General features: G+C 29.5%; 3 protein-coding genes across 4 annotated transcripts; 2 read left to right on the forward strand and 1 right to left on the reverse strand.

Annotated features, from left to right (window-relative positions):
* The first annotated feature begins 11,409 nt into the window (after positions 1–11,409).
* Positions 11,410–12,053, forward strand: LOC127254794 (VQ motif-containing protein 11-like). Its single transcript, XM_051280075.1, has one exon. The coding sequence runs from the start codon at positions 11,440–11,442 to the stop codon at positions 11,989–11,991; it is 552 nt and encodes a 183-aa protein (XP_051136032.1). The 5' UTR covers positions 11,410–11,439; the 3' UTR covers positions 11,992–12,053.
* An 8,154-nt stretch (positions 12,054–20,207) lies between these two features.
* Positions 20,208–31,954, reverse strand: LOC127254078 (protein REDUCED CHLOROPLAST COVERAGE 3-like). Its single transcript, XM_051278957.1, has 23 exons — positions 31,672–31,954; positions 31,498–31,559; positions 31,188–31,280; positions 31,025–31,097; positions 29,238–29,531; positions 29,087–29,151; positions 28,678–28,809; positions 28,279–28,320; positions 27,662–28,189; positions 26,985–27,139; positions 25,908–26,397; positions 25,585–25,647; positions 25,396–25,497; positions 25,000–25,308; positions 24,842–24,934; positions 24,652–24,753; positions 24,462–24,566; positions 23,907–24,040; positions 23,418–23,601; positions 23,096–23,227; positions 22,575–22,687; positions 22,422–22,500; positions 20,208–22,127 (listed from the first exon to the last, which is right to left on the reverse strand). Exons 1-23 carry the CDS (start codon positions 31,742–31,744, stop codon positions 20,499–20,501), a joined length of 5,052 nt encoding a protein of 1,683 aa, XP_051134914.1. The 5' UTR covers positions 31,745–31,954; the 3' UTR covers positions 20,208–20,498.
* A 12,992-nt stretch (positions 31,955–44,946) lies between these two features.
* Positions 44,947–47,794, forward strand: LOC127254749 (protein FAR1-RELATED SEQUENCE 6-like). Of its 2 annotated transcripts, none has more exons than XM_051280013.1 (2): positions 44,947–45,200; positions 45,500–47,794. In XM_051280013.1, the coding sequence occupies exon 2, from the start codon at positions 45,535–45,537 to the stop codon at positions 47,554–47,556; it is 2,022 nt and encodes a 673-aa protein (XP_051135970.1). In that variant the 5' UTR covers positions 44,947–45,200; positions 45,500–45,534; the 3' UTR covers positions 47,557–47,794. The 2 variants fall into 2 exon arrangements, with proteins under 2 accessions (XP_051135970.1, XP_051135969.1); XM_051280012.1 differs by having other exon boundaries at positions 44,947–45,195.
* Positions 47,795–72,089: the final 24,295 nt, after the last annotated feature.

The following is a 72,089-nucleotide window of genomic DNA, read 5'->3' on the forward strand; positions in this document are numbered from 1 at the left end:
ATGCTTCCTATTGATTCTCTCCACCAGACAAACTCACCCTCAATATAATTTAACAAAATTAACTAATTTCTATCATACATATATATAACTAATTACAAGGCTAATTGAGAAAGTCAAAACATGTAAAACTAGCAAATATTTATATTTTTAAATAATAGTGTATATGTGTTATATTTATAATATTTAAAGCATTTCTTCCAGCCATCTCTCTTATTACCTTTATCATTAATTTTTTTATTTTTACTATAATAACTGGTTACCTTTCTCATTATCTTTAAAAAAAGATACAATTATTCACTATTTATTATATTTTTCAAGGACTGATTATCTTTAACAAAAATTTTAAAAAAATAATTAAATATTATTCATAAAATTTTAAAATTAACAGAAATTATCTAATATATATGTTGATTTATTTGAATAATATTCAATTTTTAAAACAATAAATTATATGTTTCAATAGATTAAAATTTTAAAATTTAATATGAAATTATATAAAAATATTATTAGACAATAATATATATAAATAAATAAATAGTTTATATATTATATGCAATAAATATATATATAAATAAATAAATTAGTGTGCATCCAATTGTAAAGGAAATGTGTTGAATGTGATTACTATAACTAGTGATAAAGAAAGTAATTTAAATGTTTAGTTGAATATGACATTAATGAGAGAGATAAAAAAGATAACGAAGTAAATGTAACGTATATAACGGATGCTCTTATAGGGATGCTGCATGAGCATATATTATATTTTGAAATTAATTATAGTATCGGTTAAATAGACTATTTTTATATGTTGTTAGTTTATTTATTATATTTATATTATACTAAATATAAGTTGAATATGTGCTATCATCGTTCTGTTAAATTGTAACAATTATTTTTTTCAAATATTTTATAATATTTTTAAAATAAAAAATAATTAAATATATTTAATCTCTATTTTATATTTTATTGCATCATATTATTTAAATATATATATTTTTTCATCGTAACGTCTAATTTTTAAATTATTCTATTTAATACATAAATTCTCGTATATTGCACCGTATTTCTTACGAAGGAAACATAATTCAATATAGAATCATATACTTAGCGTTTGTTTGGATTAATTTAAGAGTACGACAATTAGCACTATCAATTATGGCAATTTGTTATATATTTCATGGTTGTTAATAGTTCCAAGAAATCGATGAACCATACCACTGATGATCATACTGATTGTGTGTCCGTATATTATTCCCTCAGTCCCATATAATTTGTCTTTATTTTTTATTTTCGTTCGTCCCATATAATATGTTCATTCCTTTTTTGAAAATATAATTATACACTTTAATCTCATTTTAAATTTTAAATTTTATATTTTTTTTAATCTTAATTAAACTATTTAGTTATCTTAATCTTAATTCACAATTATTTTTATTATACGATAATTATTTTTATTAATACACTATTTAATTACTTACTAATTATACTTTACCTAAATTACCGGGAATAACTTCAGACACGGAAAGAGCAGGTCAATTAATATCTAGATAAATGGGTCCAATATTTTCAAGAAAATAAATAAATAAATGGAATAGAATAGAAAGTGAAAAAAGAATCTATTGCACTGTCTTGTAATGTAGTCTTGTAATAATGAAAAGAAAGATGGCCCGTGAATGAATGTGAGTCAGAGGTGGATATATACATATCAGAATTATATTATATTAAATTAATATTATTATATATTCATTTCATACATTAATTATGCAAACATACAGACAAGAAAGATAAGAAAGATAAAAACATGCATCAATATCTTTCTCTACAGTTCCTGTTACTGTTACTGTAACCCTACACAAGAAACAAATAATAAATAAGTGAAACATAAACTATTGCAACATTCACTTAGATCTAATTTTTAATATTATAAAATTTTAAATTAGAATATATATTTAATATGAATATAAAATAAATAGTAGTATAATTTAATTATTTTATAGCTTAAATACTAAGAATTTAAGTTTAGACCACAAAAGTATGCATGGAATACTTATTATTATTATTATTATTTATTTTGGATGACGTGAAAACTCGTAGTCGCTATCCGAAAGTACGCACTGAATAAACTACCGATCGAACCTAATACTCTACAAATCATGTGTGTCACAAATCCAACTCCTAGACCATCAGGTCATACTTATTATTACACTGGGGCGGCCTTTAGTTTTGATTTTAAATTTGGTTTTCACCTGTACGGCCTATATATTTTCCTCTTCCATTCATTTAATTTTTATTCATTCCCTCACGCTAACTAATTCAAGTCACAAATAATTTCACATACACACCTATCCAATAATAATAATAATAATAATAAAATGATCAATTATTAATTTATAATTTTGGTCGTAAAAAATTATTGTATTTTTTACTTTAAAATTTATGTAATAATTATTTGATATTAGCTGCGTTACTTGCTCATTATAATAATAATAATAATTATTATTATTATCTTATTTTAAATAGTAAGTTGGATATGATAAATACTTTGTCACCAAATATATTAATTAGCTATGTTACTTGCTGATTTATTATTATTTTTTTTATTGAAAATTAAAATTGTAAGAAAAATAAATAAATAAATAAATAAAATCACCAAGTAACTGTGAAAACAATTATACATGCATATTTATAATTACATACATTCAGGGTGATTCTTTATGTAGGCAATCACTGCTTGATTCATTCACTTCTCATTTCTCATTTATGATATTGCACTTTGAATTTTCAAATTTTAACCATTCTTTTCTAACATACTCCCTCAATCCCGGTCAAGATGATTCCTTTGTTTAAAGACACAGTATTTTAGGTAGTATAAATTAATAAATTATTAATAATAAATTATAATATTATTTATTATTTTTATATGAGTAGTATTGTTGACATTTTAAATATTTTTAGTATTACATATCAATAAAATATATACAATATGGATATCATTTTGTAGAGAATAAAATTTTATATAATACAAATAATTAACTTAAAACTAATTTTATTAAAAATAAGAAATTTTAAATATAGATAAAAATATTTATTTATTGAGAAGAGAGATAAAAATAAATGAATTTTGAGTGGATCCTGCATGTAAATGTTAGAAATTTAATTAAATTGATTTATATTTGTTAAATATGTTTAAAATGAATAAATTTATTAAAAATAGAAATTGGTCATCTTTAATGGATGAACAAAAAAAGAAAAGGGGTCATCTGTCGCGGGATAGAGGGATTTTAATATAATACTATACTAATATAATATAAGGGTGCGTTTGTTTGAAAGATTTTGGTAAACTTCTACTGTTCACAAAATTTTTTCCCCCAAAAACATCAAATCAAACGCTTATTTTTTATTTTTTATTATATACTAAAATCAATTTTACATTCAAAACATCACATCAATCCATATTTATATCACATCATACAACTATTCAAATTCAAATTTTTTACTATTCAAATCTCAATCCAAAATCCAAACCCCCAAAACAAACACACCCTTAAGTGTGTTGCATGAATGTATTTTATTATTATTATTATTGAAATAAATAATATTTTCTTCGTCCCATATTTATCTATCTGTTTGTTTTTTGCACGGAGTTTTAGAAATATTAATATTATATTAAGATATAGTAAAAATAAATATAAAATGATTAAATTAACTTTATTAGTATTGTATGATATAAATGTAATGACAATGTGTAATATATTGTAAATTAGAAGGGTATTTGTAATATTAGGTGGATAGTACCGTTACTTAAAAAAATAAATTGATGATATTTTGTTATAGGATGAACCAAAATGAAAAAATAGATAGATTGTTAAATGAGAGAAGAAATGAGCATATTGTGTAAGACTATGTCATTTGTTGTCTGCGGCTCACGTTCTATATTTGTCTTATATTAACATCAATTATGTATTATCTGCTCATATGTGGTGTATTGTAATTTATAATTATATTGCAAAATAATGCTTATTATTTTGATTTGACCTAATCAATACATGTTTATAAAAAAAACAACGAGAATATTGCAAAATATATTCCACACTTATACCCTATTATCACTTTTGTCATGTATTTATCTCCCTATCAAAATATATCTCACATGTTTACAAAAGTCGCTATTTATGTCCTTTGCCCGTGAGTGAAATTCACACCACGCGCCCTTACGCACAATCACGCGCAGCCAAATGATCGAAATAGCGACTTTTGCAAACATGTGAGATATATTTTGTCAGCGAGATAAATACATGACAAAAGTGATAATGGGGTATACGTGTGGGATATTTTTTGCAATATTCCCAAAAAACAACACATATTCGACAACACATATTTATACATATATAACACATATTTCAAAAGTATATTATATAATTTCATATAACACAATACATTGTAATTTCAACACAATAAATATATTATACAATACAATACAATATGTAATTCACACAACACATAATTCTATATAACACAATATATATTTTCTGTCTTGCAAATATTTTCATAAATAGTTTTTTAATGTGATATTTTAAATAAAAAATTAATTTTTTTAGATATATTAAATAAAAAAAAATAAATACTCGTTTGATTTGAAGATTTTATAAAACAAAATTATTGAGACTAAGAATGTAAGTTCAAAGCTTACCGAAATAAAAACCTAAATGTGGATTGAGTTTAAAATTCATATATAGTAAAAGTTTGAATTGAATTTTTAAAATAATGTTTGATGTAATATATTACTGAAAAATAATTATTTTTGTAATATGTATTAGATAAAAACATGTGCTTAATCTGATAATTTTTCTTTTTACCATTTTTATTACAAGACATTATTAATATATTTCGATTTTGTTTTAAAATTTGAAAATGTATGGGGGATAGAAGACACTACTAGAAGTATTTTCGTCAATGTATTTAATATTAAAAATATTCTTTTATTTATATATTATTTTACAAATATCTTTCTATTAGTATTATAAGACACTACTAGAAGTATTTTTGTCATTTTTTTAAAAATCTATACTAAATTTTAATACTATAATAATTAACATTCAAATACTAATACGCAAAAATTAGATGTGGCCCTTAAAGCCGGTCGAAAATAGTATAAAAATAAAACCACAATTATCATTTCAAATATTGATTTCCCCTGTGTAATTTTAAAGGGTAAATTGTTTTTTAGTCCCGTAACTGGACCTCTTTATCATTTTAATCCCGTAAGTGGAACATGTCGTAAACTAATCCTATAAGTGAAAATTTTTCGCTGTTTTAGTCCTCCGGCGTCGGAGAAGTCCGCGTGGTTTGTCGGAGGTGACGTGTCCGCCAGGTGTCCCGCCAGGTCAGCGACACCTAGCGGACACGTGGATTTACTTTTTTCTTTCATTTTTTTAAAATTTTTTTTAATAGGATCAAATAAAAAAATACAAATAAAATTAAAAAAAAATTAAAAAAAAATTTAAAAAAATGAAAAAAAATAAAAAAAATTCACGTCACCTGGCGGACACGTTACCTCCGGCGAGCCACGTGGGTGTCTCCGGCGCCGGAGGACTAAAACAACTAAAATTTTTCACTTATAAGACTAGTTTGCGACAGGCTCCACTTACGGGACTAAAATTAATAAGGGGTCCAGTTATGGGACTAAAAAAATAGTTTACCTAGTTTTAAATTATCGAGTATTGGTCCTTTGCATAATTTTCACTAATAGTTTGTTTGGTTTGAGTTTATAAAATAATAGTTTTGATATGATATTTTGTAAATATGTATATATATTATTATTATTATTACTAGGATTTGTGTGTAAAAATGAATATTGGGAATATTGAGAAGTTTAATCAAACACAATCGTAAGTTTATCATTGTTTATTTTTAATAATCGTATTGTAGTCCAACAAATTAATTGTTCAATTCAACAATTTTATCTTAGAATTTTATTTTATTTTTTTAGTTTATCGAATGTTCTTTTTTTATATTATAGAGTTTTTTTTTTTAGTTTTTTTCTTTTTCTTTTTTTTTTTTTTAAGAATTGTTACGAATATATGACCGCTAGAAAAGAAATCTATCTTATTGAACTATATATCTTTAACTAATAATTTAAAATTCTTTGCAAATATGTGTACTGTCCAGGAATGTGTTCATTTATAATTTGCAGATTTATTTATTTATTTATTATTATATAACTATTACTCTTCTTCTAAAAATAAATTATTTTATAATAAAATATTATATTCAAATTATTAACATATCATTAGTTTTTATTAATTTTTAAATAAAATAATTATTTAATATGACATTTATATAAAATAATAAATATATTTTTATCGAACAATAAAATTGCACGGTACAAAGACAAGATTGAAAAAAGGTAAAAAGAATCAAAATTTGAGTAGTTAGTATATGCTATAATTAATTAAAACTCCCAAAAAGAAGACTTTAATTTTGCCACAAATACCAAACACTAACTTTAGCCAAATTTCACTAGGTAATAGCAAAATATTTCATTTTTCTTACATTAAAAAATACCATATATAAGTGAGTTGTGTGTGTTAAGGGCGACGATTAGTACCGTGCTGATAGCACATTATTAACTAAAAAAAAAATATTATATTACTAAAAAACAAGATTTATATTAATATAATATAAATACATTACATCACTTAGTATATATGACATATTTCTAGATAGTACATGACATACTTTCATATAATAGTACATTTTAAATATGAACAATTTGCAAATGTTCTTGTTCCACAAACCATGTGCTATTTGCACTAAAAACACATGCTATATGCACTTTTATTTGTACTGTTTTGAAAATTTGATTATTCCAAATCAATACTGGAAATTTCCTTAAATTATTTTGGCATATGAATTAATGGTGTCTTAATTTCTGCAGCAAAAATTTTTCTAAAGAAAAAAAAGAGATATTTGAGAAAAGATTAAAATATGGAAATTCACTCCTTCCATTTCGGTGCAAAGTGAAATTAATATGGAATCTTTTATTTCAGGAATGTGAGTGATTTACTCAACCGGATAAGGTTGAAGATTGGTGATGAGTGATTTGGAGATCATACTTTAGAAAGAAAAATATTGAGTGAAGCTCTCAACCCTCTATCCATATCGATTCTCCTCAGTTTGAATGAGTTTTTGACACAAAAATCCGCCGGAGAGGTTGACGGTGATCAGAGTTAAAGGAGTTGCAACCGGAGAGGATGATTAAACTCTAAGAGGCTTTGTTATATGGTCGTTGTCCGTACACGTTTGTGACAACGTGAACCCGTGGAAGTATTTTCCAAGGTAAACTATGATAGGAGTTTGAGTTGAAGGAGTTGTAATTGTTTATACTCTGTAATTAACACTGATTAGTAGAATATCTTATGGATTGGAATCCGGTGTAGATTGGTTGATAATCGAACCGGGTCAACAAACATCTTATCTCATGTGTTGTTTTGTGTTCTATTTTGTTATTTGTTGTTAAGTCGTTGTTTTAATTGTAAACCGTCTACGCTTCGGGAGTTGACCCTTTGTTGATATCGGAAGGAGATTTGTTCGATATATCACTTTCCAACAAATATCTTAACGTGTATAAAGTGAAGCATATATTTTTTTTATTTATATTATCAACTTATTTTGAAAAAAATTTATTCATTTTTTCTATATAGCCATTTTTGTTTCTAGTTGATCTTGTTTATTTGGTTCTAATTATTAAAAGAAATTGATTATTTATGTTTCTTATTTATTTTGTCAATTCTATATTTGATCTTTTATTTTTAAATTGATATTTTTGGTGTCATTCATTTTTTTTTTCAAGTTTGTTTTAAATCTTATTTCAATTGTGTTAAAAAAATAAAATAAAACAAATATTAATAATTTGTTTTAAAGATAAATGGATCAAATTAAGGGTGTGTTCGTTTGTAGGATTTTAACAAAATCCTACTATTCATTCAAAATTTTTCCCCCAAAAATATCAAATCAAACACTTGTTTTTTATTTTTTATATTATACTAAAAATTAATTTTACATTCAAAACATCGCATCAACACCTGTTTATATCAGATCATACAACTATTCAAATTCAAAATTTTTACTATTCAAATCCCAATTCAAAATGCAAACCCTCGTACAAACACACCCTTAAGTCAAAAATTAATCTAAAAAGATTGATTGAAGCTTGACATTATCAACTTACAAATAAAAGAATAAAAACTTAATTAACATATATATATATATATATAAATATAATCAACAAGAGCAAGAGATTTTGAGCAACTTATTTAATCCATATTATGCATCAAAGATCTCTCTATTTTTAATGTGATACTTTTAGATTATTATTATTATTATTATTATTATTATTGTACATTTTATTGGTTCAATTATGAGCTTCACTACAAAGTCATCATACACGGTTAATTAAATAATTCTTTTTATCTGCAATAAAAAAAATTAAAGTAATAGATTATAAAGAATTGTCTCACAAGAACTTACGTAAACATGATAGAAATTCTTTCATATTCAGTTAAATTAATTTAAAGTAAAAATGAAGAATAAAATTAAATTAACTAAAATACTAGAAAATAACTAAAGTTTTAGAATTTTAAAAATTAGAATGGAATTTGAATATATATATATATATATAATAAAGTCTAGTCCAAGAAATGATTTCGAAACCAGATTTGAACTGAACTATTGATTTAACCAAAAATAATTATTATAATTATTAATAAACTAGTTATATAGACATCAACAAGTTCTGACATCTCATTTTTTGATTATATAGACAATTGAGGTACCATTAATTGACTCTAATTAGGTTAACAACTCCAAGTATGACTCTAGAAATAAATTGTTTAATTGCATTATGATCTAAAACAAATGATTTTAATCTCTGTTACATATAAAAAGCAGTTAAAATTCGATTTCATAATTATATTGAAAAGTATTAAATACGGGTATCACTTATTCAAATAAAAATACAATTATAAATTTCTTATTGGAGTTGGCATTCAACTATTGAATTAATTGAAATATATGATTTAAATACCTATTCAATTCAATAACCATACACAATAAATTCAAAAATTATACAAATACCTTTCGGGTAGCAGCTGCGGGTTCTAACTGTCGTAAAAAAAAAAAAAAATTATACAAATACTCATTATTAAAAAAAACTAAAACTAAAACTTATACAAATACTAATACTTAATAAGTATTTAATATATATCCGAAAATCACATACAATATAAATTTCAATTTTAATCAATACTTGACTTAGAAAAGGGATATATTCCATATTCATAAAAATGAAGTAACCAAATATATATATATATATATATATAAACGACATGAGAAAAATTTATCATCGTCGCCTACTTGCTGTCGAATGGCTCTTGCGTTTTTGAAATGACTTTTGAACTATATTTTGCAGTTCTATTTCCTATCTTACACCTTAGACGTATCATCCCTAATTTTTGTGTTAAATTAATTTTTAAATTTTTATCGTATAATTTCAAAAACACAATTGAATTTAGAATTCAATTAAGCTCAAAGTAGACACATGTATCTTCCTTAGTCATGATCATGATTAATAATATGGACTTTTCCGATTATATTTTTGCAATTATTGTTATTTTACATCAAATTTGTAAATTAACTCGTCGACATATAAAATATATCGAATATACACAAATTTAGTACAATTCATACCAAATCAAGTCAATTTCTCCAAAACTATTAACACATAAAATGCAATAACATAGAAGCTATCAGTCACTACATGGCATCTCTAAGTTATTTTAAAATATAGTTTGTTTAGTTTATGCTTTAAACTATCTTTTTATTATATAATGTGACTATATTATGATAAAAAAGTATATTAATTTTTCAGTAAAATATAATTTAAAATAAAATATAATAATTATATATAAAAAATATTGAATATTATATTTCATTTTCAATATAATAAAAATAAAAACTTACATAACACAAACCAAATACATCCAAATTTGTTTAAAAAATGAGTATATTAAATACTCCCTCCGTCCCGATGCAAGATTGCCGTTTATTTTTTGCACGTAGATTTTGAATATTAATATTATAATGAGTTATAATAAAAAGACGAAAATACTCCTATTAGTATTGTGTAATATAAAAGTAATGACATTTGTGTAATGTAGTATAAATTTGAAAGATATTTATTATGTTAGGAAGATAGTATAATTCTTAAATTAGGAAATGATAACCTTATTTTGAGACGGATAAAAATAGAAAGTGACAACTTTTCAATGGGACGGAAGGAGTATCAAAATTAAACTAGCAAAATAAAACTAGGCATCAAAATCATCAAATTAAAAGACAAATTCTAACATATATTTCCTGTCATAAAAAATAAAATATCTTCTTTTGTTTTTATTGTTATCTAAAAATATTTTTTTTATATCTCTCTTTATTTTTAAAGTAAAAATATCTATACTTTTTATTTTATTTTTTTACTATTTTTAGTATATGAGATTAGCATTATCAATTATCATCCATCCTTCTCAAAATCTGCACTATGAAGACGGAGTGAATAGATAGTGTTTTTGTTTTGTGAGATAATTTAAAGGAATATTTTTATGTAAAATATAAAAATTTGTAGAGAAAATATAAAAATAATAAATATAAATATAATATATTAATATTTTTTAGAAAATATGTATAATTTTTTTGTTAAAAGATTATAAGAATTTGAAAAGTAAAATGTGTTTGATTTGTATTTTAATTTTAATATTGATTTAAAGTTATTTGATAAATGGTTTTATTAGAAAAAATATATTCCCTCCGTCCCAAATACCGTTATACTCTAAACACGGTATTTTAGAAGGAGTGTAATTAGTAGATAATTAAGAATATATTAGTGAAAATAATTATCTTATAATATAAATAATTATAAATTAAGATTAAGATAACTAATTAGTTTAATTAAAATTAAAAAAAATTAAAAAATTTAAAATGAGATTAAAGTGTGTAATCATTTTCCAATAAAGGAAAGTGACATGGTACGTGGGACGGATAGAAACGGCAACATGAACATGGTATATGGGAAGGAGGGAGTATTTTTTAAAAATAAATATAGTAGTATAATGAAAAAAAATGAAAAAAATATAATAAAAATAGTGATAAAAAATAATTTTTTCACTTTTTTTAATATAGTAAGAAGTGATTTTAATTTTAAATAAATAAACTTAATGGACGAAAAAATATATATATATATATAATTTAAATAAAAATTAAAATGTATTATTTTTTTTTTTTTACTTTACACGTGTAAGCGTGTGTATATATATATATATATATTCTCTTGTTCCCGCTTCCCTTGCAATCATTAATTTGTTCTTGAGAGCTTCAAGTTCCTCTCCAATGGCGTCCTCCGGCAGCAACCACAACCCTAGCCGCCCTTTTTTTCCGCCGGCATTCCACTCTTCCGACGTAGCCACCTCCGTCCCCAACACCACCTTCGTGCAGGCCGATCCCTCCACCTTCCGCGCCGTCGTCCAGCGCCTGACCGGCGCGTCTCCGGCGAAGGCCGCCGCCGCGAAATCCTCGGAGATCGGTCCTCGTAGGCCGGCGTTCAAGCTCCACGAGCGGAGACCGACCGCCAGGAAGCTGGAGATCAAGCTCGGCGGCGGAGCGTTGGCGCGCGTGGCCGGAGAAAGCACAGCGTCGCCGGTGTCGCCGCTGGAGTACCTGGCGGCGCGTGGCAGCCCACGCACGCCGATGGAGGAAGAGGAACGCGCGATTGCCGAGAAAGGATTCTATTTGCACCCGAGCCCGTTAAGCACTCCGGTAGGATCCGACCCGCCGGAGCTCCTGCCTTTGTTCCCTCTGCATTCTCCGATGGCTCACGACGGCGACGGCGATCATGATAGTCATCATCGATACAATAATATTTTTATCAATAAGAATTTTTAATTTCTATATATGTTAATTAATTTATTTATTAATTCTACCTTTTTTTTTTTTGTATGTAGATTGTAGGAGAGTAGAGGTATTATTAGTGGTTATTATTATTATTATTATTATTATTATTAATTGAGTTTATTGTAGTAATATGATTTTAATTTTTAAAATTTTGTTTGTTTGGTTTGTTCATAAATACTGTTTTTTATATGATTTTTAATGAATATTAATAAAAAAAAATTAACAATTCAACATAAATTATTATCTTTTAGATTATTGACATAATTTTTCTTATTTTATATTAGAAATATATATATATATAATTCAAACTAAAATACGAACCAAACACATTACCTTTATTTTTAATTTTTTTTTTAACCAATTAGATTATATATACATTTTAAAAAATGAATTCAACATATATATATATATATATTACATTCAATTTTTAAATTTTATGTGTTGTGAAGGAAGCCAAGTCTCCTGTTGAAAATTACACACCTTATAAGTCTCAAATGAATTATACTACTACGAGATGTTTTAAAGCAAGTCCAAAAATAAATTCGTGCACATTATGCTATAAAATATTGCATCATATATTGATATATTATTGCTAAAATAGCCATTTGTATTTAATAAAATTCATCTTAATAGAACCTTTGTTCAATCAATTTTAGTAATAAATATGTAGATTATCTATTGGGTCAGTGAATGAACTCCAGAATAGCTGAACACATAATACACTTGTGTTTTTAACATAAATAAATAAAATAATTTACATAAACTTTCTCTATATAATAATAATAATAATTTAATTTTTTTTATTGGGCCAATCAAATTCACAAATTCCTTGTATTTTTTTTTGTTCAACTCAATTCACATGATTCAATTTGTGTATATAAAAATAAAATAAAATAAAATAAATAGATAAGTATTGTTAGTTGTTACATTAATTATTGAGAATTTCCATAAAAATAAATAATGTTGAAGGTAATAATAACTGTACCTTAGTCATAATCTTCAATAACTTCTCCATTAGGTATGAGCTACACATGTCCTCTAAAAGTTGAATTTATTTCAAAATATTTATATATATATATATATATATATATATACACACTGGTATTGAATTTCCAAGATTTTCACCTACATTAAATAAAATATTCAATTTGGCAAATAACTGAAGCCACTTTATTCAGAAAAAAAATAATTATAATAAAAATGAAGAATACAAAAATTGAACAAAAAGTGACAAAAGATATGAAAATGAGTCAACCAACAATAAATAAATTCATGAAATTGAATCGAAAGCAGCAATCACATGAGATATTAATACAACAGCAGAAGCAAATATAGACACACACACACACATATACATATATATATATATATTTATTTATTCATTTATTTTTTGAAATTATCAACGGCTAGGATTCGTCCCTTGCTAACAATCAGTGAGAGATAAATTATTCCTTCAAAATTTGAAAATTTGAAATTCTTAGCAGCAATTAAAATTCAGACACTTATCTTATGAATCTGCTTGCACTCAACTCCATGCCCATGCCCTGATTCATTGGCTGTCTTTTATTATTATTATTATTATTATTATTATTATTATTATTATTGTATTATTTTATTTTAAATTTTTGTAATTTTATTGTTAATATATATATATATAAGTGTTTTTTTAGTATCCTATCTTTAACTTTTATCATTTTAGTACAGTAATTAAGGGTATATTTTTTTTACACCAAATCGCAAATTTTTATTATTTGGATTATGTGGTTTTTGAAAAATATATACTTTTTTCTCTTACAAAATATTTCATCATATATTATTTTAATATTAAATTCAAACTAAAATTTTCTCAAACTCATTTAAAGAAACATACTACTAAATTTTTTTATCATTTTAATATCGTAGCTGGAGGCGATTTTAAAATAGTCTCGTAAGTAAAAAATTTCGCACATTTAATTCTCTGACGTCGGAGGAATAAATTTGCAAAATATGTTTACTTACAAAATTGTTTTAAAACAATATTTAGTTACGAGATTAATAATAAAGAGGATTTAGTTATAAAACTAAAACAACAATACCCTATATATATAATAGTATAAAAATAATGGTGAATGTGTAATGTGTAATGTTTGTATATAAAATTAATTATTGAATACGATATATTTCAAGAGAAAATAGAAAGTTGAATAATAAAGAATATAAGGAAAAAAAAAACATAAAGAGTGTGTTTGTTTGTGGACTTGGGATTTTGGGTTCGGATTTTTAAATAGTAAAAAGTTAAATTTGAATAGTTGATTTATGTAATATAAATAGATGTTGATGTGATGTTTTGAATGTAAAATAAATTTATACTATAATATATAAAAAGAAAAGTGATTATTTGATATAATATTTTTTAAGGGAAAAAAGAATTTTAATAGTAAAAATTTGTGTTAAAATCCACAAAAGAACACAACCAAAAGAGCAAATCCGGTGTTTTTATTTTTTCATTCTTTTAAACAACAATATTGAACACACTGGTGTGTTTTTTTTTTTAAAAAAAAATCACATACTTTTCCAAAAAAAAATTAATATATTTATATATTCATTATTTTTATATTTTATATGTATTTTTTGATACTTTATATTAAAAATATATATATATATTCGTTTAAACTGTTTTACAAAATAAACAAACTCTTTGTAGTTTGTCTAGGACTATATTTATGTAGTTCAATATATGTATTTAAGGGTGCATTTTTTCGATTTTCTTTTCTACTTTTTAATTCGTCCGTTTGTCAAATTTATTTGTACTTTTTTTTCTGATTATTAATTAAATATATTTTATTACTATATTTAAAAAAGTAAAATAATAATATTTTATTATTTTTCTTTATTCTAACAATTATTTACAATAAATATCACTAATTTTATTACATTACTTTCTTTCATTTTTTAGTTACTAGCTAAAATTTAAAAAATACTCTCAACTACTTTTTATCTTTTATTTTTTACTTTTTAATAGAATATTTATATATTTTTTTAATTATGGTACGTACCCATATAAAGATGGTGGATGAATGGAGTACTATTTAGACTTTGGAACTATACTATCATTTGACATTTTTCCCCTATAGTTAAATACATTAACATTGTAGGACTTCAATAATTTAATATAATAATTAAGACTTTGTTTATACAAATATATATATAATATTTGGCAATATTTTTTTTTTTGTTAAAAAAAATCATATAATAATACCACTCAATAATAAAATTTCACTATTTTTTTTAACAAATATTGTAAACTCTTGTTATATTTAAAAATACTCAATAATAATAATAATAATAATAATAATAATGACAAAGACAAGAGAGGGAGATCTGAGTTCCATTGCTTACAAGTTACAAGACAATAAAGTGGCTGCAAGAAGAAAAAAAAAAGTTCACTAGATTCTATCTGGATGATTGTGACAACTAATTTCGATTTTTTATTTATATGTTTCATTAGTCTCATTTTAAATAATACTCACTCGTTTCCAAAACTATACTTTGAGTTGTGTTCAACACGAAATTTAAGAAATATTGATATTATATTAGTAGTGGACAAAAAGTACGGATAAAAGATTTTTTTGCCCTTGTGAGTGTATTAGTGTAAAAAATAGTGGCAATTGTGTAATAATAATGAAAAAGCAAGGATAGTTATACAGTAATATTATTATTTATGAAAATAAAACTATTGTTTTGAGACGGACAAAAATGATAAATAAGATTATTGTATTAGAACGAAAGGAGTACATTTTATTAGGAATACTATATTTAATTTAATAATATTTAATTAATTAATAATAATTAATTACGATATTATATAAAAAGTTTTGATAGTAACCTTCTGTTTCACCTTACTTGTCTACTATTTTTTCTAAGAATACGATATTTAATTTAATAATAATAGTAAATTGCTATATTATATAAGTTTTATTAAATATAAAAAGGTACCATTTGCTGTGAAATTGATTAAAATGGAAATGATATCGTTTGTTAGGAACAAAACAAATATATTATATTTCGTCCGTTCTATTGGAATTGATCTTTTTTTATTAGGGACACAGTATTTAAGGTAAGAATGTTTAATTAGTTAATAATAATAAGTTATGATATTATTATATTATTTTTTATGTAATTAATAATATTTATAATTTTAAAGTAAATCTAATATATATAATTAAAAAAATTAAAATATAAGTTTAAATATTTAAAAATTATATAGCAATTAAAAATTATATGCAATATAGATATTATTTTGTAGAGAATAAATTTTTTTATAATACAAAGTAAATAAAAAATATTGATAAAAATAATTTTTATTTATAATTAATATAAATCAATTTTATAAAAGATGCGTAGTTTTAAATATTGATAAAAATATTTATTTTTTTAGGAGAGAAATAAAAATAAATGGAATTTGAGTAGGTCCTATTCCATTTATGATATTGTATGTTATGTTGTTAATTAAGTTGATTTATATTTTTTAAATATATTTTGATTTAATAATTTTTACTAAAAATAGAAATGTATCAATTGTTACGGATAAACAAAAATGAAAATAGTGTCAATTGTAGTAGTACGGATGCAATATTATTTTTCCATCAAATACTCTATCTCATCAAAAAAATAAACTCATTTTTTTATTTATTATAAAAAAAATAAATTATTTGTTTTCTTACACAAATTTATACTCCCTCAATCCCATTAAAAGATTGTCATTTTTCATTTTCGTCCGTCCCAAAACAAGGTTACTATTTCCTATTTTAGTAATTGTACTACCTACCTAACATAATAAATACCCTTCCAACTTCCACTATATTACACAAATGCCATTACTTTTATATTACACAATACTAATAGAAGTATTTTTGTCTTTTCCACTATAATCCATTATAATACTAATATTAAAAAATCTACGTACAAAAAGTAAACGAAAACCTTGTTTCGAGACAGATGAAGTATTACTTTTATATTTTTTTCACGGTAAAAAAATACAAAAATACACACCACATTAAAACTCTTGTCAAATACTAATACATGAGCTTATTATTTTTTATAAAGAAGAAAATATAATTTATTTTAGTTGGGCATGAATTTTAAGAAATATAATATTATATTCATTAATTATTACATAAATTAAAATTGTTTTAAGAAAATATAAGTGAATTGATTAATTGAATTTTATTTTATTTTTTTGAATAAATTGAATATGTGAATAATTTTGACATATTTACAGTTAAGTGTAATGTTGTAGAATGTGGACTGCCTGATAATTATTTTATATATAAATGAAAATTTATAATTTATGGACAAACAATAAAGATTGACCATAGAGAAAATATTTATTTATAAAATTATAGTTTGGTTAATTAAGAAAAATATTTTATGGCCTTACGACGCAATTATATAATTAAAGATGATAATTAAGTTGGTAGGACACCTTATTGATTGTATAAATTTCTGAAATACTTCTTCTTTTTTTCAAAATTAATTTATGTATATTCCATTTGTTCACAATCTATTCCTTCATTTTATTTTTTTTAATTTAGTAAATTGTAAAAATATCTTTACATGTCAGTTAAAATTACCAACACAATACTAATTTATTTTACAATATATCAGTTGTAATCATAAATTTATTTTAGAAAATATACATTCATATGCATTGTTTATCACACATGAATTATTATTATTATTATTATTATTATTATTATTATTATTATTATTATTATTATGTAATGGATACATACAAAATGGCTAGAAGGAACAATATAAGAATTTTAGGTTGATACATATGGTAAAACAATTCATTTTTGCATGAAACTCTAATGTGTGCATATATATATATATATATATATATGCTTCATCTGTCCGTGATGTTTATGCCATTTTTCTTGAGTACGAAAATTAAAAAATAATAATATTTTAAATATAAAAGTGAAATAAATAAAAAATAAAATGAATTTATTATAGAAGAAAATTATAAAAAAATTGATGTAAAAAAATGATGATAAATTAGTTATTATTTGTTAAAATAGAAATAATAAAATTTAAATAAATAATATTATTTTTCTATAAATGGATTGCTCATAAGTTTAAACTCATTAACAAAAAAATCTAACATAATTATAGTCGGACAGATGGAGTACTAAATATGTTCTCAATATTTCTCTACGGTGTTGTTTTTTTTCCAATTTTTTATTACATACTCACCGAAGATTCTTTATAAAAATATATTATTTATTTCACAAAACATCAAATTCAATCCCCTATTTTATAAAAAAGAAAAAAGCAAACAAACTCTAGAGTTTTTTTCCTTTTAAGATATTTATTGGTATTCCTATGATTCTTTATTAAAAAGAAAAATTATTTCATTTTATAAAATATTATGCTATTGATACATGAGTTATTGACAAATAACATATGAAGTTTAAATAGACAATTAATATTACACATTAAACCAATACAAATGCAAGTATGTGAACTACACTAGCCACTAGCCACTAGCCAGTCCCGACATATTATATTACATTATTGTTTAACTACAAAATATAAATATAGATGCAAAAGAAAAAAAAAAAAAACAAACAAAATATATTTATCTACAAATAATATATCATCTCAACATTAAAAATCTTCCATTTAAGAACATCCTTGCTTATGTAAGATGCTATTTAATTTTTTTTATTTATACTAATAGAAATATAGTATTTAAAGTAATTGAACACCTATATATATAGTATTATTAATGTTATTATTGTTGTTATCATAAGATTTTTTTTATAATAATTGTCACATAATTGTTCTTTATTTCTTTACTTATTCATTTGTTATTATTCTATCTATTTTTAGAAATAAAAAATATTAAATATAAAAATTCACACGAGTGAGCAGAGTCGATTTGTCATTTGTGTCTACATATATATTAGTGAAAAAATAAAGTATCTAATTCTTTTGACATACTGAATTTATTAAGTGGTAAATGTCGAATTTATTGAAAATTTCAATATATTTTGATATGGTATTAGTGTACAATTTCTAAATATTCGGTTTAATATCAAAAGATTTCCAGCAATGCCGAAATGTTTTCATTATACCGAATGTTTTTTTGATGATATGGTTATAAAATTTTGACATACCAAAATATTTGTACATTACCTATATAGAATTTTATAGACCAAAAAGTTTGATACAATCTATAGACAAAATTATTTATAATTTAATTGTAATTTAGAAAGCTTACACTATAAAAATTGCACGAGACTTGTCTGCGTTTTCGAAAAAGAATTTAATATAATACTCCCTCCGTCTTATCTTTTGTGTCCGGTTTACTCTATATATATATATATGAATAGGTAAAGTATAATTAATAAATAATTAAGAAGCAAAACTTAGCTTTAATTATTCAAACCGATTGAAAGACTATATAATGTGTAATTAATATCATTTTTCTACTAGTCTAAGCTTTTAAGTCAGATTATCAGTTATTCGGTAAGGTAATAACATTGCTAATAAGTCTAACAGCCCGAGACATTTTAGATTAGAGATAAGAGTTAAACTTTTCATTCTAAGACATCACAAATGTAACAAAAATTCTACCCTACCCTTAATTTTCGACTCGTAAAATCTTTCTAAAACACGAGCACGAGCACGAGCACGCACACGCACGGTTTCAGACAAAGCAAGACAAGGCAATGAAGATCACATGGTGCACTAAGTTTTGGCAGTTTCAATAGTGTTCATATCTCAACTCTGGGTACCTTTTTCAGACTATGATTGGTGTACTTTAAGCCATTTTCTGTTTGTAAAGAGAATACTATATAATGTATTACCAAACAACCATGTAAAAAAAACAAGATGGAATCTTGGAACTTACTTCTAGTGTAGTCCAGTGTATCTTTCAGAGATCTTTCCGTAGATTTGATCTTAGTTATCGCCACTTAGCTTGCTTTGTCACTGCTCATGGCCTTTGTGTTCGTCGTCTAGTCGTCTAGTGCACCTGCATAGAGGTAGAGATAGAGATATAATCGTAGTTAAACGAACAAGAATACAAGAAGCATTTCTAACTCACTGTTCGTCCATTGACTGACTTCTGCTTGTTGGGAGGAGACTGCATACCTGTTTTTCCAATGTAGTTAGGAGTAACAAATCGAACAATGTAGAGAACTGCGAGAAATTCAATATGTTCGTCACAAACATGCATTTATTCAATGATTCTGCTAGCGCAAAAAAGAGAATGCAGTTTGAGCAATCCTTTCATCAAGTTAGACAGGAAATAGTAGCGCATGAACATAAAAACTTCCAACGAAAAAGAATCAAGAAATTTGTACAGCATTAAAACCAAAATCTTTGGGTCGAAAAAACCATTGGCATGCATCAACTCCTCCAGCTTCACATCTAAGCAACTGATCGAATCCTCATGATTGAGATCAGTAAAAATTCGGCCCAGCTATCCTCTCTTCATCAGCAGATTATTAAGTACATATCGATTGCTGACTGTATAGGCCATTCACACCGTCAGCAAATTGCTGCTTGTTTCTTTTCCGCTTTGTAACAAGCACAAATCCTTCACCATCTCCGGTTTTACTTTTATCCATGTCTCCCGTCTTCGGGTTACCCTTACTATCATCATCCCCAGGAAGAATCTTAACAGTTGAGCCGTCATTTGCTATTGCTTCTGCAGAATTGGTCGAAAATGCAGTCTCCTTGTCGCTGCCTGGAGCCATGGGAGAAGGTGGACGACGTGAAGTGCTTCGAACAGATTTTACTATGAAGCTGAGCAGTATCTGCCTGGCCAGTTCTGCTTTTGCAGTGTCAGCACGGTTTTTCTTAGATCTCTCACCTCTAGCACCAGTTTTAACTTTTCCACCGAGCTTTCCGGTTCCAGAATCTGTAGAAGCCGCATTATTAGAATCAGTAGAAGAATCAGAATCAGTAGTGAGCGTTGAGTCTTCAGCGGCTGCATTCGTTTGCTGTGCGCTTCTTGGAACGAATTCAGGCGCATGTGGATTCATCGTCTTTGGAAAAGCAAAACCATTTCCTTCAGAACCTGGAATTTGGTAATTCAGAAACCCCGGTCGAAAACTATGACTTGCTCTGTAGTACACAAATGATCTAGGACCACGAGGAACTCGAGTTGCAGCTGAAGGGAACTCCACTGGCTCTGAAAGTGTGCCTTGACTGACGACAACATCATAGACGCTAGTAGCAGCAGCATGTGGACTAAATGGCTGAGTCAGAGGGTAAGCACCTGGGCTGAATGGCTGTGCAGAAGCCGAGAGTTTGCTTCCATTTGTCTCAACAGCTTTCTCCATGTTACTTGAGCATAAAATCTCTTCAGTGTCTGGGCTGCAATTAGCCAACTTGGATCCAGTTACATGATCTGTGTCGTTGTTGTTGTCTCTCGCCATATCTTCATGATTTGGTAATGATTCATCTACAGCTACTGTGTCCCCTCCATCCTGCTGTCCTGTCTCTTGGGGACTGAGGCACATCTCGTTATCAGTTTTCTCTTCACTTAATTCCTCTACTTTCTCCAGTAAGGGCTTTAGAACTGTACCTGGCGCAGCTGCTGCTACTTCTTTGTACGACAAAGATTTTGAAGCTAATGCTGTAAGAGTGGCAGGGCGCGGGGAAGCTTTGGAAGCATAAGTAACATTTTTGGTCCCTGAAATCTTTGCAGGCACTTGAATCAAATCATCCGTGACATTTGCCTTAAATGCAACCTTATGTCCCTGCGAAGTTGCCTCCTTTCTATAACTACTGTCATCATGGCTGGGGTTAGCAGAATGAATCTTTAACTTGGCAAGATCCGGACGCTTTCGGTTGTACTTCTTACTGGCTGCATTTCCTGACCGTCCCTTTGGTGTAGCTTCCTGCCATCCTTCTTCTGATGTTACTTCATGGTCAATTTCTTCAGGAAGCGAACGATCATGTCTGGCTTTTGTCTCCTTTAATGGTTCTTGGGAGGGTATGTAATCCACTTTATTCACTTCTCTGCTACTTTCCTCCAATACAGCACTATTTTCAGTTGTTCCGCTATTGAAAATGTCAGAATTTTCTTTTGGTTGTTCAATACGGATTTTTTCGCCAATCGGAGCAGCCTAAGAGATCACACGACAAAAGAAAGGAGATCAATGAGTATAAAGGCATACTTGGATCATTCTCAAGTCAGCGAACATGGAAGAACATAAATGGATGCATGTTTCCGTTTTATGTATGAAACATGAAGTTCAGTACTCGTTTTATTTCTATGGGAAATTAGGAGTAATAGTCTTTTGTACAAATAACTTACTATATAGATAAAACATGGTGCATCTCTTAAAATGGAGAACATGGAGCTTAAAATTGCAGTTTTCAACTTTCTAATTTCCTTTTCAAAATGCAGACACTAATACCTTTGAACGACGCTTCCTCTGAGCATCTGCAGCCTTTGATGCCTGATCAGGACTTATATAGTCAAGAAGATCTGACACACTGCAGAACAAGGTTAGGGGTTTTGGTATGCAGGGGGTGCAATACCATGTAATATGGAAAGGCCATGTCAATACCTCAAGTGACCCTTGCTGGCAATGGATGCATCTGGTTTCGGGGTCCCATTACGTGCTGCTTCTTGTTGCTCCAAGGCTTTTGACTCAAAATATTCAAGCCAAGCAGCAGCATCCTGAAGAAAATACGTTATATTAGATCCATATTATCATAATCTCTGGAAAGTGAAAAAAGGAATGGTTAGTAATTTGCAGTTAGTATGATCATCAGCGAATGTATTTCAACAAGCATCTCCCATTTAAAATCCATGTCACAATCCGACAGAAACCTGTTCTAATTTCCAAAAAGTAGAAGGTAAAGTTCCATGGCCGGAATCTTAATTCATGAACATACATGAGATTTATGGTATTCAGGATCATAACCGCATGGCCCACATCATTTTTAAATTCAATCTGATGAAACGCTTTCCTTATATTCTATCATAAATAAAAAACATAAAAAATGATAACGGAGATTGCATGTGCAAAATCATAGCAAAAACAATTTTACAAAATGGCAAAAACGTGTTGGTCTTTTTGTGAACCTGAGTTCGAAGATCCTCTGCTCCAAGTTTAGTTTGGAGAATTTGCAGTGTAGTTTGCTCATGTTGAACACTGAGGGTGTACGCTTCCATCAAAGAAAGAGCTATGGCTATGGCATGATAGCTAGCAGCAGTCTGTCACATACAGCCAGAGTCAGCTTAATTCTAGGGTCTATTTGTTTTTCCAGTAATGATGGACATTATATCTCATGCATCTAACAAACTTATAACACTGCTTGTCACACTGAAGAAATTTGCATGAAATATCTTACAATTCTTACATATGCATCTGCTTTCATTTGACATAGAAACAGTAGAGACGGACCTGTATGTGATCTGCTCCTAGTAACCTTTGGTTGCACTTGAGGGCTTCGTGCAGATATCTGAGAGCAACGTGAACATTTCCCATACCCTCCTCCATCATGGCAATGTTTATGTAAGTAGCTGCCGTGTTTGGGTGAGATAGCCCGCAAGTAAAATGCAGCAGATACAGTGCACGATTGACATATCTGCCAAGTAGATGAATAAATACCGGTAAGAAAAAATTGCCAAAAACAACAGAACTGATTGTTTACAAGGTAAGAAATCATTATCTTATTTTGAAGTATGATTTCATTCAAGCATAGCATGTCATGACTAAAAGAAACTTTGAATCTATGCAATGCAGCATAACATTCATGACGAAACACGCAATTGATATCAAAATTCTAAACGATCCTAAATCTATATAAACAAAACTAGAATATCTTTTGCAAATTGACTTCTGTAGAATCATGGCTTAAAGTCAAAACACAGTTAGTAGCCTAAAACTTACTTCAGAGCCAATTCAATGTGTTGGAGACGATAATAAAACACAGATAAGTCCCCATAGCTCTTCATTGTATCTGGATGATCAAGCCCCAGCTCCCTCTCATTGATATCTAAAGCCTTCTGCTGATATATAGTTGCCTATACAAAAACATTTTAACATTAGGAACTTGGACAGTCACAAAATATGATACAAATAAAGGCATGGTATGATATTTGAAACTGTAAAGTTTCTTCACAAAATCTCCTCCAGAGCATTCTCAAAAGGAAAAGGGAAACCAACAGCATAGCATTCACTTCTTCCTAGTCAAATCCATGCGCATGCAAAGGCCATGTTCTCATTTATTAGCATGGACTATACTGCAAAGCTTGATGTTTCAGGCTTCAGCAGGCAAATTCCATAATCCAAGGATTTTATGGGCCATCTCTGACCTTTCAATAGAATTTGTTTCGAATTTCTTACCCAAAGACAAGTTATAGCACAATCTTTAATGCACTATACATGAGCTATATTCATCAGAGGAAAGCATATAAGAGAGAGAGAGAGAGGGGCTAGTCTTGCCTGATTAAAATCTCCAGTGTGATACAGAACAACAGCCAGAAGACTGTAAGCACTTGCAGTCATACGATGATAAGGGCCACAAACAGCAATCATCTTTGCCAGAGCCTTTGGTTTCAATTCAAACACCTTCTCAATATCAAGTCATGAAAAACTATGTAAATAAATAATATTTAACACAGGCTTACATTACCTTTGTTCCATAATTAACAGCATCTTCTAGCTTTCCTTTGTCTAGAGCAATCTTTGAGGATTCCAGTAGAGTTCGTCCATCAGCAGAAGAGCAGCCTACATGCTGTGAAGTATGAAATGAAACAAATTATTACTGGAAATCCGACCAATTAATGAAACATATAACTCTTCCAAGAATATTTTGCTCCCACCTTGCAGACTGGCAGTATACTGATGACATCAAACTTGGTAAATGGAGACGAGCTTTCCAAATCATAGTCCTTAGGGATGAGTTCTAATCCAACCTGAAAAAGAAGACTCTGATGAGTCTGATCAGATTGCAATGGTTAACAAACTAATAAGACAGTACCTTGTGACAAAGTCCCCTGAGAATTGATAACTTCCTCAAATATTGGAATTCGTCTTTCAGCTTCCAACCATATCTTTTCTCCAAAAATGTTCGCAGCCATTCTAATTTGAGATTTTGATGACTGGAATCGTTACTTTCACCATTGCAAGATCCAAGCAAGAAATTTAAGGCTGTTGCTATAGCAGTAGACATGTTATCCACACACTGTACAGAACCGATGACAGCTCGAAGTACATGCTTAAAAGCTCGAGTAACCATTTCATGTATACAAAGCGACTGGATATGAGGAAGCTTATCTGCAAGTTCAACCTGTTTCAAGCACTCAGCATAATTATAACTGCAGGATAAGCACAATGAAAAACATAAAAGTAAAGACTAAGGGATATTTTCACCCACCACACGACCTAAAGAATGCATCTGTAATCCTCTAAGATGCATAAAGTCAGTCAGTGTACGACCATCCACTGGAGATAGTTCAAGTGACGCAAAGTCAGCGACCTGAGTATACAACAGGTTAACAAAAAAGACTGGAACCAAAAACACAAAATCATTTGAATATAATTTAAGCCATCAGTGAAACAATACCAGTTTGGGCAAAGCCACATCATCATAGTACTCATGTGCCATCTTGACCAGCTCATCTGCCGACTGGATGTTGAAGCAATAAATCACATACACATATTTCATAGGATGCCGTCTAATGAAAAAGTGGATCTCTCAACACAAACGCATAATCGTATATACACTTATAGAAAGACAATTATTATCTGAATCAGGTGAAACTTATTACATCAAAGTAAATTGATTAATCATATTTTGGGAGCAGTCAGAATCATCTTATAAGTCATGCCACAATTAAGTTATTCACTGTCGTTCAAACATCTTAAAAGTGTGATAGAAGCTATTACCTTTATGTGAAGTCCAACCCCAGTTTCCTTCAAGCATAATAAGGCATCTTGAGGAACATATTTCAGCAATTCGCAGTTAGGATCACGGTTTTTTACTTCTTCAATGTTGTTTTCCATGCTAAGGCTGCTAGATTCAGCATCACTGCCTTCATCCTTAATACTTATAGTCCTTTTTTCCCTCCTTTTTAGCATCTTAAATTGTTTCCCAAGCCCTTTAACCACCGGCTCAACCTTTGTATCATCCTTACGAGTTGAAGAATTGTTTTCAGCTGGTGTTTCTTGTTTCTGAAGATGCTGCACCCAGCAAGAGCCAAGTTCCCAGCGGATACAGCCTTTTCCTATTGCAGGATTATTCTCTAGTGTTGTTATACTGTCTTTAATTACTTTGTGGATCAGATTTTCAAACGTTCTAACATCTGCCAAGTCAGACTCAGGATTTTGGGGTCCAACATATGATTCATCACGTGGTGAATGGAGCATTACCCTTAAGCTGTAAACATCCCTTGGTTAGTATTTTTTTATATAAGCACATAACTGGCTGAGACACATCAAATTGTCGAAAGTAGGTGTGGCCATAAGCATGATAACTGTAAAGTAGAATTAATAAGGAAGGCAAGTCAAATATCTGTATCTTGAGACATTAATACAACACTCAACTCAAGACATGCTTATAATAAATCCAGCAAGCAAGCTCATCTATTTCTGAACCGAAGATGTATTTAATAAAAAATCACAACAAAGGTAAAACTTGATGATGATACTCCTGGTAAATTTCAAATTATTAATAGTTATTGAAAAGGCCTGATATAACATGGTGGAACCACAAAGATACCCTTTATACATTCACATATCACATTCTATTTCTCTAGTAAAGGCAGTTAGATCATTCATGGCATCACTTATGTAGAGGGGAAAGAAGTACAAAACCTGTTAATAGTTATTGAAAAGCCCTTATATAACATGGTGGAACCACAAAGGTACCCTTTATACATTCGCATATCACAGTCTATTTCTCTAGTAAAGGCAGTTAGATCATTCATGGAATCACCTATGTTGAGTAGAAAGAAGTACAAAAACCTGTTAATATTGAGTGCATTGGCTCCCCCATCTGGTTCATCCTTAATGTCAATATCTTGCGGAAGATTCTTTCCCCGTTTTACATCTCCAACAATCTTCACTGTAGCTGTATAGCCACAGTGTCTTACAACAACGACACCTAAAGAAGAAGTATCCTGCAAATAACAGAACTTTGTCACTCAAGCAGGTAATAAGTACGATACAGGCAAAGAGGAGAACATATAGTTTCCATAGGCTGATTTCCAATGGCGTTTTGTGGTAAGAGAGAGAAGATGCAGTAAAACATATATATATATTTAACAAATAAATAAATACTGAATGTTTCAATGTACGGGGAAGATGCAAGCTCTTCTCTGACTTCCCTATAGTGGAAGCAGTGTTGATTTCAGAACTCAGATGGACTAATGTTGAGTGCAGCTAAATATTAACCAGATTACATCATGGGATTGACTCATGATGGCCTTAATAAGTAGACTCTAAGTTATAGAGCAATAAATATGGCTAGATATACTTGGTGATGGTTTTTGATATTTGGTTATATCTTTGATAGTGTGAAATGCATTTAAGGAAGTTGTAGAAAGATGCAAAAAAAGGTTGAAAATGAAGGACATTATGATATATGATTTGCAATGCAGCGCGCAAGATGTATAATGAGAGTAGAAGTAGAAGTAACTCACATGTACAACTACACTTTCATCAGCAGTTACTCCTTTTAGGAGATTTCTCCGAGAAACCTCGTCAGTTGATTCACTGAGGGTTTTACGGTTGATAATCTTTGGTTCCCGTTTCAAGCCTGTGTCTGCTTCATCTCTTTTAACTGTAATGAACAAGTCCCCAACCCGATTCTCATACACAACTGCACCTGGAGCAGATTTTGAGATAGCTGGAGCAGTCGAAGCTATCACATTCTGTATGGATGAAACAGCTTTAAAAATGGAAACATCCAGGAAAAGATTATGAACCAAAAATGCTTTTCTATCTCGAATCACTCTCTCTTCTTCAGTTTTGCAAGGCAGGCTAGCCAATATTGCTAAGTCTGTTGCCCATGGTCGGTAATCATATTCTCCTGATCTTCCTTGGCCCCCACCATCTCCTCCCCATTTCTCATCCTCAGCTGGGAGGGGTACATAATGATTTGCTGAATCAATAATTGAAGCAGGAGCAAGCCAGGTGTTGGCACGGAAGCCATATGGAAGGTTACCAAACTGATAGACACATCAAAACAACTTAATGGTTTTTCTCCAAAGTTATACCAATTTACTTAATAACAATTAAAACTAAACAAAAACCTCACCTTATTGTGTTCAACAAAAGCTTTCATCAATAATGCGTATGCCTGCAAATAAATAACAGATTCATTGTCCAGTTCAAAAAATTAGCACATTGATGGATATTCTTAACTGTTTTAATTATCAGTTATCTATTTGCATGTTCTTATTATATTCACACAATGTTTATAGCCAAAAATGAAGAATTTAACATGCACTGACATCTTCCACATTTCGAAAGTACTTATAACCGACTAACTAAACAAATGATATCACATTTGCATGCTTGCTTCTTCCTCTGCAACTGTTTACCCAAATATATTTGCAATCACTGATTGAGAATTTGAAACAATAGGATAGATCATAACTCAGCACACAGGTAAAATTGGAATTTGGGATGACAAGATCAGATGAGAATCACTCACATTGAGAAAAGCTTGACTCTGCTGCTGCAGAAGATCCACCAGAGAATGGCTCTGCATAAATTGTTTGCCCACAGTGTAGAAACCTTTTCTTGATGCAACCACTTGTACTGTCTTCCCATTGCATATCTTTATCTGCACATCATGCATCATATGTTCATCAGTTCTGCAGATGCAGCACAACTTTCCAACGAAATAATCACCACTAAAAGGTTGTTTTTGCCCATGGATTTCTTTGAAAACCATACTGAAGCAGTAAAGGTGTCATACAAGCTCTTCCTATTTTATCGAAAATGAACTACTTCAAGCATTCATCCATAACATATCGGAGGAAGAAAGACATGATTCATCAGTGCCAGCGTAAACAAACAAATCACACAGAGAAATTTGCATAAAGAAACATAAACCACACCTGCATTTCGAAATAATCGCCTTCTCTTCGCGTCGTTCCGTCTTTACTATCCACTCTTTTCAGCTCTGCAAATCACAAAGCACAACGAATAAACCAATTGCAAAAATGAATTCCAAAACAGAACTTCGAGAGAACAGAGAAATAAACGCACGAAGGATGGGCGGAGTGAGGTGCGAGAAAGAGAAGAACTCATAGAAATCCGATAGCTTCGGAATCGGGTGGATCGCCGCCATATCAAAACTCGAAGATATCGCCGGAGCATCGGAAGACCTCGATTCTCCATCCGACGCCGCCGCCGCAATCGCGCTCGCCGGAACTTTGCTCTTCCTCGGACGTGTTTCCGTACCTCCGCCGGCCTTCGGTTTGGAGAAGCGTGTGGTGCACGCGACAATGTCAAGAAGTCTGCGCACGTGGGCCACCGCACGTGACTCGTCTCCGTAGTCCTCTGCATTGACAGCAGTGTCATTTTTGTTAATAAATCCAACTGTTTGGGCTAACTTCAAGAAAATATATATTCATTTAAGAAAATAAAATAAATTGCGTGTACGATACTATGACAATTATATCAAAGGCGCAATTCTTCAAAACACGTTTTTCGTTCCTTCACATTAATGTCGTAAGCTATAATTATTACTTAGATACACTAATAATAATAATAATAATAATAATAAAAATAATAATAAAATGTTCATCGTGGAGCACGTGTAAACATACGAAACCTAGTCGTGCTATTAAGCAATAAGTAGTAATATAATTTACACATTTTATTGTATGAATTGTATTGCAATTAATTCCCATAATTTTAATTTCCCTAAGATTTGTTTGTCTAGTTTTCAATAAAACCACAAGTCCCCTATTTTTTGGAAAATGACAAGTTGACCACCAGAAGTTAATATAATCCATATTGTGTGACCAACACAATCACGAAAAACTAATAATATATACCTATTGGATTCATTTGTTTAGTGTTTTAGTTTGAGATATTTTTTTTTTAGTGAAGTATGAAAATTTATATAAATAATATAAAAAAGTATTTTGTATTGAATTATTAATTTTAATAAAAAATATATATAAAATTGTATAAATGAAAATTTTAGTTGGTGAACAAACCAAACAAAATAAGAAACAAACTACTACTAAATAATAATAATAATAATTATAATAATAGTGTATCAATTACTCCGTATAAATTTGAATATAAATAGTGAATTTATAGTAAATAGGTTTTAGAAGTTATGATTTTTTTTGGGGAAGTCATAATTAAATAGTTGATGCATTAAAAAATAGTCAAATGGCTAACACATAAGTATATGGACATTTTCACATGGTTTGCATGAGCATTTCAAATCTCACAAGATATGTGGTAAAATAAAAATTATTTATTTATTTATTTTATGAACAAATGAAATAATCAATGTATGAAAAAATAAAAATAAAAATAAAAATTAGCCCTGTATATAAACAAAATGCCATGCCCAATAAAAGGGATCAAAATATAAATTAATAGAGTAAATTGTGTTTATATGGGCAGATAGGTTTTAATTAGTATAAATGTATGAAAGTCTTTCATGTCAATTTTGAGTTTGTTTGATTATAGTTTGAAATTGATTTTCATTTTTATTTAAATCTAAAAAATAATATAATACTATAAGAATTATTAGTGATATTTTTTATTTGAATAAAAAAACAAACAAACCCTTTAAGATTCACCTCTTTATAATGCATAAAATTCTGTGTACATTAAATGAATAACAATTATATAAGAACGATTTTTGTATTTACCTCCATATCTTATTACTTATGCAATAAAATTTAGTTTTTATAATAATAATAATAAGTTGTTGGAGGAATAAATTGTTGATTGACGCAATGATGACGAGTAAAACAAATGAGGGAAAAAGCGGGGGTTGTACTTGGTGCAGCGAAATGTGTACCTACCTTCAACCATTTTGAGCAAAGATGGCTTCAGACCAACAACCTCTACTCTGTCATTCAATTTCTGTCCCTTAACCTGTCGAAACCAACCAACAATTGATTCATTACAACTAATTAATTAAATAAATTTTAGCAAGGATGAAGATGGAATTAACGAACGTCGAACCTCATGGGAGAGAGAGTAGTCTGTGAAATGGCATGTCTGGACGTTGACAGCCAGTAGTTTCTTCACATCGAGAATCTTGTCAGTAGAAATGCCCTTCGGGACAGGACAGAGATATATAATCATATGAATTAATTAATTAATCAAATTGAAGAAGAAGAAGACGACGACGACATTGTAATTGAGGATTGAGATTAATCATAAATATAATCGTCAGTCATTGTAAGAACTACTACTGTATTAGTATAAAACTGTAGTTGTACTGTATTGGAAATGGTGCGGCTTTGATGTGTTGTACTTTGTACGTACGTACCTTGACAACCACCTGCGTTTCGTAAGGAGTCAATACAGTGATGTCGATAACGCTTGGTACAACTGCACAAAGCACACCGCCATTAACGAACGAACTCATCACTCTTCCATCATCGTCATATTATTATTATTATTATTATTATTATTAATGAATTTAATTTAATTTAATTCTAACCTTTCTCTTCCTTCTTCTTCTTGTCTGTCTTGGATTTGCTTCCCTTTCCTCTGCTGGACGACCTCGGCGCCATTGTTGTTCTTGTCAGATTCAGACACGGATATACATATGCAGATATAGAAATAGATAGATACAGATATGTTTGATTAGATATGTGTTTTTGGTTGTAAGGAAATTGAAGAGAGCGAGAGTGAGGAAGTGTGTTTTAGGGCAAAGAGGAGTGAGAGAGAGAAGGGAGAAAGTGAAGGGAAATCTTAGGTGAGAGAGAGGTCTGTGAATGAAGATAGGATAAGGGGCTGTTTGGATTTCCCGATTAAATTGTGGCCTCTCCTTCTGATTATCCACAAGCCACAAGCTCACAACCAGACACGCCACTCGCCCCCCTCGCCCCCTCCATTTTTCTTTTAAGTTAATTTAATTTCCATGTAATAATAAAATTAAAATTAAATATATATAAAAATGTAGAACGAAACGAAACATGTGAAAAGGGCCAAACTAAACCACGGCTATATACGCTTTGCAAGAACCGACCGTTGCCTTATTGTCACGTGGCGGGCGGGGATGGGGTCGTCTTCCACCTCGTTTTATTTGGCGTCTGTAGGTCCTGGGCGGTTTTGGGAGTGGTTTTGGGCGGGGACGGGAGCGGGAGTCCGGGCCGATCTGCACCGTTGGTGGGGACGGCCAGGATCGATTTCTCCGTCCCATGAATCACGACGCCGTGACAGGGTTTCGGTTCGACTTTATTATGGTTTGGTAAATAACTCCAACACTGCCTCAGTAACTGCATCATTGGTTTTTTACAATTTCTGTTTTCATTTTAAAGTTCCACCAATAGTTGGTTGGAAGATTCTAAGCTACATTCAATTTTATTTATTAATTCTTCACATTATATATATATATATATCTTAAACAATAATGTTGGAATTTTAATTTTTTTTTTTTATATATAATAGAAGGAAGTTATGAATATACGAAAGAATAATTTGAGCATTTTTGCTTATATATAATTAAGTTACACAAATAAAATAAAAGTATTGTGAACTCAACTTATTCAAACATTGTAGACAGTTTTTGTATAGACATAAAAGTTAAAAATCGAAGAAAATCTAATTTGAATAGAGACAAATAAGAGTTTATTTATTGCTAACTACCGATCGATCGCAGACGACGACAAACGGTAGATAGATAACGCTTAATTTCGTAAGTTCATAACTCGACCGTTTGACAGTTTTCTAACGACAAACTCACCGATAAACTGTATTTTATTTATTTATTATAAACTAAGCTCATAACTCGATCGTGTGACAGTTTTCTAACGACAAACTCACCGATAAACGATATTTATTTATTAAATATATATGATGAGGGATATATATGACGTGACGGAACCAGTCGTAAAAATTCGGGGAGACAAAATTGATTTTTTTTTATCGATTCAATGTTATTTTTTTTATTCATAGTACACCCTAACAAAAAAAAAAAATTAAATGTTTTAAAAAAAATTCTATAAAATTTAGTACTTTTTTTACTACAAAAAATAAAATTTAAACAGTAAAAGTAAAAATCAACAAACAGATAAAATTTTTATAATTTTTTACATTACAAAAAATTAGGAGAAACAAATTACTATAAAATATATAATTTTATTATTTTTTACATAAAAAAAAATACATATATTTTGAGGGTTGAGTGGTCAACTGACCCTTAGGCCATCCACAACACAGAAACCCATCCAGGGTTTCTTCCCATTCTCTTTCATGTGCCACGTCAGTTTCTCTCTCCGCCACGTCACGAAGAACTCCAACTATATTTTACATTCACATCAAAGAACCCTTTAAAATCTTTACTTTTTCCACCTCATTAAATATTTTATCTATTTATAAAATAAACTTATATTTTTTCATTATATTTTATTCTTATAATATTTAATTAAAATAAAATAATTATTTAGCATAAATAAATAAAATAAATAAAAATAATAATTCCACACCCACATACTAATTAAAAATTCAAACTTAAATTTAATAAAAAATACATAATATTACAATATATTTTTCAAATAAATTAATTAGTCGATTGACCAAATTTCTCCCAAATATTATAAATATATTATAAATATTATTTTTAATATTTATTGAATAAAAAAGTGGACCATGGCCCACAAAAATTGGAAGAAACGGTACACTCGCAATGTACCGTTCCTTATGTTAATTGGTGTTTTAATTTTTTTTTTTATTTAATAAATGATGACGTGGGAGGCGCTTCTCAACAAGCGTCTCCCGTTGTGGATGCCCTTAGACCATCTCCAACCCATAACTCTATTTTTGCAGAGTACATTTCTCAATTTTTGCAGGGTTTGCTACAGTAACTCATCTCCAATCAATACCCTTGCATGGTTAAAAAATATTCTCTTTATATTTTATTTTATATAATTTTTAAAATTACAAATAAAATTTAATATTTTATTATTTTTTTACATTTAAGTTATAGGAATATTTTTAACTAATATTTTAAATATTATACTGATAAATTATATTTATTAATATTTTAATGTATATTTAAATTAAATCATAAAAATATTAATATTATTAAAAATATAAATATAGATTAAAAAAAAAGCAATATTATTGGATTAAACATAATTAGTACAACATAACTAATCGGTAGAGTTACTATACTCTTCTCATATATGTTCAATTAAAGCATCGCGTAGTTCAAAATATGCTTCTCTACTTCTAATTTGAACCTATCGCTCAAGAAATTGATGATAGCGTTCTTAATCCGTAGTCATTTCTACCGTTGCGATTGGCGCTTCTCGATATTATGATATTGGAGCATTAAGATCACGTTCTTCCTCTGTTATCATATTATGCATGATAATGCATGCAGACATTATATTATGCAAAATATTTTTCAGCCAAAAGCAACATGGTCCTTTGATGATTGTCCAACGTGCTTGTAAAACTTCAAATGGGCGCTATTCATCTTTCCTGCATGATTCTTGTTTCTGGGCAAATAATTTTTTTTTCGGACCACGCGGATTGCTAATAGTTTGCACGAGAGTGGCCCATTTAGGATAGATTCCATCAGGTAAATAATAACCCATTTCATATTGCTTTCCTTGGATATAATAACGTGCGGGGGTGCAACACCTAAAGTAAGATCTCTAAACAATGTTGATGAGTTTAAAACATTAATATCATTATTGGTTCCAGGCAAACCAAAATATCCATGTCAAATCCAAAGACCGTAATCTGCTACAGCTTCGAGGATTATTGATGGCTTTCCACTACGACATGCATATTGGCATGCCCGTTGGACAATTTTTCTATTCTCAATGCATGCAATCCAAACTACCCAGCATACCTGAAAAACCACGACTTTTAACGATATGGAGCAATCTTTGAATATCATTCTCATTGGGAGTTCTGAGATAACATTATGAAAATATCTCAACGACTGCACGATAAAATCTTTTAACACATTCAATTAATTATAAATTTTAATAAATATTAAATAAATAAATAATTTACTATAAATATTAATTACAAAATTATAATAAAAATAATAAAATTAAAAGTAACAAAAATAAAATAAAATAAAATATATAAAATATAAGCTTAAAACAAAATAAAATAAAATAAAATATAAAAATATAAACAAAATAAAAAAATTAATGCAATTTTTTATTTTGTTGATGATATTTAAAAAATTAAAAATTAAATAAATATAAAAAAGAAATAGATAACTTCATAAATAAATAGATAATATTAAAAAAAAATAAATAACTATATAAATAAATATATAACTTTATAAATAAATAAATAATTATATTAAAAAAAAAAAGAAAAAAATGTACAGTACTCTGCGGGATTCGCTGATTCTAACGGATGAATTCTGCAAAAGTGCAAGATGGATTGGAGCAATTTTTTTCTCCACATTCTACAAAAATAGAGAAAAACCTCCTCGATTGGAGATGGTGTTAGCCCCGTGTAGTTCCACGCTGTATATATATATATATATATATATATATGTAGATAGCAAATGTGGAATTAAAGAAGGAGAGTGGGTGGGTTATGTTGGGTCCTATAGGCGCATTTCTTTCTCTGAAATGTCAAGGCACGTTACATGTGCAAACATAAATTGAACAGTACAACGTCACGCTACACAAATTACATACACACTAGACTCAGGTTTTATTTTTATTATTATTATTATTATTATTTCATTGTCGATATAATATTTTTCCATAATGGAGCAACAGAAGTAGACATGGCTTTTTTGATTGACTTTAGTTACTTTCAATTTATTTAAGAGATGAAACTTATGTAGTGGTATACGGGTTTTATGTCTTTCTACCAATAATAAAGAGTTACATCATTATTATTATTTTTTAATATCATTTTATTCAATATATAATTTTGAATTAATGGACAAGGTGTTCATCAATTTGTTAAATATTTTATTTTTACATTTAAAAAATCATCGTTGGATTAAAGTGAGTAGAGTTTTGTTTTCTGATTAATTATGTTATTTTTGTTATATAATTTTTCTAATAGAACCACATATTTTATATATCTCTCTATGAACAACTTTACTTTTACTACTAGTTGATTATTATATTCATTTTTGAGTTCTTGAAGATATCTATATCTCTCCTCTTTTTTCCTTATTAGCTAAAGATAGCAATATATTATGCATTTATCTAATAAATGTAACAAAATGGTTCTTAAAATTTTAGTTTGCATATATTTTAAATTAAATGCATCATGCATGCATACTACTTACCATAATGTACATAACCGAGCTATTGCATTAAAATATGATAGATTTTTAATATATTCAAAATCAAATTGTGTTTTAGGTGATTGATTTTTACTAAAAAAAAAATGTGATGTTAATGGTACACTAACAACTTTGAAACATATTAAACAGCTTAATCATTTTTTCACATAAGATGACTGATTTTAAAATAAAATAATTTTTTTTCCTATTTCTCTTTATATATATATATATGCCTAAAATCACTTTTACATCACCTAAAAGATTTATATAAAATTGATCACTCAAACATTTATCAATCTTATTATTTTATTTAAATCAAACTGATTAACATTATATCATCTACATAAAAAAAATTTACCAATGTCTAAGTGATTGTTTTAGGCCATAAAGAGATTTTTCAACAAACACACAAAATCAAGTTATTGACATCGGGTTTTTTCATATAAATCATTTCATCCAAGCCACCATGCAAGAAAAGCAATTTTAACATATAGTTGTTTTAGATTCCAATTAAAATGAGCAACTAAAGTTAGCATGACTCGAATAGTAGAAAAATTCAAAACCGAAAAATATTTATTATAATCGATACCTTCTTTTTTGGGTAAAACCTTTAGCTATTAGTCTAACTTTATATATAATGTTATTTATCTCACTTTTCACTTTAAAAATTTATTTACAATCCACCAAAGAACAACTTTCAGGTTTGGTACCTAAACTCAAGTGTTATTATTATATTCATCATTCATTGCTTTAATCCACTCATTTTTATATTTTTAATTGAATGCTTGTTCATAAGACTTTTGTTAATTACCATCAAGTGTATCAAACACACTAAAAATATATGAAGTCAAATCAAAATTTTTAAATCTAACAGACTGTTTAATAGTTCTTTTGGGTGTATTCTTAAATACTTTGATTCCAATATCACTTGAATGATCACTTATACTTTTTTTTTTTTTTTTTTATTGAAAATCAAAACATTCGTTATCAAATACAATTGAATCAGAACTGGAAGCCACATTTTCAAAAGCTGTTTCAGATTGATTAAAATTCATTTGAAAATTTACAGAATTTTTAAAACCATCATTTTTCATCGTTTTCCAATGAAAAACTATTAAAGTCTACATTATTATGAATATTATCAAATTCAGAAATTGAACAGGCAACACATTACTTAAAAAGAGCATTTCAAGTTCATTAAATGTAACATCACGATTTACATTTATTTTAAAACCTGGACTATTCTTAATCCATAACTTATAGTCTTTAATACCTTCGGGATAACTAAAAAAACACATTTTTTGCCATAGGTTATAATTTATCAGTTAGGATATGAGCGAACGCAACACAACCAAACACCCTTAAATTTGACAAATCTATAGGCTTTCCTATTAATACGAATTTGGGACAATTCTCGTTCAAGAGAACCGATGAATACTTATTCACTAAATAGGTTGTTATAACAACCTCTCTCCAAAATATTTTAGGAAAATCCGAGGAAACTAACATGTTTCTAACTCTTTTTAAAATAGTTTGATTTATCCTCTCAGCCAATCCATTTTGTTGGAGGTGTATAAAGGACTGTTTTGTGTTAATAATATCATGCTAAAAAAAAAAAGAATCTAACTATTGACTACAAAATTCAAGCTTATTTCGATCCCTAGAAAATTTATTTTATTTCTAGTTTGATTTTCAATATAAAATTTTCATAATTTAAATATTTTAAAAATATCATAATTATAAAATATGAGAGGATTTAATCAATTTATGAGCTGAACCATTAGAGAATTGAACTCTATTTTATTTTCTATACACACATTTATTACAAAAAGGTAAATAAGAAATTTTATATTTTTTAAAATAATCATTTTTTTTGTATAAAATTTCTAAACTTTTAGCACTTATATGCTCAAGCATTTTATACTACAATTCATTTTTATCATCGTACATTTTGTTTGAAATTTCTTAATTTAAAATAGGCCTCACCTTAGTGACATACAAATTATTTTTTCTTTCAAACTTTGAAAATAACTTATGAATTTTTTAAAACTTTCATAAAATTAATTTTCCATTTTCCTTTTAACCCTATATCCTTAAACCCCACACAAATGAGACACGTGTCTCACATTATTTAAAATTAAAACAAAATAAGTTTCAAACCTTAGACGAACAATGCCTACATCTTCAATTTTACAAATATTATTATTGGTCATAGAAACAATGCAAATATTTAGTGTCTTGTAGCTTGAAAAAAACCTTTTTAAGGGTGTCTTGTGATAAGTATAAGCTAAATTAATTAACCACTCATTCATACACATCGAATTTACATTACAACAATCAGTTTTCACTGTATACACATCACCAAAGTTTTGAAAATCAAAAGTGTAACTAGCATGTGTATTAGATTGTTATTTCTTACTAGACTTGTATACACATCACTCCAACTCTAATATGATTTTGAAATTTTAAATTTATAAATTCTCTATTTAAAAATCCTTTATAATTACAATATAGGCAAATTATATTTGGAATCCAATAGGCAATATCTTTTTTTAAAAAAAGTAAGGGAGTGAACGCTTCAGTTTGTTCATCATCGAATCAAAATTATTAATCTTATTTTTTAGTTGCTATTATAAAATATATTACAGAAAATATATAATATGTATTATTATTATTATTATTATTATTATTATAAATCAATAATTCATATTGAAATACTATTTTTATACATCTTCCCATATCTATTATAAGAACAAATATATCCAATTCAAAATACAAAACAAGCACACTCTAAAAAAATCTAAGCAAATTTTACATTTTGATTTGATTCATATTGAATATTCAAATTTAAGATATTTTGCTTCCAACCCCTCCCAAACGTCTGGCCATATACGTTATTTATCGCACGTCGACTCGGCAAGTAAGACAATATAAGTTAACTTCGGTATGTTCGTTTTCACTTTCTATTTTATTTTATCATTGAATGTTTCCAAAATATATATATATATATATACATATATTTCTTCCATCCATCCGATATTATATCACTTCTTGTCGTCGTTTATTTCCCACAACAAATAATAAAAAAATTATCACTATTTTCTTTTTCTTTTTTTTTTACTTTCTCACTATTTTTCTATAGTTTATTTAATAAATATTCTATAATACTCTACTTACTTTTTATCATATCTCATTGCACACGAGGAGCGTACTAGTTGACTTTGATTTAGATAGATAAATTAATAATATGTATTAACTGTGTTCCGATCATCTAACAAGTATTATTTTTCATTACCAACCAAATATAAATATGAAGGAAGAAAGAAATTATCATATCAAATATTATTTTAATTATCATAGGCAACGGAACATCTACTGCCTCAGTCTTCAGATAAATCATAAAGATTATTAAGGCAAAAGCTCATCAATGATATATCAGAATAACATTAAATTGTTCTTCTATTTTATAAAAATGCATCACCCGCGCATACAACACAACCAGGGGAGAGCAAAGGAAAGGAGAGGAATAAAGAAAGTCCAGAACCTCAAGAGTATTACGACGCACTTATAAATTGAGAGATTATATAAGAAGGGAGAAGAGTGCGACCATACGGGCGAGTTTACTAAGATATTTTTGAAAAATTTTAGAATTTGAATACATACATATGTATATATATTATCATTTCAAATTCTATGAATATAAAATATGAGATATATGAAATAAGTCCAAGCAATTTTATAGTTGACCTTTTAATGAATTACTTTGGAATATATCTTTGTAAATTTATTGTTTTTTTATTAATTATTATTATTATGTGACAAAAATTTTAGATAAATTTTGATCATAAATTGTGTCAATATTTTTTTTTTTTTTTATCATAAATTATGAGCAAAATAGCATAAAACTCCCATATTATTTTACGGGTTGAAAATTCTCTGTGCTTCTAAAATTACAAAAACTTACTTATGATTTCGAAAATATTGCAAGAAAAACCCCATCTGTGAGGACATAACAACGGATACATGTCACGCGCCTCAAATGCAATTTTTGGTTCAAAAGCTGATATATCTCTTTGCAAAGTAATTAAAATACTCCTAGTTTTATTATATGTCTCACTATTTCCTTCACCTTATTTTATTTTAAAGTGTTTCTTTTCAGACAAAAGTCAACACTCACAGTTACCGATTGAAGTCCTACCGTTGCCTTTACCCTACGGGGGTCAAAGCTGGTATTCCAAAAACTTTGGGTATTTCTATTTTAGGGTTGGGGTTTCATAAATTTTTGTTTACTTTTCCGAATTTTCTTTCTCAAATCAAGTTTGGTGATTCGTTTTCTCGTTTGATTTTTTCTGTAACTTTTAGATCGTTGTGAAATATTGAGTTTTGTTAAGCGAGATTACAATTTTGTTAAGGATCTTCCAAATATAAGTTTTTATATATTATTAATCTTGTGTTACCATTTTCCGGTCTGGGTGTATCGATTTGATGAGCAAATTCAATTTATTTAGGTAGGTAATAATTTTCGATAATTCATTTGGAATATTGAAATTCCTGTCACTGAAATTTTATAGATCGCAATACTGTAATATTTGTTTAGAATCAATTTGCGAATAGCTCGTCTTGAACCGCGATCTTGGAACCCCTGCCACTGTAATTTTTGCATTGCACTTTTCAAAGAGAACTAAATTTTTTGTAGGATCTATTACCAATCATTTATTTGGAAGCAAATAAGTTATGTGTTTGTGTCTTTTTGCAATCATTTTAATATTTACTTGTGAATATCATCAGAGATGTAATTTAGTGGCTCGAAATCAAAGTCCAGGGGCGGGGAGATCTTAACCCAAGGTATTATTTTCCACAATGCAAGTGTGGGATTGTTGCGACAATCTGTGTTATCGGTCCAACGAAGGAAATACAAAGAAAATTGTTTTGTAATTTTCGCGTCGGAGCTTGTGATTTTTTCGGTTGACTTTATCCGGTGAACACCTGCGTTAAGAAGTCGAGCAACGATGAGTATGAAGTGAACGACTCGAAGGTTCATCCATGACCACTACATCATCATCACCAACATCTTCACCTTCTTCATCCCGCTCGACAGGCGGGTAAACCGGACCGCTACTTCCCCTACCTCGCTATGCCATTTCAGATATTTTACAACCGTTTTTGGATTCCTTATGACACACATGTACCAATTGCATATCTTCATTGACAAGCCCTTATCATTGGCATATATGAAAATTACATTTTTTTCCGTAATGAATCTTGAACATTTTCTATTCATCTTCGTTGCATCTAATCATATAAACCGGACCCCAAAGATTAGCACCATGTCCGTTGATGGGATTTCAGTGTGTGAGCTCGACAACCCTTGTTCTTCCACCGGCACGGGCATATATATCTAAGAGAGCACCGCAATAAAATCGATCCTTGTCGATACCCGAAAACCAAACAATCCTACCACCCATGTAACGACGACATGGGCCCTCCCACTCAGCATATCCACCAACTCACATATATGTGCTGTATAAATAGTCCATTTTTTGGGGACCACAACCTATTGAGTGCAAAAACTCTGCGTCAACAAAGAAATCGAATTTCAGAACGAAGCAAACGCCACCTAATTAGTAAATTCATTCAAAGATACGAAAAAAAAATACACAATAAATGAGGAAATAATGTAACCCGATCCAAAAAGACAACATATTACAAGTTTTCCAAGAAATGGACGTGTTCGTTTCTCTTTATTTGACCACGCGTCATCGCTCAAGAAACCAAAAATCAATCTAAAACTATTTTTTTTGCACAAAGATGTGTTTCTACTAACAATCAAACATACATTAGAAGAAATTTACTGAAATAGGAAGTCGATATCCTAAATCCGATATTTTAAGCATTGAATTTGGGCGTTGTCGGTCAAAATGCAAATGGAACGAGTTGATGGCTGTCGGCGCGAGCGGCATACGGTGTTGGGCGTCAGACGTCGGATAGACAGGTGCGAGCGGGTGTGGTGAAAACAATTTGGTGAACCCTAATTTCTAAGTAAAAAAGTAAAATATAACTAAGGGCAAAATGGTCCGTCAGGTGCAAAGTTTAACGCCGTCAGTGTCATTTTGAAGGGATGGAGAGTATGCAACATTTCTGAAATTACAAGTACATTTTTTTGAATTTTAGAAATCCAGAGATTTTCAGAGAATTCGTAAAATCATAGAGAAGTTTTATGCTATTTTGCCTAAACTATATAAAAATTAATTTTTTTAATGTTCATTATATAAAATTCTATAGATAAATAAAAGATACGCATTAACAATATGTTCGATCATCTAACAAGTATTAAAATATTTTATATACAACCAAATATACATATGATGGAAGAAAAAAAATATTATATCAAATATTATTTTACTTGAAAATTTAAAATTTACTTACTCAATTCAAACAAAAAAACAAGCCAAAAACTTACAGGTTAGCCACAGGCTACTCGAGTTGAGAAGTCATAGGCAACGAAACATCCACCGCCTCAATCTTCAGATAGATCATAAAGATTATGAAGTCAAGAGTTCATCAATGGCAAATCATAACAACAATAAATTATTCTTCTATTCTATAATAATGCGTCGCTTGCCGCACACAACACAACCATGGTAGAGGATATGAGATAATGAAGAAAGTTCAAAGTCTCAAGAGTATTACGACATATTTATAAATTGAGAGATTATATAAGAAGGGAGAGGGACGCAACCACACGGGCGGGTTTCTTAAGATATTTTTGGAAGATTTTTAGAATTTGAATACTCCTTCTGTCCCATTGAAATATTGTTACTTTTTATTTTCGTCTATTCCAAAATAAGGTTATCATTTCATAATTCAGTAATTATACTATATTTTTAACATAATAAATAATCTTCTAAATTATAATATATTACATAAATACTATTACTTTTATATTATACAATACTAATAGAGTGAAAAAAAATATGAGTCATCTTTTCAATGTGACGAAAGAAATATATATCTATTTTAATTTAAAATTATTTGAATATAAAATATGAGATAGAGATAAGTCCAAGCGCTTTGACCATTACTATTTTAATAACCACTAGCAAAATACTTTTATAGATTTATTGTTTTTATTAATAATAATATAATAATTATTATTATTATGTGACAAAAATTGTAGATAAAGGTTGATCATAAATTGGTGTTAATATTTTGATCATAAATTATAGTAGTATATAATAAATTATATATTGAAAATTAATTTTTTAATTTTTATTATATAAAATTTTATTATTTATAAAATAATATTTGTACTTCATTTTTTTATTAAAATATAATTTTGAAAATATTTAAATAAATATTTTTTAACATATATATTATATCTTAAATTAATTAATATATTTTTTAAATACTAAATAAATATTTTACTATTTTTTTAAAATATTACTCTATATAGCACGTATATTATATTTTAAATTAAATATTAATTACATAAAAAATCACAAATCCAAACTTAAAATAAAAAAATCACAATGGAATCCACCATAACATCAGATAATTTCCATACTATGAATATATATATATATGTATATATATACTATTTCCTTCATCCTATTTATGATGTACGAGTTATTATAAATATAGAATTTAGAATAAATATAATTAATAAATAATTTAAAATATATTAATAAACATATAATATAAATAATTATAAATTAAAATTAAAATAATTAACCAGTCTAATAGACCCTCTGGTTACTACTTAATCTAAAAAAAGTACTGACCTAATTAAATTAGATTTGTTTGATCGAATTAGCATATATATATATATATATTTATATAAATTAGTATATATTTTCTATATAACTGTGTTATAAAATATATATGCTTAAATATACTATAATAGTATATAATATATGCTGATTTGATTGGATCACTCGATCTGCAGCCTGAAAAATATACTTATTCGGTCCGCTACAAATGACTTATTTCAGTTTTTGTTCGTCTATAAAAAATGATTTATTTTTATTTTTAATAAAATTTTATTATTTACAAAATAATATTTTAATAAAATACAATATTAAAAATATATAAATATCGACAACATTGCTTGTATAAAAAATAATTACATCATGAAATTTCCATCCCCCAAAGAAATCGTATTTGGACTTAAAAAAAAAAAAAAAAAAACTTAAAAAGTTCAAACCTTATTAGGCCCGACACGAGTCTAAACTGGGCCGTGCTCGGATTCATCAACATCGGACTGTGCTTAGTCTATCCGACCCGATTTTTAAAAATAATTTTATAAATATATTAATAAAAGAATTTGGGTAAAAATAAATATAGTCTGAAAGAGCTTAGTTAGACCAGATTTGAAACCGGTCATGTCTGTTTGATCCCAAACTATTATTGGCCCAGCCCGGCACGGCTCGACCCGATTCGCCACCAATACATGACAGAGGTTGGGATTCGTGAGAGTGTGTGCTTCAAATATCTGTAATTTCCCTTTTCATCTTTTCGGCTTTTATTGAGCCTATGGTTTCAGTGAAACTGCTACACTTAACTTCGTCAGTTCGCCATTCCTGAAACCCTTACCCGCCAAGGTTTTCCAAATCGCCTTTCAGGGTTTCGCGGCAGATCGGCTGGGAAATCGCCGTCCGATCCGGAATCGTGTGGCATCTGTAGCCTGGAACTGAAGAGAGCAGCAATTTTGCGAGCAGACGCATGGGTTAAGGGTTCGAGGTTGGGTAATCGTTTTTCCAACATTCTCTGTGTGTTCGTATAGCTTATTGGGTGATTATATTTTGTTTATTTAGATTATGAGGATTTTCGTTAATTGATGGTGTTGTTAAGAAATTGCATTTTGGTGAGGAATTCGAAATTGTGGCCTTGGTTAGGATTTTTATGCACTAATTAGCATTTCTTATCTTAATGTATTGATTAGCTTACACTGCTCAATTCGAGCCTGCTAATTGCAGGACATTGTTAAAATCTTGAAATTGTGATTACCTTTGTTTCTATAGATGGTTTTTTTGTGCCTTTTCAGCATGTATCTTTGTGGCATGACCATTTCTGACATGTATGGACGAAATGTCTCTGGATTTGGAGCAAGCCATGGATGGAGTGGGGGGTGAAACTCCTTCAGAAATTCATGATGGCAAAACAGCATTAGATGATCAAACTGGGAAGTTTGAATTCAATATTTCCGAGGGAGGTAGAGAATTTGTTACTCCTGATGTAGGAATGGAATTTGAGTCCTACGAAGATGCATACAACTATTATAACTGTTATGCAAGAGAGTCTGGATTTAGTGTGAGAGTGAAGAACTCATGGTTCAAAAGAAATAGCCGAGAGAAATATGGGGCCGTCCTGTGCTGCAGTAGCCAGGGCTTCAAAAGAGTGAAAGATGTTAACCGTCTCCGGAAGGAGACGCGAACTGGATGCCCTGCGATGATGAGATTGAGATTAGTCGATTCTAAAAGATGGAGGATACTTGAAGTTACTCTTGAGCATAACCACCTGTTGGCGGCGCAAGGTTATAAGCCCTTGAGGAATATGAGCAGCGGGAGCAAGAGAAAGCTGCTATGTAATTCTGATTCTGAAATGCCAGTTAAAGTGTATCGTGCCCTTGTGATAGATGGCGGTGATGGGAACTCCAATTTCGATCAAAGGCAGGCAAAACTGTTGTCCGAACAGCCCAATCAGTTGAACTTAAAGAAAGGCGACACACAAGCAATGTATAATTACCTCTGCCGTATGCAGCTGACCAACCCAAGTTTCTTTTACTTGATGGATCTAAATGATGAAGGGAGATTGAGGAATGTGTTTTGGGCAGATGCCAGATCGAGGGCTTCTAATCGCTACTTTGGAGATGTGGTTTTCTTCGATAATACATTCTTGTCAAACAAGTATGAGACTCCTCTCGTGGCATTTGTTGGCAATAATCACCATGGTCAATCAGTTTTACTTGGTTGTGGCCTGCTTGCAGATGAGACCGTGCAATCCTACACTTGGCTCTTTAAATCATGGCTTTCTTGTTCGGCTGGGAATTCCCCACAGACGATTATCACTGACAGGTGCAAGGTTTTGCAGAGTGCTGTTGCAAGTGTTTTCCCCAATTCTCACCACCGATTCGGCTTGTCACATATAATGAGAAAAATCCCAGAGAAATTAGGGGGACTACGCAACTACGATGCTTTGAGAAAAGCATTGCTCAAAGGAGTTTATGAGGTGTTAAAACCATTCGACTTTGAAGCAGCCTGGGGATTCACAGTCCAGCATTTTGGTGTCGCTGACAATGAGTGGCTTCGATCATTATACGAAGACAGGGCACAATGGTGCCCTGTTTACCTTAAGGACACTTTTTTCATGGGAATGGCTGCTGCACGGCCTGGTGAGACACTAACTGCATTTTTCGACAAGTACTTGCATAAGCAAACTCCCTTGAAGGAATTTCTAGACAAATATGAACTAGCGCTGCAGAAGAAGCATAAAGAAGAAGCAAATGCAGATATGAAGTCGAGAAGCTCTTCCCTCGAACTGAAAACAAGATGCTCCTTTGAACTGCAGCTGTCCAAAGTATACACTCAAGCAATGTTTCAAAAATTTCAGCTGGAAGTCGAGGAGATGTACTCCTGTTTCGGCACGACTCAGATACGCACTGATGGGCCGGTCACGCTATTCATAGTCAAGGAAAGGGTTCTTAACGAAGGAAACAGAAGGGAGATTAGGGACTTTGAAGTTCTCTACAATCGAGGCACTGCTGAAGTTCGTTGCATCTGCAGTTGCTTCAACTTCTACGGCTACCTATGCCGGCATGCTCTGTGTGTGCTGAACTTTAACGGGGTTGAAGAAATCCCTTCGAAATACATTCTACCACGGTGGAAAAAGGATTTCAAACGGCTGTATATTCAGGATCAGAGAGGCGATCGTGACACAGATGGTAGCAATCATGAACGGATCCGATGGTTCAACCAGCTGTACAATAGTGCAATCCAAGTTGTGGAGGAGGGAGTGATGTCTCTGGACCATTACAAGGCCTCGCTCCGAGCACTCGAGGAGTCGCTCCCCCGGGTTCACAGCATCGAACAAAAACATGTGTAAGCTGTCTTATCTTATTTGATTTCATTACCTGTTTTGTTTTCTGCCCATTTTGCATGCTGTGATCCTTAGAAATTCATCAATTCATTAAGCAAAGATTGCATCTTTGTTGATCTTTAAAGGTTAATTTTCTTGGCAAATCCCTGGGGCTTCTTTACATGATCTGCCATAGCTTTCATAGTCCATTGTACACATATTTTGGTGTAAATTATTTGAATATGTTTGTTTAGTATTTTTAATCTGGGTTGTTTTTTTTATTTTGCGTTAGAATTCTTAATCTTGTGGATATGAATAGGTGGAGTGTGTGTATATATAATATATATATATATATGGCTAAATTGTATAAAATTCACACGTGGTTTTACGAAATTGCACGAAATTCCCCATATTTTTAAAATTGCGTCAAACTCCCTCGTGGTTTTATAAACATCCTTATTTAACGCTGTTTGATCTGCACGCGCCAAAATACAAATAAATTTTAGAATTTTTATTTCTAAATTCTTGAAATTACAAATATAAATATAAGATAAATGAAAATATTTATAACTTTAGAAATTTATAAATGATCATTCTGAAATTCTTTCGCAATTTGAGTGCGTACAAGTAAAAAACTGATAAATAAGTGTGGCCGATAGAGTTTGACGCAGATTTTATGAAACCACAAAGGGAGTTTGTAGCAATTTTGAAAGTATGGGAGATTTTGCGTAATTTTGTGAAGCCACGGGTGGATTTGGTACAATTTAGCCTGTATATATATATATGTATATATTGTTTGTTTGATGACATTATTGAGAAAGTTGTACGTAGGTTGGATGCTGCAGAAATGTAAGACACATCCCAGAGAAACGGGCATGGCCTGCCTATACATATATATATATATATAGAGAGAGAGATGTATATGTGTGTCTGTGTGTAATCAGACAGACAGAGAGAGATAGACAGGGGAGTGGGGCAAATGCTGCAAACTCCTAAACCAAAAAATGTTGGCTATATTTGTGATACAAACCAAACTTGCCATCTTGATATGACCTTCTTGGCTCCATCCTCTCTCTTTCTCTCTCACTACATCTATATATATATAAAAAATTATATATGCAGTAACTTTTGAAGCAGTAAAAATAAATGGATGCATTATGTCTGAATGTATTCTGCTTGTTGGTGTTTTGGGTTAATAACTTGTAATATACTCCTTTTTCCCATAAATATAATTTTAATTAAATTGGTTACGAAATTTAAAAAATATTAATATTATATTGGTAGTTGGTAAAAAGTATAAATAAAAGATTTTTTTGTCCTCGTGAGTGTATCAATACAATTGGGACGGAAGACAATTTTTGTCTGTTATATTTCAAGGACAATTTTTGTCTGTTCTATTTTAAATTATTTTTTTATATTTTTTAAAAAATAATTATATACTAATGCTACGTATTATTACAAATATCATTATTTTATATATAAGGGCTTTTTGATTTGGGATGAATGAAGTATATAGATATCCTTTTTATTTTTTTGTTATTATTTATAGTTTTTTTTTAAGGGAAAATAATAATTGAAGGTAATATTTTGAATAAAAAATTAGTATAAAATGTGATATTTTTTAAAAAAATTAAAAAATTTAATAGTATAAATAAATCGGAATAATACAGTAAAAAATATTAATAATTATTTTATTTTAGTTCATACAGAGTAATAATGAATATGCATGTATGTGTGTGCGATGAAGTGATGGTTTGCAATATTGAGCAATGAATTATTGTTCTTTCTAGTGGAATCACTTTTTACGTAATGATGGATAGCTTGTCACGGATAATATTCGTGTCTCAGGAGTATAATTAATAAATAATTAAAAATGTAATAGTGAAAATAATTATCATATAATATAAATAATTATAAATTAAGATTAAAATAATTAATTAGTTTAATTAAAATTTTAAAAAAATAAATTAAAAAATTTAAAATGAGATTAAAGTGTGTAATTATTTTTCTTATCGTATATGGGACAGATAGAAACGACAACGTGTATATGGTATGGTCCGTGGGACGGAGGGAGTATTTATTTTGATAGCATAAAATAAAAGAAATATTCATGCATTTTCTTTAGAGAAGGATTAATTATTATAAAAGAACAAAGCCTAAATTTATGTGAGGTTTAGGGTTAATATTTTTTATTTTTTTTTGTTATAGTAACTTTTTATTATTCAATTTTTATAGTTTGGATTTTGAGTTGAGATTTGAATAGTAAAAATTTTGAATTTGAATAGTTGTATGATGTGATATAAATAGGTGTTGATGTGATATTTTGAATGTAAAATTAATTTTTAGTATAATATAAAAAATAAAAAATAGGTGTTTGATTTGATGTTTTGGAGGGGGGGGAGGAAAAAAAATTGGATGAATAGTATAAATCCAATCCAATCCCCCAAACAAACACACCCAAAATGTCATAGTAAATTATTATTTAAATCAAAATTTATAATTTAAAATTCAAAAAACATCAAATAAATACACTCTTATATACTTTTTATATGAAACTGAATATGAAAATTGATGGTGGAATTATACACATTTTAATGTTTTAATATGTAACTTTTTAATTCCAAAAAAACAATAAAAATGCATAACAATATATTTTATGCTTTTTATATATGTCAAATTTAAACTAACATGTTATATAAATATTGTTAAGCACAAAAAATAATAATAATAGTAAGTGGCAGTAGGATTCTGGGTAGGGTCTGAATGAAAGCCAAAAGGTCTGGAGGTCGGGCAGAATAAAGGTCGGGAAAAGGAAGAAAGGTCGGGCGGAGTCTAAAAAAAAAAGGGTGTACCCAAGTCGGGTAAACCGTAGATCGGATGGAAGGCGAAGTCGGGCAGACGCGGAGGTCTGTCAAGAGGAAGGTCGGGCAGACGCGGAGGTCTGTCAAGAGGAAGGTCGGGCAAGGAAGAGGTACGGACAGACGCGGAGGTCTTCGGTCAAAGACGGAGGGCGGCTGATGCGGAGGTCGGCCAAGTGTCAAAGACGGAGGGCGGCTGATGCGGAGGTCGGCCAAGTGAGGTCGGGCGAAGAAGCAGGTCGGGCGAAGGACGAAGTCGGGCAAAAGAAATTTGACAGTGGACAGGCAGGTCGGGTAAGAGGCAGGTCTGAGTTCTGTGACTGGTGGAAACGGTTGAAGGAAGTTGTAATACGTGTCAATAGAGGAGAAATTGGTGGTCGGTTGACAGCGGTTGCTGTAACCGACCAGACGGCGGTTCAAACCGTTTTCTTCAAAGGTTATTTAAGGATTCAGATTTATTCTGAAAAGGCATCTTCAATCAACTTCAACAAAGCAAAGTCAGATTTGGGGATCACCACTTTAAATTTCAGTCTTTTATTTTCCAGTTTATTTTCTGTACCATACAGTGTTTAGAGATTCCTAATCTCAGGCACTAATTAATCAAGTTTAAGGATATTTTCTATATCTTTGAATTTTACTTTATTTTTGTTGAAAAATTACATCAACAAATTGGCGACCACAGTGGGAGCAAGACACAATTGCTCATTCCAATTCCGGCGATAATTTCATACGTCTTAGATCCGGCCGAATCATCGGAAGGGTCCATATGGCAGGTTCACAACCGCAATCATCTTCGGCACCGGCGGGAGAATCCGTTCCACCACCTATTGTGCCAAATGCCGGGGAAAACCCACAACCACCAACTGATTGGTGGTCTTATGTTCAACAAATGAACAACCAGCATACTTTGGTTATGCAGAATATGTTGCGTGAGCAACAAACGAGCATGTTGCGTGAACAACAAAATCTAATGCAAAACATGTTGGATCAGGCATTCTCCAGATTCACCCTGTATCCAAACATGCTTCCAGCCGTGTCACCTTCTCGTTTTCAGGCGACTTTCTCAGGATCAACGTTTGCAGAACCATCATACGTTGACAGTACGTTTCCAAGCGTTACAACTTTCAACCGAACAGATATGGGGAAGATTCCTCTAACTTTCCCAGATAATGTTCCTTTGGGACCGAGGGTTGATAATACCCAGCCGAATGAGAGATTAGGAGGACAGACTCATAATCCCATTCCAACCGAACCAGCCTTCTCTAGAGAAGAAAGGTTGGAGGGACAGACTCATAATCCCATCCCAGCCGAACCAGCCTTCTCCAGAGAAGAAAGATTGGGAGGTCAGACTCACGATCACATTCCAGTGTTCGACCATATTCCACCCAGAGTAGATCCGGAGGATATTGCTCAAGTTCTGCGGGTGCATTTCGGAATGAATCCGCAAACGGTGAACAGGCCGGTTTACCAGAGGCCATTTCCAGAAAGGATCATTAACGATCATCCTCTCCCGAGAAATTATAGGCCACCAGACTTCTATTCTTTTTCGGGAGAAGACGGAGCCTCTACCATTGAGCATGTGGGTCGCTTCACGGCTCAATTGGGAGAAGTAGGCAACAATCCGTTTCACAAGTTACAATTGTTTGGGTTGTCGCTCACAAGAACAGCTTTTTCTTGGTATGTCAGTCTGCCGCCTGGACAGTTGCAAACTTGGGAAGAGTTAGAGGCAGATTTTCATGGAAGGTTCTTTAATCCTCTGCCGACAGTCTCACTGATAGACCTTCTGGAGATCACGCAGATGCCGGAAGAGACCGGCTACCAATTCATAGAGAGGATGCGATTGATGAAGGGACGATGTCCTACGATGATCAATGAAAGCGAAATGACCAATTTGGTGGTCAGGAACATGCATACCAGACTTCGCGAGGCCCTGACAGCCCACGATTTTCAAGATCTGGCCAGTTTAGCATCCACAACAAGAAGGTTAGAATCCTTTTTTACAGAAATTAATCATGACTTCCGTCAGGGGGGAGATGCTGAAGCAATGTTAGTGCAAGATCGACCAACGTCCAGGCCAGCACCATTCCGCGATAAATGGAGGTCGGGTCCAACGTAGCCTCGAAGGATGGAGGTCGGATCTGAGGTTGACGTAGCCTCGGATGCCGGCCTGCAAACTCCTAAAACATCACTGGAAGTGATGTTTAGGAGTCTTGAGGAGGAGGCTTATTGTTAAGCACAAAAAATAATAATAATAGTAAGTGGCAGTAGGATTCTGGGTAGGGTCTGAATGAAAGCCAAAAGGTCTGGAGGTCGGGCAGAATAAAGGTCGGGAAAAGGAAGAAAGGTCGGGCAGAGTCTAAAAAAAAAAGGGTGTACCCAAGTCGGGTAAACCGTAGATCGGATGGAAGGCGAAGTCGGGCAGACGCGGAGGTCTGTCAAGAGGAAGGTCGGGCAGACGCGGAGGTCTGTCAAGAGGAAGGTCGGGCAAGGAAGAGGTACGGACAGACGCGGAGGTCTTCGGTCAAAGACGGAGGGCGGCTGATGCGGAGGTCGGCCAAGTGTCAAAGACGGAGGGCGGCTGATGCGGAGGTCGGCCAAGTGAGGTCGGGCGAAGAAGCAGGTCGGGCGAAGGACGAAGTCGGGCAAAAGAAATTTGGCAGTGGACAGGCAGGTCGGGTAAGAGGCAGGTCTGAGTTCTGTGACTGGTGGGAACGGTTGAAGGAAGTTGTAATACGTGTCAATAGAGGAGAAATTGGTGGTCGGTTGACAGCGGTTGCTGTAACCGACCAGACGGCGGTTCAAACCGTTTTCTTCAAAGGTTATTTAAGGATTCAGATTTATTCTGAAAAGGCATCTTCAATCAACTTCAACAAAGCAAAGTCAGATTTGGGGATCACCACTTTAAATTTCAGTCTTTTATTTTCCAGTTTATTTTCTGTACCATACAGTGTTTAGAGATTCCTAATCTCAGGCACTAATTAATCAAGTTTAAGGATATTTTCTATATCTTTGAATTTTACTTTATTTTTGTTGAAAAATTACATCAACAAATATATATATATATATATCATACCGGGGTTAACTTGATATTCATTTAGAAAAAAGTCTACATATAAATAAAATACTATGCTAACACTTCAAAGCAAAAATGAAATATTTTTTTATTACCTAATAACAAAAATATTTATAACTATAAACCCTCACCGAACAAATCATGTGTATAATTTCATTCCACCTTGAGATCACCTTACACAATTATGCATTTGTCCAATTTGAAGTTAGTTTTTATTTTTATTTTTTTTTCATTTTTAGAGCTCCACATGTAGCTCATTAAATAATTTTAAAATCTGATTTTTTTTTTTTCATATATTTAAATTTTAACAATTTTTGAATTAATAATAGAATCAATATTATCATTTAATAACTTAATATATGAATTGAAACCAAGTACTAGTATTTTATATGTTAAAATCTTAATTCAATTTTTTAACTAGTTGATGTTTGTAAACAAATCTTGAGCTCAAAAACAATCAACATAACACAATAAAATTCATGTTTATGATCGGTTTATTAAAATTATCAAACTATCTTTTATCAAATTTAAATAAATTAAACTAAATCAAGTTTGTGAATGTCCACTGAAAAAAACATAAAATAAAACATTAGGGTTTGTCTTGTTGTCTTTAATGTGTTTTAAAAATAGTAAAATCTTAAATTATTTGTTAATATGTATTTGATATAATTTTACATCAACAAATTTATATTAATTATACTAAAAGAATAATAAATATACGGTGTGATATTGAAGAAAAAAAATTACTGTAAATATATAGTAAAACTAAATTGTGAAAAACACAACCATACTCACTTTTAATATTGTTGTGCAAGTCCCAAATTCAATGATCCGTTCTTTTATATATATATATGTACAATATTTTTGTTATTTAATCTATTTTTTTTAAAAAAAAGTATAAAATCAAATATCCGATTTTAAAACAAAATATTATATTCAAAGAATATTTCGTTAAAAAATTATTATAATAGAAAATAAAGACAAAAATGTTAAGTTTTGTTTAGAGAAAGATTGTTATGAGATTTTGAAAACTTTTGGAAATCAATCCCGGTATGGTTAATATTCAGAACCATCCCGAAAAAATTTCAGCCGTCCGATCAAAATCTTAATAAACGGATGAGATTACAGTTAGGGGTAGATATGTAATTTGATTTTAATAATTAATAAGTCAATGCTTTGCTTTAGCATAAGTTAAGGGAATATAAATATAGATAGATGCAAGTCGTATTCATAATTTTAGTAGGTTCAGATCCAAAAAAGAAAAAGATAACTTCCTCTTCTTTTACCGACATCCATCCAAGAAAATAAATTAGGAAAAAGTCGGAACGTAGAACAAAATGAAGCAAAATGATGTGCATTTCAGTCAGTTCCAGTGTACTGGGGACGAAGATAATATTTAGAAATTACAAAATTTGGTAAGTTTTTTTATCGATCGCGAAAGTAACGTATTGACGAATTTTTATTACATCATATCCATATGTTCTGAATATTATATTTTAAATATATATCATCATAATCTTAGTACTCATTCAACGTATCAATAGTTGCACACAAAAATTATTTAATCAATGGAAGACTTGCAGACTTCCATTAGTTCAATTAGACATTAAATTTATCCAGATTGTTGAATTCAATATTTGTGCGAATGAATGTAGCCTGAAATTAAAAAAAAATATATATATAGTTTACATTATTTTCTTGAGACGTTTTTGAATTTTATTATATTTTTGTAGAATTTATGTAAGTACTCACTCAAAAATTTTAATTTTCTAATATAATTTTTTTGATTGCTCTATGAAATTATATTTGAAACAAATAAGATAAAGAACATTATACTTTATCCAAATTTAAAAGTGTTGAATTGAACTAATTAGCCCTTAAATTTATGATCAACCTCATACAAGTATAAAGAGTTGAAACAGTTTTCAAATTTAAGCATATTTTATTATTTAAAGGTCTAAAAAACATATAGAATATTTATCCAGTCATATACTACGTAAAAAAGGAACGCAAGTAAATTTAGTTACTCAATATTCGCACATGAGCGACATCATAATACTAAATTCCGTAAACAATATTACATTAAAATAAAAATACATATTTTATAACGGTGTATGTCATGTGACTCTTCAAGTTACGACTATTGAACAAATGCATTTTTTTCAAGCTCCAACGATGCATACAAGTCATGTTGTAGATATGCACATAGACAAAAATTTGCCGTGCAAAAGCAAATGCAAAAAAGGCAAAAAGTGATCATCAAATATATTCGCACATGAGCGACATCATAATCCTAAATTCCGTAAACAATATTACATTAAAAAAAACATATTTTATAACGGTGTATATCATGTGACTCTTCAAGTTACGACTATTGGACAAATGCATCTTTTTCAAGCTCTAATGATGCATACAAGTCATATTGTAGATATGCAGTGCAAAAACAAATGCAAAAAAAGCAAAAATTGACCATCAAATATACAATACATTCATTATTTCCGCAATAAAAAGGGTGCAAAAATAACAAGAAAGTTGACCCCAATAATAAACGAACATGTTCAGAGGATGTTGCCGCTCAGTCATACATATAATATTATGGCGAAAAATATATATAACATAATTCATCATTTAAACCTGACAAATACATCATAACTATGCAATATATAAATCATAAAATAAAATATATCATAACTATACGTGCAACATACCCATATGCAACTTACATCATTTATATATGATGTATATATCATGTCTATTAAAATTATATATCATATTTATAAACATAATGGTGAAAAATATATCTAACATAGTCCATTATTTAAATCTGATCATTATATCATAACTATGCAATATGTAAATCATAAATATGAACCATAACATAAATAAAAGTGTGTACAATAAGGTTTAATATCATTGGTCTATCATGAGTTAAACAATATATGTGTCATAAATATAAATCGTACATGTCCGGAGGCCAACAAAAAGATTTTTAGGAATAAATGTGTTGATATTTTTTTTTTAAAAAAAGACTAATCAAGAATGCACATATACTCATTATCACCATAAAAAATTACGCAGTATTGAAAACACAACCACCAAATTTGTCTATTTGGCCGAAAGAGCTTCTCGTTGTTGAAATATGCTATATTTCTTGACACATATGGTACTTGAATGTGCTTCATTTTAACACATGATATATCCTCATACAACACACGCTATAATTATGAATTAACAACACATGTTTTTATTACAAACATCACATATTATACATAATAAAGACGTATGTTGTTTTTATATTTTACATGTAGTGATTTAGAAAATGAACATGGTGCTAATTTTTTTAATTCAGCACCCTAAACTTCGGTTGCAAATAAGTTACTTTTATGTATATAGCAACTCATGGGTTATAAAAACCACACAAATTAGCAACCATAAAACCATTTAATTAACAAATAAATTCTGATAAGTGGTTATTACTTAGGCAAGTTCAACTCCATCATTTTCTCACACCTTAATTTTCTTGTGTGTGTATATGTAAGTATTAATTAATTATAATTTTTTTTTATTTTTTTATATCAGCCGAAATCAATACTATTAAAAAAAGTATTTAATATAAATATATATTTTCTCGCAAAATATCACATCAAAATACTATTAAAATAAAAATTCAAATCAAAACTTTATTTCAAATAAATTTCAAAACACAATAAAACAAAACCCTAATAAAAGAAATTTGTGGAAAATATATAAAATCGGAATTAATTAATATCACTAGCTGATTACACACACATATAATATTGCTAGTAATTGCATGAATTACCTCGAGGGTCTGTGAATGGAAGCATATATATATATATATATATATATATACATATATGATCCTGAGGGTATCCCATCTGATCCAGTCTTCTTCTTGTTCTTCAGTGTGTGTATATATAATTGAATAAAATTAAAAATCCAGGGATTCTGGCATGTCTTCCCACAGCATTCTTGAACTTCCGAGGATAAACAATTAATTAATTATATTGAAGTTCAAGAAAGCTGTGGAAAAGCATGGCAGGGATTTTCCATACATATATATCAATTGTAACATCGTCAAATTCCATCTCTCTCTCTCTCTCTCCCCTCTGCGAGGAAGAATTTATGAAAAAAAAGAAGAAGATCCTTGATGAATCTGAGAGAGAAAAACTTGTCACAAATTAAACCAAAACCCTTGCTCAATCATATACAACAATCAAACATCCCTGTGAGATTATTGTATATTAAATTAAAAGAAAATCAAGTAAGTTTCTCACTCATGAGCCCAGCTAGCTACTTCAATTCTCAGTATGTATAAAATTTGCAGAATGATGATGATGGCAAACAGAAGCAATAAGTGGGAATGGTATTTATAAAAACAGCTCAGGGCTTTGATGATTGATCAACCCATTTTCGGAATACTACTTGATTTTTATTTTATTCAAAAAAAAAAAAAAAACTCCCTTTTTTTTCATTTTAATTATATCAATAATATATAAATATTTTAGCTGGTTGGGGCAGATAGATAGATAGAGATGTGTGTATGTATATGTAATGGAGGTGAGGGTGGGGATTGGGGAGGACCACTCTATCTATACAATAATACAATACAATTCAACTAATTCAATTCAATTCACCAAACAATTATATTCATATATATATATATAATCAAATATGTATTATAAAGGGAAAATAGAGTTGCAGCTTTACCACAGAGTGGTGGGAACAAATTAAATAAATAAATAAATAAATAAAGAATGCCAAATTATATATGTATGTAGAGTGTAATACTTACAAAAAACTTAGTGCGCAGGTGGGGTTGGGTTGGGGTTGGGTGGGCTATCACACACGCACACATATAAAGTAGCATTAATTAATTATATAAAGAACTATTTCACCAATTTATATATGTATATATATATATATAACATGAAATGAAATGATATACTATAATTTCAAGAATTTTTTGCTTATAATATGGCTTCTTTCCTTACCTATCTTCTTCGTATCGATCTATCCCCAGATTTGAACGAGAGAGAGAGAGAGAGAGAGAGAGAGAGAGAGAGAGAGAGAGAGAGATTAATAATGCATGCAATCATTGTCATCATCATCAATTTGATGAAGCTGATCAGATCAAAACCATAGATCTAATTAAATCTAAAAGCTATTGTCTCAAATAATTGGAATTATAAATGAAAGAAATAAAAAACCTAATAATAATATCCCATCTATATCTTCATCATTCATCTTTTAATTTGTCCTCTCTATAACTATATATATATATATTGTTTTGTGTTAAGTTTTTACCTGAATGTGGGGTGGGGTGGGGTGAGCTACTTGTTTGGTGCACAGCAGCAATCAGAAGTAAAATTTCTACTTAGGTTGTTGTCTTCACTGTGGTAACTTCAACCTTGAGCCTACCCCTACCCTACCCCTACCCTTAACCTACCTACCTACGTACCTACCTACATAGCTAGCTAGGTAGGTACGTACACTACTGCTTTTTGGTTCGATTAAATTCTTGTGCGTATGTAGAAGAAAAAGGAAAGGGAAATTGATGATTGATCATCATCATCATAGCCAAATTTTTCATTGTATTATTTGTGTTCGTGTGTATGTCTATGTACATGTGTTTGGTGTCAATCTCTTCTTCTTCTTCTCCAATTCTCTAATATATTTATATGTACATAATTTGATGATATGATATAGAGGATGGACGCACGCAACCAAACAGTGGTGTTGTCAGAATTTGCATAGCTATTTTGGAGTACTGACTACTCACCACCACTGCACATACAATATATATCGATCAATCAATTATTATTTTTTTTGATGAATATATATACATAAAGTTTGCATATCAAAGGATAGATAGATAGATAGATAGATTTATGATTTATCATCACCTCCAGGCCACACTGTTATTTTATCCATCTTTTTGTTGAGGATAGGGTTTTTGGGGTTCATATTAATTCATGCATCCAAATGTTTCAAAACTTATTATTCATCCACTACCTTTTTCAATTTAATTGCCCCTTTAATTTGGCATCAAATTTTGAACATATAAATATATTTTTGTAACATATAGGCTTCATCGTGATCATTACTTTAGTGTACCGTGTTATATAATCGTTGATTATCCTTACATATATATGTATGTTCTTTCGAATTAGTTGATTTGCTCGGCCCTAATTAATTGCGCGTGTGAATGATATGATCCCTTTATAAACTTTTAGGAGGTCATTTGTTTTAGAATTACTTCAAATTACCAATTAAGCACAAGATCTTTCAGCACATGAAATTGTCATTTGAATCACGAGTTTAGTTTTCCACCACTTGTACATAGCTTGAAAATATGTGAGAATTAGGTCATGATTTATTTGAAATTACTCTTCAAAAGCAAACACGTTTTATTTTAGAATTATTTGTTATGAATCAGCCTTAAAAATTAAAATGTGTTAACTTTATAACTTAAATATCTCATGATCAGTCTATTTATATAATTAAATTCCATCTAATTTTGAGGGATTACACTATATATAACTTTATATGTAGCCCTGTTTGATTTTGTCAATTATGTGTGCTACGTAATCATTGATAATTAAGCACTTGAAAACTAAGTTGTCTATATGTTTGAATATATATGGTAGACATTAAAAATTAAATGCGTAAATTTAAATAAATATATATAAACTAAATTTTGATATAATAAATATTTTATATTTATTTATAGATATATGTTAATTTTTTTGCAATAAATATCAACTATTAATGCAAAAATCTCTTTAAAAAAATTATCGTACAAATATTACATGCATAAATAGAGCCATAATAAATTTGACGACAAAATAAATTAATCTCGTCAATAAAAAAAGTATTTAAATTAATATTTTACGAGAAATAAAATGATATAAAAATCTTGGTGAAAAAAGAAGATGCACAATCAAATCTTTCAAGAATGAAAAACGACATCCGATGAAAAAAAAAGGATTATAAAATATTTCTGTTAGCCAATCATGACGCCCCACAGGGCATCATCTGTAAAGTAAGCCGAGGCCATCCCTCATTTATAAATAGGAGTCTTGGCCAATTTATTTGACACACCGAAGTTTATTTGAAAATTCGCGCAAGGGTAAGTCTCTCTAGACTCTCTGCCTTATTCTTCGTGTTCTCTGTGTCATGCAAAGCGCTCTTCGTAAAAAAGTCACCGATTTGGAAAAATGATCCAATATTGGTTGATGGATCGATGAAGTAACGTTCTTCGTCGTATGCTCAAGCCGGAGGAAGGATCAAAGCTCCAAAAACCGTTGAAAAATTCGTCAAAGCCAAGGAAAAGCCTCCAATGTTCGTCTCAAAGCTTCAAGATGATGAAGATGTTCATCACGTTCTTTACCAAATCATCAAATCTGGCCCTCTTCGATCCAAAATTTAAAGGGACACGCCACCAAAAAATATTATGGAGAACCAAATCCACTTCCTCAAATATCCAAGTCTCGGATCGTTAGAAGAAAATATCAAATCCAAAGATGAGGAACAAAATCGTCCGCACGGAGACCAAAATCCTCCGAAAGCCGGAAAAGTAAAATCAAATATCGAATCCACCTTGACAACGATCAAAGCTTCAAATTTATCCAAAGTCAAAGACGACGATCAAATTACCCGCACGGAGACCAAAACCCTCCAAAATCCAGCAAAGCACAAACCGAAGTATCAAATCCACCTCCACAAAGATCAAGTCCTCAAATCCATTAAAAGGATTCTTCAAAGCCAAAGTCAAAGATCAAAATCGTCCGCATGGAAACCAACGCCCTCCAAAGTCCGGCAAAGCCAAACCGAAGACCAAATCTCTTCGGATCAAAGAAGTCATCCAAATACAAGTTGAAAAATGAATTGACCCAGAAAGATAATTAAATGATCCATTTAGAAAATAGAATCCACATTAAATTCAAATCAAATATAATTTATATAAAATTTATATTTATTAAAAATAACACAATTTTTTGTCTAGATATATATATTCCCTTTTTTGTGTCAAACATTATTATAACAAGAGATTGTTGATACATTTATTCTATCAGTTCTCATGATGCATGACAACATCTCGACTTGGAACTTTTTTTCTCCCTGATACAATAATTTATAATAAACTCTACCTAGTCTTTTGCAATGCCATTTTCTTACATGCGTGGAATAAATTTGAAAACTTTGAATTTGACATGATCAAATCAAAATAGGGTTTTTTCTTTTTCTTCATTTGTCATCTTCATATTGTACAAGGATCCTGAGAGATTGGTATTGACGAACTTTTGATGTTAAGCCAATGATAATTGAGTGAAAAGCAATTTACATGTGTTGAATATTGATTGCTTCCTAGTTTGATGCATAAGTTTAGAATACCGAATTATTATTAAAAATCAAACGACTCTGACTTGGAAGGGTAGATGCTCCATGTTGGAGTATTTTGGTAAATTGAGTTTAAGAAAACAATTAAGAAGTTTGGATATACAACATATATTGGGTTTGGGCATACTTTCTAAATGTTGCATTTACCATAGAATTATATATTCATAAGTCTCTTTTTGTTTTTTGAATCAAGTAAATTTAAATTTGGCATTTGTCTCGTATTGATGGTGTGAAATTGAAGTATAATATATGCGTCCATTTTTACACAAGACCATATATATATATATATATAAAATATAAAGGAGTAATGGTTTACTTTTTAAATTTCGGAGAAGCAAGACAACCCTTCGCTCGAAATCTGGATTTCAACATATGCGGATATCTATTATACTTATTGTCAAATTAAAATCAATGCCCAACGAGATCTGGTATCCGATGAAAACCAAATACCGGATTTGATGCTCAGTAAGAGATCAAAATGCTTGATTAGATTTGATTGTTGATGAGTGTTTAAATTTGTTGATCACAATGTATATAATTTTTTAGGTCTTTTGGTTCAAGCCCGGGCCACCACTTGGCTATAGCTAGGTTGATTAACAAGAAACGTTAGTGCGTGTGTGAAATGGCCAACAAAAGAAGTGCATAGAGTATGATTAAGAATATGGAAGTAAAAAAAAAAAAAAAGACAATGGTTAAAAAGTTGATGTAAAGAGAATGTATAGGGGTTGGAAATATGAAAAAAAAAAAAAAAAGTTGCGAGAAGTATCTCGAAACTATATAAGATTGCTTACCGGCCGCAAAAAAGTTCACCACTGTCTCCATCCTTAATTAAAAAACAAGGACATTTCAATTTTAAAGAAATATATAATTTTTGTACGACTGTATCAATGTTGACACAATTCAAAAATTGATGTCAAAGGAAAACGGATATAGTCGGAGTGAAGTACAACGACCATTAACGCTGGAAGATAAGACTAATCGAAAGCATTTCAAATGAGATGCCATACGGTTTTTGTGTAAAAGAGCCCGGAAGATGAGGGCATCCAAATAGGGGTGTCTGATATCGACATAACAAATAGGAGATCGGGTGATAAGATTGATAAGTGAGGGCAGGGAGAATAAAAGATTGAAGATGGAAGATCTCCTATTCATCATTACACCAAAAACGGTTCACCGAAAAGTGAGAATGTCAACCATTGATAATGCCAAAAGAAAAAATTTTCATTGCCTAAAGTCTAAAATATGTACTCTTAGGCTGCTTTATGAACCTCACACAATTTTTTCTAAGTACAACTATCGTGAATCTTGCATTGAAGAAGTTTTGAATCCACATTATATTGTCTGCACAAGAAGCCTAGCCACCATCTAATATATTAATTATTTTTGTTAAACTTCTTTAATTGATACACTTTAGATTTTCAACTTACAATAGTTTATCGAAAATTTATGCAATGATTAGTTATTCATTTGTGTGTCTTTACAAGTCCCTTAGTTGTTGCAATTTGAAAAAAAGAAAAGTATATCAACTTAAAACAAATATGTATAACATAAGAATTAACTATTTGTTTGGACTTCTATGCATTTTAAGTACTTACGTCAATCTTATATATCAATATATATGACCAAGTATAATTCTACGTATTTTTAATAGTACTTAAACAATATATAATATGATAACTAAAATCTAGTGTAACAATAGTTTTTCTACCATTTGACAATATTGTGTAGGATAATCATACAATACATGTAGTAATAAGAATAGAACTCACGTGAGATATCAAGTTTTTTTTAAAAAAAATAAAAAATAAAAATATAAAATAATACTTTCATTGAAATAAGTCCCAAAACATGTGAGGTTTTTCAAAGATATATATATATATATATGAAATTATTGATACAATAAATTCATAACGTGAGTATTCATAAATTGACATATTTTTCCAAAGACAAGATCGTTAATATATTCTTCTATCACAAGGTTGTTTAAAGAAAAATTATTGGTAATTGAAAGAAAATAAATAACAGTACAATGCCTATAAATATGGTATTCTAAAGGATACATGTATAATTAGGAACAAATAAAATATAAAGTTTTAATATGCCTCATTTACCATACTAAATATGCCGGATTTACTTAATTTTTTTTTGTTTTATTATCAGTATATAATATTTAAGTGTTTGGTATATTGTTCTAATATATAATTAAGTAGTTAATTTAAATTAAATTAAATATGCGGAATCATTATGTATTTGCTCTTTGGCTTTCTCTTCAAAAGTTTTTTTCTCTACATATAAATGTTTTTGGTATACTGAATTTTTACAACATACCTTTTTGGAATATCAATTTTTTTGTATAATATCGTATGGAATTTTTGTGTATCGTAAAGTTTGGTAAACCAAAGTTTTCGATACATTTTTTATGAAGAATTTAATTTGACTTAGTAATGATATATATTATGATGTGAAATTTTTTATATGCAATATCAATGAATCCCTAAGTGCAATATCTATTAGGGATGATCATACAAATATCTTCATTAATATCATTTTTATTACTATTGATCTCTTGTGATTAGAAGGACCCCATAATTATTCATCTAAAATTCTATGTCCCAAATTAATATTTGTAGCTAGGTAATAAAATTTGTATATTATATTTGTTATTTCATAAAATTACCAATCAACAATACATTTTTTCTACTTGTATCTATACAAATTTATGAAACCTAGTAAAATCCAAAATCAATGTTAGAATAGCTTGATAATAAATATTCAAATCCTAACTAGAAGCTAACATCATACATATCAGATTTCAACAAGACAATCAAAATATATATAAATTTCTACAAGAAAATTAAAGTTATTTTTTTTTTATTATACTAAGTTCAATGAAACAAGACTCATAATTATTAATGCACTTTTCCCTTTCTCAAAAAAAAAAATATTACTATTTTTCAATTTTAACCGGAACATCTTGCATAGACAAATTAAGAAAATGAACACAATATAGAAGAAGATGAAAAAAAAAAAAAAATTTCACAAATAGGTAATTACTTTCTCAATTAATTAAAATTTTTATCATGAAATTTTTTCCACCGACATATTCATGGTGTAGCAAATATTTTACCTAAAGACTTCACCCAACTTGAAGATGCAATGAAAATAATATAAATAAACTTTGAACAAGTTCATAGTGTAGTGAAAGTTATTTCAAAATACTTCACCCAATTTGAAGGTGTAACAAAATCTTTATTTTATTTTATTAGAATATCCAATAAAAATATAACCAAACAAGATTTATAAAAGTTAACAAGGTAGAAATAGTATTAAAATATTTCACTTGAGTGTATAAGAAAAGTAGGATCAAATTAGATTATAAATAAGTTTGTAGTGTAAAAAATGGTATCAAAATATTTCGTTTAAATTAAAGGTGTAACAAAAGTGAGATGTAAATAGATATCTTACAAAATCATGGTGTAGTAAAAGTAATATCAAAATATTTTTCTCAATCTGATCTTATAAGAAAGTAACATCAAAATATATACTAACTTTATGGTGCAGCAATAATTGTACTTTAATATTTTATATAATTGAAAAGTGCAATGAAAGTAGTACCAAATCATGTAGTTTATTTTGTTGCATTTGGACCAAGTTTGGATTCCCTTTCCACTAATTATCTCCATCGAGGTTCTTTAGGATGATGAATTTATTGGCTATAAAATGTTCAAATGAATGAGTTTTGTTTGTAGAAGAGAATACTACAACGTCTTCCTTTGTGTCTGACAAAGTGCAAAGCTTACTTTACATTCTTGAAATGTCCGGATTGGTGAGGATTTTGCAACAACCGAGCTTTTATTATAAAAATTTGAATTGATCCCCTTAGTAGTCATAGTGTCAATGATGGAGATTAAAATAAGTTTGTAAAAAATTAAACAAGAATGAAAAAATCATTGGTATATTTTTTTTAATATGATATTGTTATAACATAATGTTGAAACTTTATAATATATTATATTGTGTGAAAAAAGTAACGAAGTTTTAGAATAATAAATTAAATTTTTATAATTTCAAATAAACAAAATACAAGCTTGAGTGACAGTGCTAGTTCTAAATTTTAATTTTTTAGTATTAGTTATATCATATTTAATGGTAATCAACACATACATTCATAAATTCCTTTCAACTAATGCATTTCGTTTCCCCTATTTAGATCCTGATGAATTGACAACCATGATGAGATTTATACTATATTCTACCAAATTCTTCAGTTTGAATGTCGAAAGCTAGAGCATGTCCTAAATAAATTTTTGATCTAAAGAATAATCCTCCAAACATAACATGAAGAGTGATTTCAAACCACAATGAAAGCAGTTCAATCTTCATCCTCAAAATTAGACCGAAGTAATTCTTAGATATAGAACTTATCGGAATTTTATTATTTCTCATATCAGATCAACGAGAAGAAAAATACACACTTATGAATATCAAACTAAATTTCGTTGTAACCGTGTAACAATCGAATTCAAGAGCACCAAATTGAAAGGCTTCGCATAATTCATCTACAAAATGCAACATAAAATACAAAGCATTTTGACTCACAATGACTAATAAATTGAGAATTAACCCTACGCGAAAGGTAAATTGATTCAAAACAAGTGCATTGTCATACCATTCTTACTCTAGAGATTTTGGAATCATCAAATTTGTTAGTAACATAAATGAGTTCTTTCGTGGCGTGAAGAATTAGATTTAGATCAACAAAGCGAAAGGTGAAGGAAAAGAAGAATAATTTAGAAGTCATAATCAATGGGAAATTTACTGGAGACTTTGATCTCTTTGAGCAAATGCGAAAAAAGAAAGAATTTCTTCACCAAATTTGCGTAATCCCTCTTTAAAACCCTAAGAATCCATATTTATATACCAACAGGAAAATCAATAAGCGCATGGATATTATAATGTCGTGAAGAGAGAAGGGGGGAAACATAAGATAAGAATGAGGGGAAGAATTACAAATGGAAGAAGTAGTGAGGATGGGTAATATGGAATTAAATTTTTGTGAGTGATTTCGTGAATAAATTTCGCACGGAATTAGTTCCGTGAATAAAACGTAATTTATTTTTTTTGTATTGAACATACATAATCATGAGCCAAATTCATGTGCTTTATTGTTCTTATGATCAAATCTAGTGTGAAATCGTCATATAGCTTAGACAAGATGGCTAAGACAAATATTTCAAAATATTTTAGGTAGAAAAAATTAAAATAATATAAATTTATTGACCTGAAACTCAATTTGACTGAAGTCAAAGAAAAATTAATAGGTAGCGAAGAATTTACCAGATAAAAATGCAGAATTGATGTTCTTTTGATCTTATGGTTGCATTTCATTTAGAGATTCTCTTCATTAGCCACACAATAAAAGATAAAACCGCATTCATAGAATCGACAAAAAAAAAAAAACCTAAATGTTGTTCAACATAACTGAAACCTAGCGATAAATCTACATTAAAAAATCATCTTTGAATGAATCTTACCAAGATTATGTTAAATCAATTGAGGAGATTGAAATGCGCAACCCCCACACTTTTCTTCTGTTTTCGAAGCCATAGTAGAGATAAATAAGCGTCTAATCTATTGCATTCAATTTCCGAAAAATAAAAATCAATAAAATCATGTTGTAGCTTTCATAAACATATTTTCATTTGTACGTAGCCTCCACAAAAGATTACGCATCATGATTTTCACAAATATGTTATCTTTTTCCTCTCCCTGCAACAATATGCTTAAAATTCAAACCCGAAATCCGTATCTCAAATTGCAATTGTGATTCACCTTGTAAAAAGAGAAGAAAAAACAGAATATGCTCTGTAGTAGTTCAATTTGTTGTGTGGTTTATAGAAAGAAATGGGCAAAGAGATGTTGACACTTTAGTTAAGTCTCGATCATTTCTCTTGAAAATAAATAATTAACACAGTGTGGAAAATTACGCTGTAGTAATAATTCTTTTAATATATAATTGTTGAGGTGCATATTCAAATGTCAAAATGACATTTTATTAATATTGATACGATTTTCAACAATCTGTATATCTTTTTGTCATTATGCATTATTTTTCTGATTTTATACGTGATTTTTTAATAGTACGTAAGCACAAATATCCATAAACTTAAAAATATTAAATTGAAGTATCTAGTTTCAAATGCACTAATTCTAGAATGCAATAATTTAATAATTGTAACTTAAAATATGATAATACATAACTATTATACCCTTAATTGAATAAAAAGTTATTTTATAGTAGTATTTAATAACTAAATGTTTAACATCTATATACTCTTTCTAATTATTATTTTTTGAAAATAAAAAAATAAAAAATAGTCTCATTGAAATAAAAAGAAAAAAAACAATCAATGTCATTTTTTTAAAAATTGATCAATTTTAATATCATTATAAATGATTTTAATCACCTTTAGTTTCATTGTTGAAAAGTTAATGGATGTTAACATGGATGTTACAAGTCTGATGTGACATTTGATCTGGACCGAATACGGTCGTGTTTTGCTAAACACGGTCATGTATGCATACTCAACAAGATTTTCACAAACACATGCCCGTGTTTGAAAAAGAATGTGACCGTATTTCACTATAGAATCATTCGACGCCAAACACAGTATACTTCACCACCACATTACAAACTGGAACTCATGAAATGTGCCCATACCAATTTTTAATTGCAAAATAAACTGCATCAACAATAATCATTAAATGAAGATATTGAGGGTTGTATGGCAAAAGATGATTAAAAATAATTTGTGTAGATTAAGCGAAAGGATGAATCGGTCATTTTTTATTCTTGTTGTTGATGATTGCTCTTTAATGATACAAAATTACCTTAATCAAAACCCTAAGACTCATGCTTCTCCAATTCACTCCTCCATTGATTATTTACAACGAAATAATGAGAGAAAGGAAGACGAATAAGAAAAAAATGAAGAAAGGTGTTTATTTTTTACAGATATTTATGAGAGGAAAATAAGATGCGGATGACCTAATACCAAATCAAATCGATCGATTTGTGTTGTAAGCAGCATAATCGGTCACAATTCATTGATAAGGGAGTCGAGGAGGTCCTAGATGTCGTATTCATGGTGGAGTGCCTCCAGCACATGCTGATACGGGAAGACATGGCAAGGTATCCGGAGCACGCCTTTCTGCTCGTAATCGTATTCATGTCCAGTGTTTTCTTCAGCATCATACATATTCTAGAGTGATGAACCGCCGTATTCGTTTTGAACACAAACATCTGTTTGTGAGGTGACTGTACACACATGAGCAAAACACAATCATACGTGTTCGGTCTAGATCAGAAGATCAGATGTCACATTAGATCAGTTATGCCATGCTAGCATTTTTCATTAATTTTTCAACTATGAGATTAAAATAATTAAAATTATTTATAATAAAACTGAAATTGACGAGGTCTTTTTGACCAAAATTTATTATTTTTATTTCAAACAGTACCATTTTTTATTTTTTAAGCATTTTTTGTGTTTTTATAAAATGAGATACAAAAATGTAATCAAACATAAAAAGGTGTTAGCAACAAAAGAATCACAACACAAGTACGATTGTTGGTTGATTGGTAAGAGCTCTTCATGATGTGCTAATTAGGTTTGCATGCGCCCAGTAATAACTGCACAATATATTGAATATTATGAAAATAAAAACACAAATATCAATGAATTTTTAGAATAATAAGAACTTCAATTCACTTCAAGTACAATTCTGAACTTCATCTTGAAGTCACCTATAAACCCTATATACCCACCATAATAATAAGTAATATTTTGTGTAGAAATCAATACGACATGTCCTGTATATCGTATTATCATATATTATCTATTTTCATTAATCTATTGAATAAATCAATTTTGATTTAACTCAATCGTTATGAAACCTAGACCGAAGTAAAGTGATATATATATACACATACTTTATCGGATTCTAGTATCCTTTTGATATTAAATAAGAAAAAGTATATACATTATATTTGGAAACATTATTCTATACAAAATTTAGAAACATCTGCAATTGGGTGCAGTTAGCTACTTTTCAAATCATACACATTTGTAAAAGTAATGAAATAAAGATCTGTCGCTTATGTTGTCATTGTAACCCTATTATGATGTCTTAAAGCAAACTATACATAGTATGTGTTATCTTTAAATGATGTTCATTTAATCACAATATGATACAATATTTTCAACATATGAAATATTCATTGTAATTGATAAGTTTGACTTTTTATTTTAAAAAATATAAGAAATATTCATGAATAAAATCTAATACCAATTAACGGAATTATTTTTTAAATACATTACTCACTTTATTTTGTCTTGATCTATTTATTATTATTTTTTAGAATTTTCTTTATATAAATATTTCTTAATAAAAAGTAACCCTATATTTTTTTTCATAATCAACGAATATATAAATTGATTTACGTAATATAGAATTATGATGTCATCTTAGCATAAATATTATGTAATTAAATATTTTTCATATTTTTACCCAATATATGACGGAATAATTATTCTATGCTATAGTTTTTTATGTCAAAATAATGAGAAAAATAAGCAGATTCAATTTGATTTATAACTCATATCATTTCTTCATTTATTTTTTGATATTGTCCCTAATGTAATGGCAATTAAGACTAAATTGTAAATATGTCAAATTTTAAATTTTGATATGATATATGTTCGTTACCTTATATGATAAAATTGGTTTAGATTATGATTTTCCAAAACCATCAATAAAAATATGATAATTATTTTTAGGGAATGTTTACGTTTGAAAAACATAATGATGTATCGATTTGTCACTTATGATGTCATTATAGCACTATTATGATATTACATACAATGTATATTGTCATGAAATGATGTTCACATAATTGCAATATTTTCAACATCTGAAATATTCATTGCAATGGGTAAGTTTGACTTTTTTTTTACTTCCTAAAATACAAGATTTATTCATCAATCAAATCTAACATCAATTATCAGAATTTTTTTTAAGAATATTAATCACCCTATTTTGTGGAGTATGATAATTATTTTTTAGGCAATATTTACATAATATTTTTAAAGATTAACAAAATCTAAAATCGTCCCCAAAAAATTATTATTATTTTTTATTGAATTTTATAATTAGATTAACATTGAAGCATTGCAATCTACTATAAGATGCTTGTATTTGTCAAATATTTTGAGTGATGATTCAATAACTCCTATTTGGGACTATTGACATGTTGAATAATCAATATCATTATGTTGTATGTATATATAAAATAAGTTGTTCAAAAGGTATAGATATTATTAAAATAAATTCTTCACTGTGTTACTTTCCCAATAAATGAAAATAAAAAAATTATTGCATTACGATTTTCTTGAATGTTATCTTCGATTGCATCATACTGATATTCAGCGGAATACACATCATTTTGTTTCACATCGTTCCATGCTCCGAGTTCACTACTATCTTTCTTGGTTCGATCGATGTCAGCGGATTAGAGTTCTCTTTTTTCTAAGTGTATATTTTTCTGTTCTTTTTTATTTTGTTCTTAAATTTATGATCACTACCACAATGAATAAATAATATATATATATGTATGTATTTCCTTAATTTATGCATAAATTCATAATTGTCTTATTTATTATATAATGCAAATTACATATCTACCTCTCCCAGTGATCTGATCCGTTCATCTCTCATTCAATTTAACGATTGTGATGCAATTCGGATGGTCCTTATTTTTTGGATAAGAAGCATGCCAAAATCTACTTTGTCCTTATTAATTAATGTAAGATGCACATAGTTAGTGGGATCATTCGGGTTAGGCTACTGATTAGGATTAATCAACAACTTGTTGATTAGTCTTAATCCATTAGATTAGAATTTTAATTGTAGGGTTAAAATTATAGAAGTGGGTATGTTTGTAACATTACAATTGGTTTAAAAAGTGCTAAATTAGGGGTTAAAGTAAGAATTTTGATTGCCTGCGTGATCATCACATCGAAATCTTCTTCTTCATTTTATTTTTTTGTATATTTAGTTACTATGATCTATGCCGATGACTTTTTTAACAAAGTCCTAGCCGTAGAGTCGAAGATGATTAAAAAATTTAATATTTGGGAGAGACCACG

This window comes from Andrographis paniculata, unplaced genomic scaffold (assembly GCF_009805555.1).
Source record: "Andrographis paniculata isolate CXL003 unplaced genomic scaffold, ASM980555v1 Contig52END, whole genome shotgun sequence".
NCBI lineage: Eukaryota > Viridiplantae > Streptophyta > Magnoliopsida > Lamiales > Acanthaceae > Andrographis > Andrographis paniculata.

Bases quoted from the DNA above. Each gene is read 5' to 3' on its own strand.
- LOC127254794 (XM_051280075.1), top strand. From the start codon at position 11,440: ATGGCGTCCTCCGGCAGCAACCACAACCCTAGCCGCCCTTTTTTTCCG.
- LOC127254078 (XM_051278957.1), bottom strand. From the start codon at position 31,744: ATGGCGCCGAGGTCGTCCAGCAGAGGAAAGGGAAGCAAATCCAAGACA. The intron at 31,281-31,497 runs GTACGTACGTAC...CCTGTCCCGAAG, and splicing joins AAACGCAGGTGGTTGTCAAG to GGCATTTCTACTGACAAGAT. The intron at 28,810-29,086 runs GTGTGGTTTATG...CATGATGTGCAG, and splicing joins GCGATTATTTCGAAATGCAG to ATAAAGATATGCAATGGGAA.
- LOC127254749 (XM_051280013.1), top strand. From the start codon at position 45,535: ATGGACGAAATGTCTCTGGATTTGGAGCAAGCCATGGATGGAGTGGGG.